Below are 70893 nucleotides of genomic sequence, written 5' to 3'. Positions count from 1 at the left end.
CCCCAGTGCTCCGAGGGGTGGATCAGTGGATCGAATTACATTTCTGCAACACTCCCAGGCCAACTTGAAAGCTGAAACAAGTGGCCTCCTGAGAACTCCTCCGGATGCCTGCAGGCTTATACTGGGCTGACTCACTTCCTCACCTTAATGCTCCTAATACCTTCCCTTTTTCTGTAGCTTTACTCCCGGCACCAATGTCTGGGTGTGGAATGTCTGGTGAAGCCTCGCAGGTGGGTTGATGAGCTGTCTGCCCAGATACTGCAAACATGACCATGACTGCAGATAGAGGATATGGGGGGCTAAAGTGGGGGGCAACAATAAAGCCAGCTTTGTCTACAGTTCTGAAGTGCATCCTAATCCCCTCAACCAGTTTGATCTCTGCAAGCCTGAACAAAGTCAACACCTCCAGACAGGAGCCCATATTCAGGAAGGTGGAGCAGGGGCAGGTGGGGGATGGAGAGGAGCAGAGGAATGGGGGAACTATACTGCCTTTCCGGGACTTCCCATCCCATGCCACCTACCCTGGAAAACAGAGCTGAACCTGCCAGGTCAAGTTCATAAGTGATATTATGTTCCAGGTTCCTGGATAAACTAAAGCGTCCTCACTATTAGCCAGGATCTTCCTGTTTCTGGAAATCCCACTGTTCCTCTCCCATGCATGCTCTTTACTCCCCTCCCTGCAATCAAATGTTTCTTCTAGGACCTAGATTCTTCATCTGTACCTCCTTCACATTGCTTCCTGTGTCTGCCTGCCTCAGCTTGCACATTTTGAGATAGAAATCAGGGCACAGTTTTAATCTTTATTCAAGTTATTCATTCACATAGTTCAAGGAGTCAGATGATGGTCTAAGACCTAGGGGAGAGGCCCTCCCCCTCATCAGAAATAACCCCTTTCAATTTTACGGCTCATTCTTTTGGCATTTATCAGTTTCCTAAATAATACTGCATTTTTTAAAACTACCTTGTGATGTTTCAGTGTTATGTACTGTCTTCTCTCCAACACTCCACCCACCCTTCCTGAGCCCCAGCCTCCCCACATAATAATTTGGTTAGAACAACAGAGGGTGTTTGCTGGCAGATCCTAAACACTATTTCTATGTGTTTATACTATAAACCATGGGAAGGACCATGATTACTTCTCTTTTCTTGTACAAATTTTTATGTTCCCTGCAGTTAATAATGATCTCCCTGACCTCCTTTTCCTCTGGTTTTCTTTGTACTCAATTTCAAACTCTTTCAGTTGTTGAAATCTCCCCTCAATAATTCAGGTGATAGTCTGAGAATTTTATTTTCTTAAAGAAATCTCTCCTGGAGTTTACTGATCTAATCCCATTTAGGCTGAGAGCTGTTGGATTGTTTTCATCCTGCAATCTACCTCTGCAATATCTTGGGGGGATTCTTCTCACCCATCCCTCTAACCCTGTTGTCTGTCTTCTTTTTCTTGACTTCCTACCTTCTCTGAGTGAAACATATCCTCCAGTAGACTCCTGAGTATATGAATATATATATATATATATATATATTTTTTTTAAATGACTGAAATGTCTTTTTCTACTTTCAGACTTGACTGATAATTTGTTTGGGCATAAAAAATTAAGGTGAAGATAATTTTCTTTTAGAAATTTGAAAGTGGGCGCTCCCTGGTGGCACAACAGGTTAAAGCACAGCACTATGAAGCTCTCAGTCGCCACTGCAGCACGTGTTCAATTCCCAGCCAGGGAGCTGACCAACATGGCGCAGCAGACCTCTTCTGACCCGCCCGCTGCTCCCCTCAGCAGTATATTTCAGTAGGTCTACCTGTTCTGCTCCCCCTCCTGTCTCTAGTGAATCCTCTCACCCACCACTTCTCTGATCTGTACCCCAGTTCTATAAGCATAAATAAGTAAATCTTTTAAAAAATGAAATTTGAAAGCATTGTTTAGGTGTCTTCTAACTGCCAGCATGTCTCTGGGGACGTCCATGTCCTTCCAGTTCCTGCCCTTCCTGGTCCTTTCTTACTTTAGGAACCTGGAGGATCTTCTCTTTGTCTCCAGAATGCTTTGTCTTGAGGTGAGCAGGTCTGTTTTCTTTCTTCTTACATTTTTATAAGGACAGGTTTATTAGGAAAAAGGAGAAGATGCTTGCACAGACACAAAGGGTAGAAAGAGCTATTGCTGTTTCTATGAAAAGGAAAAGTTTTGGGAAAAGAGCCTTGCACTGGTGAACCTATTGGGATCAGTAGTCTTGTACCTTTTTTCCTGGGCCAGCAGATTGGGCAAAGTTGACTTTTTTCATAGTCTTTTCCTTATGAAAAGGGAAACCTTTGTGTCTCAAGTCCTCTGGGATCTTGAAAGATACCCAAAGAGCCTGACAGGCTGGAGTGAAAGACAGAAGATTGGGGCTGCATTCTGCCTCTTACTCACTGGGTGGCCTCTGAGTCACTGGGTGTTGCCATTGTCAAATCAACCACTTGAGAAGCCTGATGAACTTTAAAGTCAAATGGAGTTGGGTTTGTGTTTTGGTTTTGGCATTTACAGTGTGCTCTGGGAAAGTGACAGAACTGCTCTGGTTCTTGTGTTTCTCATTTATAGACAGGGAGAGTAACACCAACCTCAGAGGCTCATTTTGCCAGCGCATGACATAGCATTCAATATGCTCAGTAGGGTGATTGCTACAAGGGAAACCCAACACCCAAAGGCTACTATTTTAATGGACATGAGGATATTCTGTACTATTAAGGACTTCAAAAACTTCGTGGGGGAGGGGTACCTCCCTGGTGGCCCAGGGGTTAAGTCTCAATGCTATCCCACAATGCCCTGAGTTTGATCCTGGCCAGGGAGCTTGCCCACATATGGCACAGCAGACCTCTCCTGCCTCTCCTGCTGCTCCCCTCAGCAGTGTATTTCAGTAAATTCACCTGCTCTTCTCCCTGGTGAGTCCTCTCAGGCTGCACACTGCTGACCCACACCCAAGTTCTCCTATGCAAAAAAAAAAAAAGCTTTGTGGCTGTTACACTTTGCACAGCACAACATTTGAACACCCTCTTCCACCGAATGAAGGCCTTCCCTTGCCTCCCATTCCCCAGCACAGGAAGGAGAGATCCTCACTCTCCCTGCCTTTGTTTCCTGGCACCAGGAACCAGCATGCCAACTGGATGCATCAGCAGAGTAAATGGCCAGTGTTGTTTGGGCAGTGGACATGGTGGTGGTGGGAGGAGGGGTGGGAGGAGACTGCCCTGGGATGAGCCACTTCATTCCCTGATGCTGTTTGCCCCTTTTCTCCTTGTGGGGTTCTTGCTTTCCTGGTGAGTATCCTGTGAGCTACTGACATGTCTCTAAAAACAGAACTTCTCTGCATCGATAGCTGAAATTGGTTTATTTATCTCACTACCAGGAACTCTGATTACTACCCCTAATGCTGACAATAAAACAAATTATCAAAAACAAGGTCATGATGTCTGAAAAGCCAGTGGGCCTAGAAAATAGGAGCAGGATGGTTCTCCTGGTGGTTCTCTTAGCATTTAAGAACAGGCCACACATGAAAATTAAACAGGAGAAAAAAAAAGAAGTCTTCATTAAAAGGAGATAACATTTTTTTCTGTCCCGAGAGCAACTGTACAATCATACATATGTGCAATTAATGATTGTAGTGGGGATTGGAAGCAAAGAGTTCCACCCATGTGGCTGGTCTCAAGGAACCTACCAACTGTTGAAATCTCACTTTGGGGAAATATTTTATTTTTTAAATATTTATTTATTTATACAAGAGCTGGGGTGTAGCTAGAGGTGCAGGGGCAGGGATGAGAGGATTCACCAGAGACAGAGTGGGGAGCAGAACAGGCAGATGGACTGAAATACTCAGCTGAGGGGAGCAGTGGGAGAGATAGGAGAGGTCAGCTCCCTGGCCAGAGATCAAACTCATGCTGCAAAGGCTGGCAATAGCTTGATAGCACTGAGGCTTTAACTCCTGCGCCACCAGGAAGGCCCTGGAGAAACATTTTAAAGGTCACCTCTTAGTGTCATGAGCAGTTTCTTTCTACAGGACAAAAGAGGGCATAATAACTACTCCTGTGTGTGTGGATTTGTTGTGAGCCTGACTTGTCTATGCCTTCAACAGGACGTTGGAATTGTGTGTATGTAACAGAACATCGACCAGTCTAGCCACTTTCAGATGCATCTGACACTCACATCCCTCTCCAGAACTCTTCTCATCTTGCAAAACTAAAACTCTGTGCCCATTTACACCTCATTCCCGCCTCCCCCCAGCGCCTGGCAGCCACCGCTCTATCTACTCTCTGTCTCTGAATCTGACTGCTCTGGGCTGCTCGGTTGAGTGGAATCACACACTGCATGTCTTACTGGGCCTGGCTTATTTCACCTGGTGTAGTTCCCTCAGTTCGCCTGTGTTAGAGCACCTGGTGGGTTAAGGCTCGGTTCTTCCCCATGTATGCATATACCTCGCTTTGTGTATCATTCATCTGGAAGCCATACTTGGGTGACTTGCATCTTTTGGCTCTAGTGAATGCTGCTGTGAACATGGATATGCAAGTATCTGTTTATCTGTAGCCTAGGGATCAGTCCACATCCTCCTCTTTGAGACTTACATAAAATCTTGAAATACATGGACAGCGAAAAAGAATGGAAGCTTACCTTGATGTTGTCACAGTGTCCAGGAGAATTGCTGCTGCCTTCTGGAAATCATGACGATGCTGTTTCTGGAGAACCTGGTGCTGTAAGAGGTACCCCACATCTCTTACCCCTATTTGTCCTGTTGGCAGCCATCTCACAAGGCAGTGAGGGTCACTGCTGGCCCAACTTAGGAAGAGATGCTCAGATGCCCCTGGTAGAACTACAGCTTGGAAAACAGAGTAGGGGCTGGCTGGAGACCCCAGTTGGGCTCTGGGTATGGCCCCATGTGCAAGCTACAGGCACTCGCATAGACACTCAGCTGTGGATGGTGGTCTTGAGCAGGCACTGCCAGTAACTGGTCCTATGGATGAGGAGCATAAAGCAGGGAGGTGACGGAGTTGCTTGAAATCATGGGAGACCAAGACAAGCTTAGCACCCAGGCAGAAAGAGACCTTATTTTTGTTTAGGTAGGGTGACACCACCAGACCAGGAGGTGATTGATGTTGAAAAGATAGTATGGTGGGCCTCCCCGGTGGTGCAAGGGGCTAAGTCTCAGCATTATAAAGATATCGCCAGCCACTGCAGCACAAGTTTGATCCCAACTGGCCAGGGAGGTGACTCCCATGGCGCAGAAGACCTCTCCTGTCTCACCCACTGTTCCCCTCAGCTGTGTTTTTCAGTGGATCCTCCTGTTCTGCTCCTCACTCTGTCTCTGGTGAATCCTCACCCCTGCACCTCTGGTCTACACCCAGCTCTTGTATGCATAGATAAACAAATCTTTTGAAAGAAAGAAAAGATAGTATGTTGTTCACAGTTCCCAAGAAGAGAGAGTAGGCTGTGGCCTGCAGGGTCACATGGGGAAGCACCAGGGTCAGTCAGGAGGCAGAGGGAGGAGGGGAGATGTGGGCAAGAAACTTTATTGTGGTTTCCACAGGAAGGATGACAAGGAAGGTTCAGCAGGCTTAAGACTAGCTAGATTGATCACTGCAGCAGGCTCAGGAGTGTGGGGCTGTCTATCCTTGTCTATCACCTGGCCCTGAGGTGACTAGGGAAGGGAAACACAGCCCAGATCTGAGTGCCTGTAGAGTCCATTGAGGAGGTGGTTGGGATGCAGGCTCTGGATGGGTCAGCATGGGAAAGGGATGTTCCCAGAGCCATCTTTATTCTCTCCAGGAACTGGCTAGGCCGGGAGGGCCTCTCCAAGGTCAGCAAGACCCCAAGATGCCAAAGCATCAGAATGAAAACCCAGGCCCTGACTAGGCCAGTGCCCAGGCCCTTCACCACTCTGCCATCTTCCCTTACTATTTCCTCTGGCCAATGGCTCTCAGGCTTTTACTTTTCATTCCTGCTGACTGTGGATCCCTTTCTCCAAAGGGAATCACAAGGCTTCCCAGTTTGTTACAGAATGCTGCTCTGGCTGAAGGAAGTAGGGCAAAAGGCAGCATAGGAAACCCCCACCATCTGGCACCCACTCATTCAGAAGCTGCCCTATTCACTGCCTCGTAGACACCCTCCCATCCCCGCTTAGAGAGCACACAGTGGTAGAAGGGGCAGGACCACCGTGGGCCTCAGAGGTTGTGTGGCCTTGGGTTAGTCCTCTCCCTCTCTCTTTTTAAGACAGTTTTATAGAAATATCATTCCTATGTCATATAACAAACCCATTTGCAGTATACAATTCAGGGGCCTTAGAAGATTCAAAGTCATGCATCAATCACCAGTCAATTTTAGGACATTTTTATAACTCAAGCCTGACACCCATCATCTCCCTAGTCCTAGGCAACTGCTAGTCTACTTTGTCTTTATAGATTTCCCTATTCTGGATATCTCACATAAATGAGTCATTTGCTATATGATCTGGTATTGACCTTTGTGACTTAGAATACTATTTTATTATAATAATTTATTTTTACATCATTTTATGCCTTTTTCCATCTCGCTTGTAATCCCCATGGATTTCCCATCACCAATTCACCTGTGTGCCATCACCATAGTCCTGTGTGTTCCCCCCCATTTTAGAATAATGTTTTTGAGGATCATCCTCACTGTAGCATATGTTAGTACTTCATTCCTTTTACAGCCAAGTAATATTCTATCGTATGGACACACTACTTTTGCTTATTCTTTCCATCCATTGATGAACATTTGGGTTGTTCTCACTTTGAGGGAGTTATATCACTGTTTTTATTAATAAAAAACTTTTATTAATAAAACTTTTTATTATTTTTAATTTTTTTTGTACCAATCTTACTTTTTTTAAAAGATTGAGTTATTTATCATACAGGAAGTAGAAGGCCAGAGGTACGGGGGTGTGAGAGGCTTCACCAGAGACAGAGTGGGGAGCAGAACAGGCAGATCTACTGAGATACACTGCTGAGAGGAGCAGCGGGCGGGTCAGGGGAGGTCTGCTGTGCCATGCGGGTCACCTCCCAGGCTGGGGTGGAACTTGTGCTGTAGTGGCTGAGTGTAGCTTCATAGTGCTGTTGCTTTAACCACTTGTCCCACCAGGGAGGGCCCAGTTCAACATGTTTTTAATTCTCTTGAGGCTATACCTAGGAGTGAAATTGCTGGGTCATATGGTTAAATCTATGTCTAACCATAGAGCCATTGCCAGACTGTTTTCCCAAGTGGCTTGTTATGAATGAATGGTGTCTCCCCACATTAGTACATAGAAGCTCTAACCCCCAAGGTGAGAGAAATTGGAGATAAGGCCTCTGGGAGGGTAATTAAGTGTATATAAGTTCACGAAGGTGAATTCCCATGATAGAATTCTTCCCCATCTTGGGGAAGAAGAGACCCCAGCACTTCTCTTAGCCATGTGAAGACACAGCAAGAGGGTCACTGTCTGCCAGCTAGGAAGATTGCTCTTACAAAGAGGTATCAGCCAGCACCCTAAGCTTGAACTTCCCAGTGTCCAGAACTGTAAGAGAAAATGTCTGTGTGATTTTGCTATAGCAACCCTAATTACTACTGCACCTTTTATATCCCCACCTGAGTTCATAAAGTTCTAGTTTTTCAACATCTTTGTAAATGCTTGTTGATTATAGTCATCTCAACATGTGTGGCGGTACCTCATGGTTTTGGTTTATATGTCTCTGGAGACTTACCTTCCCTTGATTCGTACCCTCCTTCTCTGCTAACACAGAACCTAAAGGAAGAGTCTTCAAAGGTCCTTCCCCCGTGATGCTCTGAATTCTGTTTTCTTCAGAACTCAGAAGATCCACTGCTGGGCATGGGGGCTAGAGAGTGAGATGAGAAGAAAAGGGAGAGAAAAAAGGTGAGGTGTCAGGCCTCAGCAAATGTTCGGAAGAGACACAGTCACAGGATGTCAGAGCAGGATTGATTTCTGCCTCATCCAGTCCCACTGCCTTATTATTTTACAGGTGAGGAAGACAAGGCCAAGCCTGAGGGCCCAGCATGTCAGTGGGAGATCAGAGAGCAGACTAGCCTAGGTTGCTGCAGAGTCCAGAATTCAACTCCCATCTGTGGAGTGACTAAGAATCACTTTCTGAACAGCCGTTTCTCTAGCTATGTGATGGGGATAATACCAAACTTATGCAGCTGTTTTGAGGACATAAACTATTTAATATAGAAAATGCTCCATAAATAAGTTATTTAATTTTGGAATAATTCTCACACGTGTATGATAAAAGAAATTTGACCAGTATATAAAGGAGCACCCAGTGGAAAACATCTCTCTCCTCTGCTTCTTTTTTGGGCCCCACCAGAATGGCCAGTTTCCTGTCTTTCCCTTCAGGCAGATTATATATATATATACAGTAGAAATTATTTATCACATCCAGCCCTAGTGCTAGTGAAGATCATTAACTTGCCAGCCTTCTTAAGCTGCTTTTTCCCACTCTGTCCTTTCACCCCCCTTCTCCTGCCAATACACAGAACTGTAGAGCTCCCTTATTTATCCAGCTCCCCCTTCCTAAGCCCCAACCACCTGGTAATGATTTCCTAGAGAGTCTCGCAGGGGTCTCCATGGGGACAGTTCCTGTTCCAGTCTCCATGGCAACTCTTCAGGTTGCTATGGTGACACTTAAGTGATTATTTGGAGACCCTTAAATAAATCACCCATGGTGGTATATGCTAGAAGCTTTTGGCTTTAGCTCTCTCATGTCCGGGGCCAGGGATGGGGCCTGGACCCATGGTAAAAATGGGGGGAGGCAGGGAGGCGCATTCTGGGCCCCTTGCCTTTGCTTCTAGCACTACAGGGGGCCCTCTCTGGGCAAAGGTGGGCAAGGCTTTGAGGAAGTGGTGGGAGGACAAGCAGCAACCAGGCTTGTGCAGCCCTGGGGTAGGTGGACAGCTGTGAGGAAGCTGAAGAGTGACTGAGCAGTGACTCAAAGCTAGGTCTGCTGGGCTCTCAGACCCACAGTTTTTGAAGCGAGATCGTGAGGGAATTTAACTTCAAACCTACTGTCTTCAGACCACCTACTACATGCCATGCTGAGCATCGAGTAAGTCAAAAACTCCTGTTCTTATGGAACATATATTCTACTTGGGACAATATAGACAATAGTATAATAATGAAATGATATTGGCCACAGGGAGTTAGGGAAGGCCAGGATAAGCACGCACTGCCACAGGGGCTGGGGGGCCTGAGCAGTCATGGGTTCTGTACCAGGGCTTGGGACCATTTCTAAAAGGGATGAGGGTGGGGATGAGAGAAAGTGGGGATACTAGGAACTATCAGCAGATCAGCACCTTCCATGTTGTCTGGAAGCACAGCTAAGCAGCTGACTCATGGACACCTCAAAAGATAAGCTGAAGTAGACAGATATGACTGAGGCTTACTCTCCACTTCACGAACTGGGAAACAGACCCAGAGAAAGGAGGCAGCATGCCTAAGCCTAAGCAGAGCCTGCCATGGAGGAAAACTTGTCTTGGCCATTGTATTCAGGACCCTTTCTCCTGGAACAATGGATTTACTGCCACACCTATCAGAGTCCTGACTGCATACCCGGCTGTCTTGTGTTCTAGAACTGCTGATACTGCCTGGGAAAATGTGGTTCCTTTGTAACGCCAACTTCAGGTGTTAATGATACACTCCACAGTCAACAGGGCAGGCCCATGCTTTGGTGATGGAATAGACGGAGAGGTACCAGGTAGGATTCTTCTAACCCCTGGCTTCCGTAGGAGGCAATATTTCTTACTGGAAAATCAGTTTGGAAGCACAGACCTGAGGCAAACATGGCAAAGTATACTCAGTGCCAAAGTGTTTCCTGAGCAGGTGGTAAGATGTGAGTTTTAATTTTAAAAAAATATATACTTAAATTTTATTTTTACATCTTTCTTCATTTTGTACATTTTCAACTCAGTTGTAATCCCTGTGGACTTCCCACTACCAATTCATCCGTGTGCCATCACCATAGTCCCGTGCACTCTTCCTACCCCAGTTTTGATCCTCTTATCCTCTTCCCCCTCCACCCCCACAGAATTATCTCTGGTTTATAGTTTTTCTTTGTTTTTCAATTACAATTGCCGCCCTCCCCCCCCAAACACACACATCTGATCCCTTATGCTCCTGCTATGAGTAAAACCATCTGGTATTTTTTTTTTTTTTCACTAAGCATGATCCCTTCATGTTGCTGCAAAAGGCATGCATTTATCTTTTTTGATTGCTGAGTAACATTCTATTGTGTGTATGTACCACATCTTCTTTATCCAGTTATCTACTTTTGGGCATTTGGGTTGATTCCACATCTTCTGATTGTAAATAGAGCAGCAAAAAAAGTGGGGGTGCAGGTGTTATTTTGAATTAATGTTTTTGTGGCCTTTGGGTAGATACCTAGGAGTGGGATTGCTGGGTCATATGGAAGCTCCATTTTAAGCAGTGTGAGAAACCTCCAAACAGCTTCTCGTAGTGGTTGGCCCAGTTTGGATTTCACCGTCAGTGTAGGAGGAGACCTGAGTTTTTCCTACAGTAAGTGTCCTCTGCCTGTTTTGAGTGTACATTATTCACCTGCAACTAGACCTTGGGTTTTGGGCCAGATTGAATGATTTCCAAGTAGTTCAAGAAGTGATTGCTGGATAGTCCCTTGGATAGTGAGTTGAGGAGCCAATTCAGGGGGCCATTGGATACTGTGGGGTATAGGCTGAGTACAAGCTGAGTACAAGTGACTTGTACAAGCTGAATACAAGTGACTTGTCTGTTGATTAAGGGTCCCCAGCCCTTGAAGGGGACTGGCTCTCCCCCTCTTCCCAGGGGCTCCTTGCCTCTTAGTCCCTCTGCCTGCTACACCCTCCCCTTGTTCTTCTCTCGGGTCTCAGTTCCTACCTTACCTCCCCAAAGGACTCCCCAGACCATTGACGCAGGTCCCCCCATTCTTTATCACTGTACCGTTTTCCCTTGGTTTTTGGCACACTTTGTTTCCTGTCTCTTTGGCTAACTTGTGCTTTCCAATCTAAGTGCAACAGTCACTAGCCACATGTGGTTACTGAGCACTTGACCTTAAGGTGTGCTGGCAAGTGTCAAACACACCGGGTCTTGAAAAGCTAGCATGAAAGTGTAAGAGACCTATATATCAATTACATGTTGAAATGATACTTTGATGAGTGAATGTTAAAATTAAGTTCACCCGTTTTTTTTTTTTTGAATGTAGGTATTAGATTAAAAATTACATTTGTGGTTTGTATTACTTTTCTGTGCAGTCCCTAAGCTAAACTGTAAGGGAAAGTGGCCATGAGACTTTTGTTCACCACACTATGCCCAGCACGTGGTATTAGGACCAAGATACAGATGAGTTACTCAGTGAATGTGAGTTACATATTTCATCAAATCTAAAACATCCTGAACAGCCCACTAGACAGTGTGATCTAATACAAAGGCTTATTACAGAAAGAAAAACACAAAAACTCAGCCACAAAATTGGCAAGAAAGAGTGAAGGATCAGGGCCTCTGTCCCTTTCTTCCCATGAGGAAGAAGTGGAAGCTTAGTCCCCACCTGTCCCTTGTCACCAAATGGTTTTCCAAGGCTGTGAGATGTTGCAGTTTTGGTTCCCTTATCCTATGGGATAACAGGATCCTTCCCCCTGTACATCTGGTCGCTACTTGCTTTGGGATCATTCAACTGTTTTCAGAAACAACATTTGCAGCAGTTTCTGTAAACAAGTTGGTGCCAAGATGACTTGACTGTTTTAACACTTCTTTACCATTAAATATTGGTTCAAAAAAGGTGGGATCCTCTGGTGGCCCAGGGGTTAGGTCTCAGAGTTATCATCACAATGGCCTGAGTATGATCCCCAGCCAGGTCTCCTGACCCCCCTCCCGCCCCAGCAATGTATTCCAGTGGGTTCTTCTGTCTTCTGGTGATTCCTCTCACCTCCCCCCTCCCCTGCCCCACAACTCTGGCCTACACCCCAGCTGTTCTATGCATAAATATTTATTTACTTATGCATACAGAACTGGGGTACAGGCCAGAGGTGCAGGGGCCGTGAGAGGATTCACCAGTGACAGAGTGGGGAGCAGAACAGGCAGACTGACAAAGAACACTGCTGAGGAGAGCAGTGGGTGAGACAGGAGAGGTTTGCTATGCCAGATGGATCACCTCCCAGATCGGGGATTGAACTCACACTGAAGCTGTTGTGGACAGCTTGCAGTGTTGTGCCACCAGGGGGGGCTTCTACACATAAAAAGAAAAAAATCTCCACGTAGTAACACTGTGGTGGGCGAGGTGAAGGCATCCTCTTCCCTGGGCAGGCTTGTGTACTGTGCCAGGAAACACCTTTTCCAGTCCAAGCCTGAGGACAGGTAGCAAATAAGGTGAAGTCTCTGTAAAGTTACACTGGCTCAGAGGGGCACAGCCACCCCCTCCCACCCCCCCATTCCAGAGCTGCTGTACTGAGCCTGTCCATAGAAGCCTGCAGCTTTGACCTGAGGTTGTGCTGGACACGTTTTGACAAGTTTGATTCAGAATCTCTTTGCTCCACCCCCTTCTACTGAAGACTTTGTTGTAGCAGTAACTTACCTTTTGTCTACAGTGGAATTTCCAGTACACAGTGCAGAGGCTCACACATAGTAGGTGCTTCCTAAGAGATACCACTTGCCTAGGGTGGGCTTGAATTAGCTATGTGCTGGCTGGGTGCTCACTGTGGACCTCCAGCACCCAGAAGGGATGCGCGGATCATTTTAGGATTCAGAGCCCACAGTATGCCAACCATTTCACCTCATTCCACAGGGGTGAACTGCTAGTTTTATGGAGAGCCAGTTCCTCTCTTTTCAGTTTTGGTAGAAAAAACAAGTTCTGCCAAGAGAGATTGTAAAACTCAAGAAAAGTCACCATTCTACAGTGTCAAGTTCAATCAGACATGAATCAAAGTGAATACATGTGGATAAACCCTGAAATAGAAACACAGCACCATAATTTAACTCTGACAGACACTGAGACTCCAGTATGTCTCCCCACTCCAAAAAACAAAAAACAAAAAAAAAAACGGTGAACAAAGAACAAAGCAGGAGGCTGTAACAGAGTCAATAGCTGTTTTAATCCCTTTGCACAAAAGATGTAAACAGGGCAAAGGACCAGACAGATCACCAGTCAGAAATATGTATCTGCTTATGGACGATACAAAATCTAAATATTTTCCTTACTTTTTCCAAACAAGCTAAAGTAAAATCCTCACCACTTTTGAGCTCACATTCCCCACCCCCCAGATTAATTTATGTATGCATGCAAGAACTGGGGTACAGGCCAGAGGTACTGGGGGTGGGGAGTGAGAGTAGTGGAGGAAGTAAGAGTAAGGAGGCACCACAAGACTGACTCATAAAAGTAGTCTGGGGCAGAAGGGCTGAGCACAGCCTTTGATCCAGCTATAGAAACCAAGATCCTTAGGTGCCAACGCCTTCCTTACAAAGCGTACCTGCTACCCAGCAGGTAGCAGACTGCTGTAGGCTGTATCTATCACAGGCCCAAAAGGTGAAAGAGAAAGATATGGAGAAGCCTACTGTGGCATCTCTTGTCCCTTTCAGATTCTACTCAAACCTAGGCTCAGGTGGAGAGCCCCTCCCAAAGAGACGTCTGTATCAGTGCAGGCTCTGCACTGGCTCGGGGCAGCAGGACTCTGCCTACCTGGGCCTATGCAGGTGCTTCTTTCTACCTGCTCTCTCCCTCTGCAGGCAGCAGCCTCCTGCCTGCCTGTGACCTGCACCGTGCTGGGACTTCTCTGCACTGACCTCCCTCAGCAGAGGCCGCTCTCCTAAGGCTGCCTGCCTGCGACCATGCAGGCCTTTCTGCAAGCCTGTCCCTTTTGGGGTAGCTCTTCCTTTCCACTTGTGCCTAGGCAAATGTCCAATATTCCTGTCCTTTTCCTAATAAACCTGCTCTCTAAATGTAACTGAATGTGTCTCGTGGAGAAACTCGCCGCATGCCACTGAAAGGGGAGCTCTGGTGAAACCTTTTCCAGAGTGAACCCAAGGACCCCACATTGACTCCAAAAATGACATCAAGAGGATTCATCAGAGACCAGAGTGGGGAACAGAACAGGCAGATGGACTGAAATACAGAGTTGAGGTGAGCGTGGGTGACAGGAGAGGTCTGCTGCGCCACATGGGCCAGCTCCCTGGTCGAGGATGGAACTCGCGCTGCAGTGGCTGCCCAATGGCTTCAGAGTGCTGCGACAACCCCTTGTGTCACCAGGGAGGGACCCTGAGCTCACTCTTGAGCGAATATTGCTATTTGGTGTTCAAGCTCTGTGCTGACTATACAGCCCACTGCCAGGGAACAGCAGATCATCACACTAGTGGGAATTTTCACACTCACCCTGGAGCTCACAGTAGGAATCATTAGGCATGGCTGGCAGTGCCAGGACCAGCGTCCTCAGGCCACACTTCTCATGCATTGGGAGAGAGCTCCTTTGTCCTTAAGTCTCTTGCTGCTGAGTGCCACACACCTATCTAACCTAGATACCGCGCCTATAACCAGCACCGTCATGCAGGGCTGACTCAGGGTTAGGGCCAACTTGCTCCAACAGGATGCCACTTGGTGGTGCCATCTTTATTATTCACAGCAGCCAGTTACCAGGATCTCTACTGTCTCGTCTCAAGGGTGACCACCAAGCTGGCATTCCCTGCTGGTATCCAACTCCACCCTCCCCTGGCACCCTTGTTTATTCCAGAGGCCCTGGATCTGATCAGTCCTGAGGCCTACTTCTCAGGCAATTCTCAAGGAAGGTAATGGACTTTGTGCTTCTCCCTGTGAGCGCGCCCACTGTGAGGTCTCAATTGTATGTTAACAGATTTAAACTCTTGTCTTCAACCAGGACAACTCAGTTTTACAACACAGGATATGGTGTGCTGACCATGAGAAAAATTATGTATTTCATATCACTGACAATTAAGAGGAGTTTGGAGGTCGTTCTCATGGGTTTAGGGGGACACAGGATCAAGCTACACATTTCAATAGAATTTTAAACTAGAGCATTGGCCCAAAATAACTCAGTTCAAGTTTTCCTTAATTCAGAATCACATCAATACATGCGAGAACACTCACTGTAGCACAGATCCAAAAGCCAAGGCTTACGCAGGTACTCACCAGCATAAACAGAACTGGGAAAGTCAAGTAGGAGTACCCAGTGGATGCCTACAGAATTCTGTAAAATGCTGCTTGAATTCTTTGGGTCAGCCAATTTTATTTATTTATCACATCCATCTCTTCAAAACATCTAAACCATCTCACTCAACAATAAACACATCTCTTCAGTTTGGGGTGCTTCTCCCAGTGCCTTGACACAACGAGATAAATCAGCAGCAATAAATCAGCAGCGTCACCCCCTTCAGAGCATGCAGCTAAAAAGGAGGGCTGAAGGCCCACTTCACACTACCCGCTCACTCCAACTGAGCAGCCTTGACTTTTCAAGGCCCCACTGGGGAGGAAGAGTCAAAACAATGGGATGTGGCTCTGGGCTGGCGCCAGGGAACCTTCTCCAGAGGGAGGGGAGTTGCAGTGTTGCCATTTCTTCTTCCTGGCCCCCGGCCAATGGCAGGGAGCAAGCTTAGCACAAAGAACACACTGTCCCCAGGAGCAAATCCCCCTGCTCGCTGGAAGACACACCACTTTACTCCCTTCTCATGCTGCACGAAACCCCTTCCCAGTCCCTGAAAAACCCAGCAGTGATGATGCTGTTCTTGGCAGAAGCCCTGGATAAGTGATAAATGTGGGGTCTCCAGGGCGACCCTCCTGCTTCTCCCTCACATGTGTTTTCTGTTGTCAGAGATCACTGCTACAGACATCCCTACTTCCAGCTGTGCTACAGACACCCCTACTTCCAGCTGATCCTCAGCCCCTGGTAGGGCCCTCCTTTGTCAGAATGGCCCTTTCACCCCTTATAGCCTGTGCCTGCTGTACCTGGTAGGGCCCCTTGCCCGCCATGGCCCTGAGACATGGTTCTGAGTTCTGCATTGCCCTCTGCACTTTTCAGCTGTGGGAGGTGCAACATACAGACACCTCAACAGTGCAGGGGGTCCAGAACCCCTGACACCAACAGTCCCCACCTCTGCAGGCCCCAAACTCTGGCAAGGTGCCTGCAGGCCACGATGAAGGGGTCAGACCCTTGTCACCAGGGGCTGGGGTAAAAGAAAATAACAGAGTGGCCAGAGGCATTTGTAAAAGACATTTTGGAGCAGGTTGGGACTCCTGACAGTTGCAGCTCAGTGATAGATTCTAGATGGCCCCTTTCCCTTAACCAGTTTTTTCAGTGACACTTTCAACATAGGTTTCCTTTGGCCCACAAAATAATGACAAAACCCCAAATTCTTCAAACAGAACAAATAAATTATTAGTAACAATATTTACATGAGTATGTCATGATTAGAGATCCCAGCACGACGGAGGAATGGAAAAAGCAGGACTGTGCACTGGTCCTGGGGCCCGGACATGGCTCCTGGTTTGGTGCAACATGCTGGGCTGCTGATGGACAAACAGATTAGGTGAGGATTAGCTGAGATGCCTGGCTGGGAGGTGAGACAGGCAGGAGGTGTTGAGCTGGCTGTGGATTAGTTAGGTTTCAAACCATCAGAGAAATCTGTAATTGTCCCAACCAAGTGCTGTGGTGTGGTGAGGGCTGCCAGGTGGGTGGAATCGGGTGAGCCGGGGACCTTTCCTGGCTGCTGACACCATGGGGAAGTCAGGCCCTGTGCGTAGAGAGCAAAACCTCTCCGGGTCAGCTGCTGGTCTTGAGCCCCTTTCGACACAGGACAAGGGGCCGAGGTCAGGCGTGGTTCCCTACGTCCCTGGACTATGTGACAAGAGGAATGTGGAATTCGTTTGAGTCGAAGATCAGGGGCCTCTTGGGAGGACTTGGGTCCCTGTCGGCCTTGTGGAGCAGCTTGAAGAGCCCAGTCCCAATATTCATGGGGATCCCCATGATGATGCATTCCGACACCCCTGAAACCAACAGAAAGGAGATTAGAGAGCTTTTCAGCACACAGGTGGATTTGTAGGATGAAAAATGACTGCCTCAGGAGTCAGAAAACTGAGATTTGAGTTCCAGCTCGACTACACCAGCTGATCGAATGTGGCTAGGTACTCCCTGGCCCTCTAGTTCCTTGGAGAGCGCGGTGAAGCACAGGCTGGGCCCTGTTCTCCTAAGCGAGTGGAAGGAATTTCTGCACCTGGGGGAAAGGGCATTGCCTGCTCACAGTCCCCCTGCTGGCTGGAGACTGAGGAAGCACAGCAGTCCTTTCCTTTCTCAGCCAGTGGCCCCATCTTTCATACAGCAAGGGTAAGTGTCTGAATTTACACAGCAACGCTATTGAAGGATGTGCAGGAAACCCCATGTTTGCCACCTGGGCCTTTCCTTAACATAGGCCCTAGAAGCAATGCAAACAACAGGATAGTTGGCAGATGCCAATCTCCCTCAGGGAGTTGTGGAAACTGTTTGCTATGTTCAGGGGCTGGGCCTGCGTCAGGCTTCTTGGCATCTGGGTCTTGGTGCCCATAGGCTGACAGAAACACTCCGAAGGCAGGTCTCCTGTGAAGTGACAGGAGCAAGGTGGGGTGATGCTTTCCCTAAGCTCCATTTCAGCTTCCCAGCACGCTAACGTGAGCATTACATCAGGCTTTGGTTCTACGAGTCAGTGCATTCTGCTGTTCTGGGCTTTGTGCTAAAGGGGAACCAGAGAGGCAAAAAACCAGACTACTAATACATGATGAGGATTGACACTGAGTCACCACGTGTAAAGGACCAGGAGAGGATGGAGTGGCCATGCCAGGCCCCAGAGGGATCCGTGGCGGAGAGAGGCAGCAGGGCAGACAGCTGCTGGAGGCCCAGGGCCTGCAGGCCCATGGCAGGGTTGGGGCACAGGGTCTTGGTGCCCATCATGAAGATTTGCTCTCATTCTTGCCCTGGCCTTCTCCTGCCCCAATCATTGCACCTGTTTCCATCTTCGTTATCTTAGAGAGCCATCTAATTTTTCTGTCCCTCCATCTGCAACCTCTATCCCTTCTGAAAGGATAGAGAGCTCAGCATAGGAAAAAATACAAGGTGTATACATACTCTCACTAGGCCCCATTTCTCTGGCAGATCCCTTTCCCCCAGGTGCAGAAATTCCCTCCACTCATCTAGGAGAGCAGGGCCCAGCCTGTGCCTCACCGCCCTCTCCAAAGGGTGAGATAGGTCATGACAGAGGAAGCAGCACTTTGGTGGTGTCCAGAGACAGGGTTTGGATCCCTGCTTGTGCCTGACAAGAGGGCCTTGGGCAGGCTACCTAGCCTCCAGGCCCCAGTCTCTCATGGACTCCTGCCTAGGTCACAAGGGCTTGTCTCGGCATGAGAAAGGTGAGGAAAGCAGGCACTGGCATAGGGCTCAGGGACAAGCAGGAGGGTGCAGGCACTGCTGTGGTGACAGGTCCGCTCCTCTCCCTCGCAGCAGGACCCGTCAGTGACGTGCTGTGTGACGGAGGGATGAAGTCAGTGCAGGGCAAGACCCTGCAACCAGACTTGTGGGTGCGTTAGTGCCCTTGGCCTTCTTACGTCCTGGAGGGTTTAGTACACTCTCCTCATAGATATTCTGAGACACCTCCACCCAAGGTTCCAGGACAGTGGGGTGAAGCAGGTGCAAAGGCTGCCTTTTCAGGAGTCAGGCCAGCAGGACCCTGTGGGGTTGCCCTGTCCTGTCAGCCTGGCCCCACAGAGCATGGAGGGGCAGTGCAGCTGACTACAACGTTGAGGGCTAGGCAAATGCCTACACCTCAATGTCCATCTTTTCTTTGTGGGGTAAAAAGTGTACTGACGGAAGTGTTTTGACAGATATGGGCAACACAGGATGCCAGAGTCCAGCTCTGAGGTCAACGATGAATCAATACTTGTTCTATAATCTCTGACCTAATCTCAAAAAAAACAAAAGCTCTGCTTACACCATCTTTTGCCTCCCAAGGCCTAGCTACTGTCTGAGCAGTGACGCCCCTGGAAACATGAAACCTACCACACACGGAGTCCTTCTGCCCGAAGTAGGCAGCGTCAAAGAGGTGGTCCGCTGTCTTCTCGAAGGACGCCAGCATCAGCACACTCTCCTTCATCTTGGCCAGGCCAAACCTTGTGATGCCCAGGACTTCACCCTGCATCAGGGGAGAGCAGGGGAGTGGTACTCAAGCCCCACTTCTGAAGATTCAAAGACCACACCCACTGCTCCTTCCACAGAGTAAGAGAAGCCAACCAGTAGCTGTGTGAGTCGCAGCTGCCTGACACAGCTGCCTGACACAGGCGCCCAACAGTCGCTGGTCCCTTCTGTGTCCCACTGAGGCCACTGACAACTGGAGCCTGTGCTCACTCGTGGGGGTTCTTGGAACAGAGGAGGGGGCTGGAGATTTAGGCTGGAGACACCGACCCTGACTTTAAAATAGAGAGGGCTCTGGGCCATTCCTGGTGGCGCAATAGGCTAGGACACAGCACTGCAAGCTGGCCACAGCCTGTTCAGTGTGAGTTTGATCCCCGCCCCAGAGGTGACCCACATGGTGAGACAGACTTCTCCTGAGATTTAAATAAGTCTTTAAAAAAAGAGGGGACTTCTGAGGCTGTTTATTACGGCTCAAAATCTCAAGTAACTTAAAAGTCTTAAGGAGGGATTTTTTTTTTAACGATTATTTATGCATACAGAATTGGGGTACAGGCCAGAGGTGCAGGGGCGGTGAGAAGATTCACTAGAGGCAGAGTAGGGAGCAGAACAGGCTGACTGATGAAGTACACTTTTGAGGGGAGCACCGAGCAGGCCAGGAGAGGTCTGCTGTGCCATGTGGGTCACCTCCTGGGGCTGGAATCGAACTCACACTGAAGCGGCTGTGACTCACCTGCAGTGCTACATCCTAACCCACTGTGCCACCAGGGAGGGCCCTCTGCCTAGTTTCTAAACCTCCCATAAAGCAGCACAGACTTGTGTAAAGAGGCTTCATGAAAATCAGCTGCCTTTTGAGGCTGCTCGAGTCTTTTTTGGGAAAAGACCAAAACAAAGACTCAACAAAACCAACCAATGAAGCTCAGTCTCCCTGTCCCAGTAACCTCCTGCTTCATAGCTTATGAATTTCACCTTCACCTAGAAGTGGCCACAGAAGTGTGATGACTAGCTTTAACAGGAAATAAAACCCTTTATCCTAAGTGAAACCAAAACCTGAGGTTTCTGTTCGCCACTTTAGGATAAAATTTGTAAGAACAAAAACCATGCTCAACCTTGCCCCACAGGTTGCAAGAAGACCCAGTCTGACAACCATGCTTTGGTTTTGGGAGATGGTGACATCTTTTCCCAACATGGTCACCACAGTTACGCGCTTGCTCTAGAAGCCTGACAGCTTCATTTCAGGAGATTTGGGATGCTCAGCAGAAAGGGACCCTCCCACGAACCTTGTAGGTCATCAGGTCTGAAAGCAGCATCACGTGCCTCCTGTCAATACTCATGCCGTGGTTGACCATCGTGTACTGGATTTCGTTGATGATAGTTGTACGGGCAGCTTCAATGCCCAGAGTTTTCTCCACCTACACAGAGTCAGAATGAGAGGAAGCAGCCACCTCCAGGTGCTCCTGCAGCTCCACTACGAGCGTCCTCTGCCCTGTGGGCTCATAGCAAGTGCCATGCCCGCTTCTAGAAGTGGACTCCTGGGCAGTGTTAACCATCAGGCCCAGAGCAGGCAGCAGGACCTTAGGAGGGAGCCCGCAACTAGGAGCGGGCCTATAAGAGTCCCTGAAGGAGCTGGGGGCCTGCAGGGTGACTATGGCTGGAGCCGTACCTCGTATGTGTTATTAGAAGTGGTGCGGGTCCCCTTCACACCGTGGGTGGCCATGACAGCCCGCAGGTTATCACCTTCCACCAGGAGCTTGTACTTCTCCTTCCCACTTTGCTCATCGATGTGGATGACCGCTCTGGACACCTCTGGGATGCCTTGCACCACCACCTGGACTCAAGACACAGAAGACTCGAGACCTTGTGGGGCCGGCAGCCCTAGACAACCAATAGCCTCAGAAACCACTGTGAGAACCTGGAACGCCCTGGATTTGTTACCTGATCCTCCCCACTTCTCAGCGGTGATGATCAGTAACATAGCGAACCTGAAAGTGCCTTTGTGATAGGTATCTGGGGATCAGGGAGAATGGCAGAATTTCAGGGGACTGTGCCTCATTCTCCCTTTTCTGCCCTATGGGTTCACAGCAAGTGCCATGCCCTCTTCCAGAAGTGGACACCTGGGCAGTGTTAGCTATCAGGCTCAGAACAAGCACCTCAGGGAGCAGAGAGGGCAGGGTTAGTGTACAGTCAGGCTCTGGGTGCTCCTGCCGCCTCCCACCAAGTGTCTGTTGGAGAAGGGCCCATCTTGGGCATGAATAGCTGCAGACTCTGGCACTGCTCACCAGGGGTGTGGAATCTCCAAATTCACTTTCAGGAGCACAGCCACAGCTCCCCAAAGGCGACGAGATCCGAGTGCTGTCAGCACCTCTGTTTAAACCACTGCTACTAGAAACAGTGGTTCTTGGGTTTAGGTGCTATGCACCCCTTTCTACCACAGGTTTTTGAGGACAGAGAAGACTCACAGGCAGAACTGACATAGCTGTGTTAAGAAGGAAAAACTTGACTGATTCCTTACAGATGTGGAAAAGACACAGCGAAGAAACTGGGTGTCGCCCTCATCCTCAGCAGTGCTGAAGACCCCTGAATTCCCTGACACCTCAATGGCTACCTTCTCAAATCCCCTGGCTCTGGGCAGGGGCCCTGAAGCAACGACCTATGTCTTACCTTGGGGAGATCCTCCTTCAGAAACTGCAGCACGTAGTACATGGAGCTCTTGCTGTTCTCTCTGGGAGTGACACACACCACAGCTTCGCCGTGGACGGCCACATCACCAGGCTTCACTCGCAGCTTGGACATGCAGATGGAGTACCGCACCGTTTCCGCATTCACCTGCAAGGGCCGCGGCGGCCGTGCAGCCAGGACATCACTCACAAGTTTGGAGGCCTTCACTCGACTGTCTCTTGGTCTTTTTTCAATCAGTGCCCCTCTAAGAATTCTTCCTTGTAATTTTTTTGCTAATCTCTCTCCCACCATGAATTTTTCTTTTTTTCCTTTTTTTGCATTGAAGAACTGGGGTGTAGGCCAGAGGGGCAGGGAGTAAAAGGCTTCACCAAAAACAGAGCAGGGAACAGAATAGGCAGATTTCCTGAAACACACTGCTGAGGGGAGCAGTAGGTGAAACAGGAGAGGTCTGCTGTGCCATGTGGATTAGTCTCTGCCCAGGGCTCAAACTCAGGCCATGGCAGTTAACGCTTGATAGAGCTGAGACTTAACATCTAGGTCACCAGGGAGTCTTCCCCACCATGAAATTTTAATGCCAAAGATAGACTGTCTATTTGTTTATGTAACGTGCTTTATTAATAAAGAGTAGACTTTATTCCTAGGCTGTCCCTCCCAGGAACCAGTTTTTGTCCCACTGAAAATGCAGGTTGAGTTTGTGGCACCTGTGCAGGCTGTGAGGTCGGAGACTAGTAAACAACTGACAAGTGTCAGCGAGGCCTCCCTCTGCCACAATGCTCACCACACGCTGGCACGCTCTCTTCCCCACTCAACTAAGTCCTAGTGAAAGAGTTAGCTGCAGGGCAGGCTAGAGAAATCCCCAGCTGAGAGAACTGGTTGCTGAATTTTGGCATCAACTGTCGTATGGACAACATGTGATCTGACAGAATGCTTTGAGGCTAGAATAGATTTTAACTATCTGTGAGCAAGAGAAGGTGCCAGAAAATTAGTCAGTCTGCACCCCCACCTCAGTCTGTCCATGAGAAAAGCTAATAATCTTTCAATTGTTACCCAGAACTAAATGTCAGTTGAAGAAACCTGTTACCCACCCATCTTAAAACATTTACTGACCCAATCAGGCTGGTGCTGGGGTCCAGACAAGTAAGACACAGGGCCCTGTGGTCTTTTCAAATACTGGGGAGACTGACAGAGAGACAATTATCGTAATATGATTTCACAGGAACAGTACTGTGGCCTGCAGAAATGTCAGCTGTCAGGTCTGAAAGGAAGGGACAGCAGGTGACACTGAAGAGAAACCACGCAAAGCCTCCCTGGTGCTTCCTGCGCTCACTTTGCTCTTGCCCTAGTTTATCAGCGCCTATCTTGGGACTAACAGAGGATGACTTCCTCTACACATTTAATTACGTGACTCACTTCCAGTCTCAGAAGTCTAATCCGTTCCAGGGAGAGCTTGACGAGAATAAAGCAATCATCAGGAAGAAACACTTCTTCAATGTACTCTGAAATCTGGGGTGTCAAAAGATCAGAATGTTAATCGCTTTCCTCTTCCCTAAGAGCATGCACTGCTTATTTTTTTTTTTAAGGCATATAGTATGGACACACAGACTGGAAAATCCACTGCAGTGGGTTTAGACCCTTGCTTGCAACACGTCTCATCTGGTTTTCTTGTCAAGGGGCGTTTTGTTTCTTACCTCTCCCAAGAGGGTTTTCTCGATCCTCCCTTTCACAAGGCGAGCGTAATCTGCATCGTCATCCTTGTCTAACTGTGCAGTGATGATTGGAGTACTATGAGAAGCCAAGGAAAGCAGTCACAACGCAATGAACAAGCCAGTCTGAAGCCCACTGCTTTGTTAGATTCGGTTATTAAATTGTAGTGTGGAAAGCCACTGCAATTTAATCAGCATTTACCATCAGGCACGCCCTGGAGGGCTTCACACACATTCTCATTAAAATTTAATATATTTGGAGCTCACAGGGCAATACACTCATCAGTGAATGAGTGACTCAGATAATTCTTCCTTACAAGGTGAACCTACTTCTCTCTGGTCCCAACCAATGCCTTGGTATTGCTAGTTTCCTTCACTCCCTTCCCCGTCCCTGTGACGGCGTCTCCAGAACACCTCTGCTCCCGCAGTCACTGTCAGCACTGCCCTTGCTGTCCGAGACGGCGCTCCGCCAATGCACGCCTGGGGAAGACCTGAGCAGACAGAGCTCCTGCCATCCTGCGTGCCTGCAGAGTGCTGTTCCTGCACTCAGCGCAGCTTTTGCTAATTACTATCTGCTGTCATTTTGTTTGCTTCAGACCATAGGAGAACCGTCATGCCATGAAATGAACTGTCATGTATGTCTAGCTTTTTGATTCTCAGATCACCTGAAAATCCTACCATGAAATCACCTGGGATGGTCACAGAAAATGACCACAGCCCGAGAGGCAGACACATCTCACAGGTTGAGAATAATGATTTCCAAAAGGAGAAATCTATGCTGACATGCTGCTCCGACTTTCCCAGTCATTTTGATTTCTCTCTTTCATTGGATTGTGGCCATAAAGAACCAATGTCTCACTTTTTACCCAGTTTCAAGATATTTTTTTCTCAAGTGGGTCATTTTTAAACCGCAACATAACCAACCCAGGCATGCCACCCAGAAAGCGACATGCTGCCCAGCAGGATCGTGCGCACACATGCCAAGGAGAATGGCTGCCTCTCAGGAAGTCTGACAGCCAGTGCGGGACCGGCGGGAAGGGAGGCGGAGCACCTGATGGCCTTGGAGGCATTGATGATCTCCTTGATGCGGGGCACACCCAGGGTGATGTTCATGGAGGCCACGCCCGCGAAGTGGAAAGTTTTCAGGGTCATCTGGGTGCCTGGCTCCCCAATGCTCTGGGCACAGAGCGCGCCCACCGCAGAACCTGGCTCCATCTGTGCCCTGGAAGGAAGTGATGGAGTGAAACGACCAGCAAAACTGCTGGGGAGAGGTTTGTGATGATCTCCCTTCAATGAACAACACAGAGATGCCATCGGGACAGAGGCGGCCACAAGCCAGGCTTGTGGCCAGGGTGGAATGATGGCTCGAACCTCACCTCAGAAGATCTGAGTGCCCTGCTAACAAAGAGTCCCGTGGTGCCCCGGCAGCTGGTGCTTGTCAAATCTACTGGTTAGTTTCTCCGTGGGGAAGAAGACACTGAGACATTTCTTTGTAATTATTTCCACATCTTAGCACATCCAGCCTACCTGCCCACTGGCATTCCTAGATAAGGTGACAGAACCCACTCAAACCCTGGCAGCCTCAAGAGGTGCCAGTGCAAGGTTGTGTGTCTGAGCAAGCTGGCAGGCTATGAGAGACCCACGTGACTGCCTGGCAGTCTGAGACAATTAGCATCCCTACCTCATGTACTTGTCCCTACAGGTTTCCAGAAACTTTTCTATTTGGGTGGGGGTGATCCGGTCCAACTGGTACAGCACACGGGGCTGGAAGAACAAAAGCCAAGAGCAGAGCTGGAGCAGGCAGCACCTGAAAACAGCCAGTTGTTGGGTCACGTCTGGGGAGGCCGTTACCTCTGTTGTGCCGTTATCGTTGATGCCATATTTATCTCTGGTTTTCTTGATCTTCTCAGAAACCCCCTTGGTGAAATTTTTTATTTCCTGCAAGATCACACAGCACACATCAGTTATATGTTTCTATGGATGGCGTGATTTGTTTCACAAACTTCAAGCAACATGAGCAGTGTGTCATCTTCAGGGACAGCTAAAGGTGTAAAGAACACAATGTGGATCCAGGTTCTAATTCCTAGTGTTTTCCTAAGGCACACAGCAGCACACCCACGCCCTGACACAGGGTGCTTCTAAGGCCTTCTTATTCCAACAGTGCTCCTGCAACAAGCGTCACCCCACCATTGGTATTTTCAGTCTCTAGGTTAATTTTTGAGGGCTTCTTCTGATGCTTATAATCACTTTGAACACTACAAGCTAACCTGTCACTTCAAAGACACAATACACATTATCAAACACATGCTTTGGTCTGCCCTCATTTCCAGGGAAACACTGACTGCATGCTGTTTCTCAACACCAGGCAGGCTGCTAGGCCTCAAGGATATGCATGCCCTGCCCAGGTTGACTTCGGTGTGTATCACATAGCAGGACATGTCTACTGACTGTCTGGAAGTCATGTTTTTTTTTTTTTTTCCTCCTTAAAGATATATTTTATTTACGTATACAGAACTGGGGTATACGTCAGAGGTGCTGGGACGGGGAGAGGATTCACCAGAGACAGAGTGGGAAGCAGAACAGGAAGACTGGCTGAACACTGCTGAGGGGAGCAGCGGGCGGGTCAGGAGAGGTCTGCCTCACCATGTGGTCACCTCCGGGACAGGCGGGAATCGAACTCATGCGGAAGTGGTTTTAGATTCTCAGTGCAGTGCTTTAACCTGCTGTGCCACCAGGGAGGGCCTCCCTAAAGATTTATTTATGCATACAAGAACTGGGGTACAGGCCAGAAGTGTGGAGGTGGGGGGTGAGAGGATTCACCAGAGACAGAGTGGGAAGCAGAACAGGAAGACTGGCTGAAATACACTGCTGAGGGGAAACAACGTGTGAGATAGGAGAGAGCTGCTGTGACATGTGGGTCAGCTCCCTTGGAGGGGACTGAACTCTTGCTACGGTGGCTAAGGAGAGCTTCACAGAGCTGTACTTTAACACCTTGCACCACCAGGGAGGGCCCCCTGAAATGCATGTTTTTAAGGCCAAATGAAAAAGAAGCTCACTTTTGCAAAAATAAAATCCTATAACCCATCGAGAGTTTAACTTTAGTCCAGTTCCATATTCACTTTGCAAAAACAAACCTCTTCAGCTTCTCATAATATGGAATACCTTCTAGTTACTGTCTTTTCTGGAAACACTAAAACTTCATGTTCTCATGAAGCTCCAGCATCTTGTGTTTATATACTTCATGACTCATGGACCTTGCCCATCAGCTGTGGCCCAGCTTGGTGAGCCCTCCCTGTGAGGGGATATGGCATAGCCCCATCGCCCTAAAGCGGGGGTACCGAGGGGCTGAAAGAGGCCAGGAGCTTGATTAAGGCATGAGGCCTTTCCAGAAAGTTGGTGCTTTCTCCAATCCACTCTTGGGGCAGGGGTTTCTCTAATGTCATCTTTGCCCATGGAGAATGTTATTCTGTCCCCTAGGGATCTAGGTGACTGAAGGACTGTGTGTGTGTGTGTGTGTGTGTGTGTGTGTGTGTGTGTGTCCGTCCGTCCACCATACCTTGGCTGAACTCTGCTTTCTCATAATGGTGACTGAAGGACTGTGTGTGTGTGTGTGTGTGTGTGTGTGTCCGAAGGACTGTGTGTGTGTGTGTCCGTCCGTCCACCATACCCTGGCTGAACTCTGCTTTCTCATAATGCCCTTGTTGGCCAGCTCTCCTTACTGGAAAAGTGTGGAGTCACACAGGGGACATCAACCCTTGTTCTATACAGAAAAGACTTTTATTAATTTATAAGAATATGCAAATTCCCAAGAGGCTCTTTCTAAAGAGAAACTTTCCAGGCTCACTTATTAATTACATGACTGGAACCACATTTTCAGATAGTGAGTTACTGTCAGTCAGAGGTAGAAACCAGAATTGTCAAGGGCAGTGGCACAGGAGTACTTAACAGTGGGAATATTCAAAGGCATTAATCCCCGCTGCCACTTCATTTTCCCGCTGTATCATTCCACGTAAAGAGCCCCTTTCACACCTTTGATTTCCATGCTGTGCCTATTTGTAGTTGTGACTGAAAGCCCCCTGCCCTGATCCCTGGTGTTTAAGGCTGCCCCACCTGTCAGCAAAGGGAAACCAGAGAGAGGGCCTAAGGCTGAGCAAATCCAGGGCGTTCTCATCTGTGAGGAACTTTGCCCACACGGAGTAAAAGGGCACACACCTAAAGCCAATCCTCAGTGTATGCACTGGAAATGTGAGCTTTCAGCTGCCACCCACATGACGTGCTTCCGGTGGCTTAGCCGACTTTCCTCACACAGGTCAGAGCAGATACTCTGTAAAATAGGTTCTACAAAAAAGTGGACTTTGTGGAAATGAAAACTGAAATAAGCTACTAGGAATCCAGCTGAACCAAGCCGTGAACACTGCTACATGGCAGTCAGCAGGCAGCTAATGGCACCATTAACTGGCAGTTAGACCTCACACTCACTCTACAGCATGTCTGTAAGCAGGGGCAGCATGGCAGGCCAAGGCTTAACATCTTCCTGGGGCTGCCTCAGTGGCCTCAGCACTGGCTCAGGCTATGGCCAGAGAACAGCTCAGGGGTCCAAGCAAATCTCGTCTGGTTGGTAGATCTCGGACCCTCTCAACAATCCTGTCTATTAGACTGTAGGTGATGCAGAGACAAGAACACATTCAGTTATCTTGGTGGCCCTGAGACCTGCAGGGTGTGTGAAATAACTCAAGGGCCGAATAAGTGGTCACTGTAAAACAGTGCCACCCATTAAACCCTGTCAGAGACAAGGAGGGAACCAGTTCAAGGTGGTGAGTGGGGAAGCCCTATCTGCCAGGACGGGACAGCAATGTGCAGGCTGTGGCGCTGGCAGAGAGCTTTTGTGCTCAGTCTTCACAGTCTGCTCAGCACATTGCCTGATTATATTACTTATAACCTGTCTCAATTAAGGTCTTGCAGAATAAGTAGAAAAACAAATAACATAGTGATGTATAAATCATAACTATAACTTCTTCAAAAAAAAAAAAAGAGAACAATCCCTGGCAAAAACAAAGGCACAGACTTAGCCATACTCTTGGTTTTAGATTAAAGATATTCAAATCTGGAAGTCTTTTTGTCGCCTCTCAGAACTTAAGAAGTGAAGAACGTCCTTACGCTAAAACACTTTTCACCTTCGGCATACTGAAGGGATATTCCTGTTCATCTTGGACTCTTCTGATGACCGATCAGCACAGAAAGGAAAGCAATCACTGATTTCTGTAACCCCTTGCTTTTGATCCTAACTATGGTTACAATCAGGAAGGAGTTGCTTGAGCAGGTCAGTGAAATTATTAAAACAAAAAGAAACTAAACAACCCGCAAAGTAACAGCTCCCAGGAAGGAAAGGGGGAGGAGGCCAGCTCAGTGGGCTTCTGATCCACACTACGGTTAGAGGAAGAGTAATTTAAAATAAACGCTATTCAAACACTACAACAACTAATAAAATCTACTGGCACTCAGAATGGTTAAGGGGAGAGCTGGCACACAAGATAAGGAAATCGATCAGAGAATGTTGACAGGAATAGGTTTAAGAAAAAATCAGTTTAGCCACTAAATCGTTTTTTCTTTAAACAGGGAAATTCGTGTGAAAAACACATAAACTAAGACAGGCATGAGATAAATACTTCATGTTGGCTGGCGAGATTCTGCTGAAGCCATTTTCGAATTTTTAGACTAAAAGACACTTAGACCCTCCCGCCTCCGGTTTACAAAGGTCACCAGCCGGAGCTTGGCAGACAGTGTCTGATGGCGGGCAGGCCCAGACGTGACGGCACCGTGGAGAGCCCGTGCTCACCTGCAGGAAGCTGTCCTGGCAGCACAGGAATTCACTTTTCTTCATGATGGACTCTGTAGTCAGGATGAGCTCATTCCTACTGAGGGCAGGCTCGCTCTGACATGGGAAGACTGCCTCGAGTATGAAAGAGAGACAGAGTGATGGGGGAGGAGACAGACGGGGGCAGCAGTAAATGACCTTCCGCAGAGCGAGCTTTTAGTAACCTGGGATGTCATTTCTTTCTAAACAATGTCTAAACTCGACCTTTAACATAAAGGCGAAAGTAGGATCAACGGATATACCGCCTCACATAGACTTCTGAGCTACTGAGGGGGTTTACTACTCCATTATTCACCAGCTTTCACCTAACCGCCAATTTGTGTTAAAAATATAATACCCCAAAATCAAGAGTGAACATACTCCCACAACCCCAAGCTCATGGGATTCCCCAAAGTTTTAGAGACAGCACGTTATCCAACGTATGGGTGCGTAGGTGCCCGATCCTCCACAGATGGCTCGCCGCCGCTGTGACAATGCTGGGAAAGCATTCCTGGCATATTCAGATCAGTTCTGTAAGCAAATTCTGGTAAGTAGAACAGCTGGGTCAAAAGCACCCACATTTAAAGTCAGATCAGTATGGTGAAACTCCATCCTAAAATGGTCTAAATCATACCCAGGCACAAGCACATGAAATGTGCAGGCTTCTCAACACTTACAACTACAAACACTGGCCTCTGTGACACTGTACTAGACACAGAGAGAAACCAGTCGTCACCTACTGGCATGTGATTATTTGAGTATTTGCTAATTACTCAACTGTGAAACTTTCAGTATGTGAGAAAATCATGCAGAGCAACACAAAAAGAAAATGCCAGATACGACAGGTATGGCTGCAGCATTCACTGTGCATGTCAGTACAAATGCTATCCCCCGTCTAAAGAAACATCCACGAGAACACTCTAACCACGACATAAGGCTGAATCTTACTTTGATGTTGTCCAGAACCCTTTTAAACTCCAAAGGCTCATCTTTCCCCTCCATAGCTGCAGGATCTAAGCCATCTCCTCCATAAATGAACTGGATAATATCACCTGTTGAGCTTCGGACTGTCAAATCATACTGTGAGCAAAGATCTTCAAGGGACTTCACAAGCCTCCGCTAAAGGAAAAGATGGAAACAAAAACCCAGTTGCAGTGAGAAGACTAGTCACGTGCACAGAGGATGAGATTTGCAACTCCAAGCTTCAAGGTTATATGCACGTTAATCACACAGAAACATTTCATTATGTGTCCCTTCAAATGAGTCCCCAGGTTCCAGGAACAAGCCCAAAAATGCCTCACTAGTCTGTGCAGTGGGATGTAGAATATGCTGCCGCCTCCGACATTTCGATGTCTTAGAATACATGTAATGAAAACCCCATTGCCCTCAAAGGGCTCTGCAAACACTGTTTTCCTAGGCTGTTTTACCTTCCCCCTCTTTCTCCCTAAGGTATAAATTAATGCAATAGCTTTGCATTTCTAAACACTACTTAATCCAGGGCCCCTGTGGACTTCAATACGAGTTACAGAGGGTCAGGTGCAGGCCTCTTTGGGACAGAGGGGAAAGAACAGAGAACAGCGACAGTATTGTGTCTGAAGCAGCAGGCAGCAGCCATTGCTCAAATCTGCTTAGAGAACCATCCACCAGCAAAACACACCAGCCAGCAATGTGGTGTGGGCTCAGCAAATTTAAGGACAAAGAAATCTTCCTCCAGGCAACCTCCAAACAACAATCCCTGATGGCAGAACTAATTTGTTCTAGGTTAATACACTGGTTGGCAAAGTCATACGATCTACTTCAAAAAGGTAAAGCCAAAGAATAAAGTCCAAAGACATTTTGGCAAGAGTGACAAAAACATTTCAGTCTTCTGGGTTTTGGACAATAACGCAGCCAAGCGCCAAAACTGAAGGGCCATATCCCATTAAAAGCAAGATGCTAATAATGACAGCAAAATTATGGAAATAGGCGTCTGCTGACTCAAGTCCAAAGCCACCCTCATCAACCCTCCTGGTGCTGGCCCACCCATTCACTCCTGGTTTATCAATGCTGACCTCCCAGCTGGCAAAGGGCCACTGTCTCACACTGGGATCTACTGTAGCAGTGAGGGGACAAAGTCACATAAAGTTCATGGCTCAGCAACCTGGAGTGTTAACCTTAGCTGGTATCTTAAGTAGATAAAAACTATTTTTTTTTCTTATGAAGTAGAATGGGGGTGTAGGCCAGAGATTCAGGGGTAAGACGATTCACCAGAGACAAACTGGGGAGCGGACAGGTGGATTTTACTGAAATACACTGCTAAGGAGAGCAGTAGATGAGACAGGAGAGGTCTGCTGCACCATATGTAGGTCAGCCCCTTGGCAGGGGGGTCGAATTCAGGCTATAGTGGTGACAGCGTGGAGACTTAACCTTAGGCCACCAGGGAGGCCCCATTAATGGGGTCCATAGTAGAAAAGAAATTTAGTGACTGAAAAGAAGCCCTTTTTCTTTTGATCTTAGGGAAGTACAAAACAGGGGTGTGCTTTTACTTCTCTGACTTAGGGGTCCTTTTATGGCAGGCCCGAGATGATCATCTTAGAACTATGCAGAGTGGTGACAGAGGCACCCTCTAAGTGCCCACATCCTCCTCCAGGCATTAAAATAGGTTCTTAAAATCAGTTAGGATGTTACTAATCAGTTACATAAATAGAAGCAGAATTCTCAAAATAATCAGAATTCTCAAAATAATTCTCATAATAATCAGAATTCTCAAAATAATCATCCCTTCTGGGATCATCCTGTCAGTGTTAGGAACAGGATCATCCTGTCAGGGTTAGGAAACAGAGGCTCAGTGAGGCTCAAGATGTCCCCGATGTCGCTTTCATATCTTTAGCAGAGAGCTTAGGTGTCGTACGGCTAGGTCTTGATCACTTATTACCTTTTCTTGTTGTTTGATTCTAGGGCACCTACATTTCTGAATTTCTCCTATTAAGGAGCGAGACTGGATAAATTCTAGCTCATGTACAAATTACATAATTATGTGGTGGTCAAAATCTGCAGTGCCTTGTCCCGCTTCATTGCTAATTGTCTGTAGTTAGCATGTTACCTGCATGTATCCTGTTTCAGCGGTCTTTACAGCTGTGTCCACGAGACCTTCCCGGCCGGCCATTGTGTGGAAGAAAAATTCGGTTGGTGTCAAACCAGAGTAAAAGCTATTAGCCACAAAGCCTTTGGCAGCAGGGAGCTAAAAGGAGGTAGAAAGAAAAAAAAAAGTTCAAGATTTGTAATTCCAAAACCTATTCAAATCAGAAAATGTCCCACCCGTAGAGCACAAATACCTGGCCAACCAACTCCTCTCAGGAATTGATAAGCTTTACATGCCCTTTCCCCTTTTGGAAAGGTAATTTGGCACAAACCATCCTCTGCAGAGACATGGAGGGTGAGGTCCCAGCCAAGTCTGGCACTGGTGCCAGAGGCAGACAAATAGCCCAGAGGAGGGGAACTGAAGCCCGGGTGATCCCAGGAGCAGGCCAGCTGTCAAGGCCATAAAGGGCACACTGCAGACTGCAGCAGCCGCCCCTTTCCTGGGAAGTGCCTCTCTTCAAGACATTCTTCCTGTGGGCCAGACCTGCTCACCTCCGAATAGAACTAGTATTGCTAATGTTTATGAGGTTTCATTTTGGGACACTGAAAAAGTTCTAAAATTAGATTACAGCAGTGGCTAGAAAACCTCTGTGACTATACCAAGTGACCTACCTGTATACTCTCAGAGGGTGAATATTATGATACATAAAATGTATCTAAATAAAACACCACTATAGGAAATGGCCAAGTGGTTCTGGATCTAGATAGGTCTGAGTTCCTTAGAGGAAAATCTAGATAAACAAGGGCAATCTCTTTGCTTTCCTCTTTCATAGAAGGGGCAGCTAGTGCATCCCTAGGCTTTTCTAGGAAAGCACAACTATCCTGAGTCTAGACTGGCTCAGGGCCTGAGCAGTGAGAATGCCCCGGCCTCTCCTCTCAAGTGGTCACGTCTGACAGGCACAGGCAGGTGCCAGTCCAGTGAGCACTTGGCCGTCTGACCTTGGGCTGAGCACCTGAATGGTGCTGGGGGCCATCTGGTACAGAGAATACCTACATGTTCTCAGTACAGCAGTTCTATCACCATGGAAAGAGACCCTACAGTCCACAGGGTGGGAGTAGTTGGAATACCTGGGCTAATGGGAGTCACCACCCACTCCAAATCCAGACATACTGAGTGATCAAATCTACCCTTTAGTTCTTTAACTATTTGATTTCCTAGTTGTCTGCTCCTGGATCCCAGAATAAAAACTCAAAACTATTTGTCTGTCTTCTGGGCTCTGTCTCACCAGTATACAAACCAAGAGAGCCAGTGGAAACTACGAGTCATTTAAGAACAGAGGCTGAGCATTCCAGAGAACCTGGAATTTCCTGGTTTAGCGTGGCTGATACTGTCCCTGTTTGAAAATCCTTATTTGTATGCACGTGTCTTCAAATAAGCAAACACTCTGAATGCATGTGTATTTCTGAATGCAGATACACATATTTTCATTACTTCAGGTAAGTTGGATGGGAACCTGAAATTCTTCTTCCTGGAGAGAAAATATACAAGAGGGCACTGGTCCAAGTTTTACAGGCCTGAGTTTAACAAGATTCCTTCGGCCGGCCAGTCTGTATTCAAGAGGGACCAACCTCAAGCAGCACCTCCCTCAGACAGCACCTCCAGGCGTGGCTTGGTTAGCAGCCAGAGCTTCAATTACTCGCTTCTGCACTGCTGATGCTCACCCTTCAAAGTTCTGCCTGATTTCCTACTGCTTACCTTTGAGTGTTTTTCAAAGTGAGGCAAGGACCTGTTTTCAAAGCCATCTGGCACTCGAGAGCCACTGATGGCTTGCTGTCCCACACAGGCAATCATCTGTGATATGTTAATGAAGGAACCTGGGGAAACAGGTCAGAAATGTAACATTCATTTAGCAAAAGAACATTAACTGAAGTGCAAACAGATCTGCATGATAACAACATAGCACACCCCTTGTGCTCAAACACATTTGTAGTCTAGGAATAGAAGACAGAACCACAATAATGCAGGACAGAGCTATTGGTACTATAGGAAAGGTAGAGCGAGCCTCCCTGATGATGCAGGGCTTAAAGTCTCAGTGCTATTAAGCTATTGCCAGCCACTGTGGCATGAGCTCAATCCCCAGTCAGGGAGCTAACAGTCATAGTGCAGCAGGAGAGATATGCTTGTTCTGCTACCTACTCGTCTCTGGTGAATCCTCTCAGCCCCCACACCTCTGCCTAGTTCTTATATGCATAAATAAAAACAAATCTTTTAAAATAAAGATCTATTTATTTATGCATACAGAATTGGGGTACAGGCCAGAGGTGTAGGTGTGGTGACAGAGTTCACCAGAGACAGAGTGGGGAGCTGAGTAAGCAGATCAATGAAGTACACTGCTGAGGGGACTAGTGGGAGAGACAGGAGAGGTCTGCTGTGCCATGTGGGTCACCCCTGGGGCGGGGATCGAACTTGCATGAAAGCAGTTGCTGCTAGCTTGTAGTGCTGTGTCCTAACTTGTTATGCCACCAGGGAGGGTCAAAACAGATCTTTTTTTAAAAAAGAGAGGTAGAGCAAGGATTACATACAGGTGATTGGAGGCAAAGACCTATGAGGGGACTAGAGCAAATACTTCCAGGAAGTCTTCAAGAAGGGACCGTAGCCAAGAAGGTTGGAAGGTTCAAGAAGGTTGGAATGTTGGTGAACATTATGATTTAGACATAGAAAGAGGTGGGGGAGAAATTCCAAAGTGATGAAAGAGTAGAGAGAAACAGAAATAGGAAAACTGTGGGATATATAGTGGGGGCAGGAAACAGAATGAAGGGGTGAAAGGCAGCCAAACAAACAAACAAAAAACCACCAACCAACCAAACAAACCTGAAATGGGAGAAGACAGGTTTTGAATTTGAGTGCAGTATTATGAAACCTAATACTTCTAGTTGCTGAGTAACTGTGAAATTAAAGCATTTTGCCACTTAACTAATTATTTAAAAAATCTTCAGTTTTTTTTTTTTAACTAAGACTCAAGTTTGCTCAAAGCACCATTAAACTCAGAAATCCACACACATCATCACCAAGTCCTTCCAAGGAGTTACACTTTATCAAATGCAAATAGTTGAGTTTCTTTCTACATATGTGGCTTAAAAAGATACGCCTTCATAGCTGAAAGGGTGCTTGAAGTTATGATCTTACATTTCTGGAACAAAGCCAGCATGTGGAGAACAGGTGACAGCAGGGGCCAGGCTGCACTCACCTTTGGAGCCACACAGTGCCATGGTGAGGGGGCTGTTGCTCTTATCCAGCTCCCGGAGGCAGGCGCTACCAGCATGATCTCGGATCACAGAAAGCTCCTTCAGGATCAAAGCCTGTGGGGGGAAGGGAGAGTTGGGTGGCGGAGCTGCCTCACAGGTTCTGACTGTGATAAATGTGCAATCTGACATTCAAGGAAATTTGAAAAAGATATAAGATGTCAGATATCCACGGGATAAAGGTTTCAGCCTTACTTATAAAGCCTCGCACTTTCCACAAGCTTCTAAAATCAAGAGTGTAGGTAGCAAAATCCTGAAGTTTTTAAGTGGCCAATAAAGCAAACTGCATATAGGGGCTCTGTGGACTCAGTACACCAATAAATCTGGGTCTGTGCTATTGTGTACACATACACACTTGTCTAAATTAGCATATAAAGTACTACGCAGTAGGCAAAGGAGAACTACTTGTACTATTTATAAAATGTGTCTATTTTTTCTTGCTATGCACATATTTGATTTCCCACAAGTAAGTGTGCGATAAGGTGACTCAACAGGAGCATTCTAGTCCATGAACTCATCTGATTGCTGCTCTGCACGTCCCAACTTGGGATACTGAATCAGTTAAGAGTTAAAGTTCCATTAAAAGCAAGTGCTGCTGAGGCTTAAAGTAATTTACTCAATGAGAATTGTCCATTTCTCTTTCTTCTTTAAGAAGTGGTGAGATTAGGACCCTCCCTGGTGGTGCAATGGGTTAGGATGCAGTACTGCAAGCTGGCCGCTGCCGCTTCAGTGCGAGTTTGATCCCCGGCCAGGAGGTGATCCACATGGCGCGGCAGACCTCTCCTGACCCGCCCGCTGCTCCCCTCAGCAGTGTACTTCGTCGATCTGCCTGTTCTGCTCCCCGCTCTGTCTCTGGAGAAGCCTCTCACCACCCCTGCACTTCTGGCTTGTACCCCAGTTTTGTATGAATAAATAAATATATCTTAAAAAAAAAAAGAAATTGGTGAGATTAAAAATGAGTTAATGATAAATAGCTCACACAATGGCTTTAAAAGTTCACTTCACTAGAAAATGTCTTACTGCTCAAGAGCCTCCATCCCATGCTTAGGAGAGTTAAAGCCCTGAGCCACAGACTATAGGAAGGCAGAAGGGAGGCAGGCAAAAGCCTGGTGGGGTCAGTCCGGTACCAGGGCTGTTTTAAAGATGTACAGCCCCAGGAGGCCCATGGTGATTCTGATTCTGACATGTTCTGTCAAGTCTGTGCTGACCTATCATCATGTGGAGTGTGGGGTGCAACGTGCAGGCACTGGTATGGAACTATTAGATGTGACTTATCCTCTTCTCTATTAAGTTTCTTTCAGAGACTATCCATGCAAAGAACAGTGGTCCCAGTCTTGACTCAAAGATTGCTGGAAACAGAAAGGGCAGAAGCTCGTCAGTACCAGTTACAGGAGCTCAAGCATGACAATGGAACAAGAGCAGCCCCATGTGGCCAGATGAACGGGTGGCTGTGATTTTACCACTTAGAATGTGAAAGCTGGAAGAGATGTAAAGGATCTAACCAGAAGATTGGCAGATGGGCGCACACACACAGCCAGCCCCTGCTCCACTCAGCTACGTGGTGTCAGGCTCATAGCACAGTCTGAGTCAGACTCACCTCCAGGGTCTCCTCTGCAGTGCAGCCAGGCTGCTGCTGCAGCTTGCCCGTGTTGAGGGCTTCAATATACTCATCACACTTCTTGTAACCAGCATTCAGCAGCTCATTCTTGGCTTTCAGCAGTCCTTGACCGGGCGTGACATCACCAATCCCGATGGAGAAGCCACGGTTAGCTGTAGAATGGTGGGGAGATAGTGCAGGAAGAGAGAACCATGGATGTTAGTTAATAAAGATACTACATGGAAACAAGTTTATGATGTCAGAGAGTTTGTCGGAGTTCAATTAATAAAATCTCACTAGGTTAGTCTTTAGAGAGCCATACAAAACAACTGAAACTAACTCTATTCAGAGGCTTCACAACGTGGCAGGGAGCACAGTAATATTCTTAGCCAGGTCTAGCAGAAAGCAGACTGACATTAAGTACTAAAGAGCAGCCTGAGAAAGGAGCTATAGAAAGTGAGTCATTTGACTTTTGGTTGTAAGACTGTCTGGGGGAGACCATTCTGCGCTCTCTTCCCTTTCTCAGAAATCATTGCAAAACACAAACAGTAAGAAACCAGTATATGTGCTATCTTTGAAAGAACTATGTGTCACCAATTATCCTACTGTAACCTATTCAGAAAACAGGTGGACAAGAGACTGACAGGGTAGGAAGATGGGAAGGTGGTGTATAATGTGGCAGTGCAGAGGAGCACAGAGCCTGAAGGACTCAGAAGCCAGATCATCAGGTTCTGCAGACACTGGAGGTAACACATGTGCTGCAAACAGGGAAACCCAGTTTAATATCTGTATAAGGAACAGGCCCCAGGTGCTTACTCCTGTGGCCTATGAGAAGTCACCCTTTGAGGAGTGGAATGAGAGAGGCTCTGGACTGGGGGACACTAGGTGCAGAGATGAGGATGACAGAAAACCCAGACACTGCGATGAAGTCTAAATTTCACAACTTAGAGCCCTTAACCTCTTTCCTGATCTGGTTCCCAGAATCCCAGCAGCCAGGTCATTTACCTTTGGGAGAGACTGAGATGGGAAGGTATGTCTCTGGAGAAACAAGCCTCCCTACAGAGAAACAGCACTACAGGTAGGCTGGTAGCTCCTCAATAAAGGAGCTGACCTCCAGCTCAATCAACCAGTAACTGAGGGAACTAGCAGGCAACACGCCCATTTCTAACCAGTGCTTTAGTGCTGCCTCCCTACAATGTGATGACAGCCAGAGGCGACCAGACAAAAGAGAACAAATGTACAAGAAAAATAAATTTAAAAGGAGAGTTCAGGAAGCAAACAAAGTAAACTGTAAGTAATATTCTGCCAGCATGACCGAAATATATCTACCCAAGGCAGACAAAAGAGCAACCCTAAAAAAACCAAACCTAACTAACTCCAAGTAAGAACAATGAAAAACAGGGGAGATAATTAAATATGTAACAATAAAAAGTTAAGAAATATTAACAGAAGTGTTAGAAGAGAAAGTGAGTCCAGAAACCAAGAAATGGACCACAAGGAAATGAAGATAAAAATCAGAAAATTAATCTAGCTATGGTAGGCAATGAAGAGATGATTTAAACATAAATATTTGGGAAGAATGGAAACACATCTTAATAGCAACTCTAAAGGACAGAGAAAAGCAATACCTTTAAAAATCTGAAGGGAAACGTTTTTCAATCTAGAATTCTACACCTAAAGAACCAACCAAATGTAAGAGGAGGGGCCTCCCTGGTGGTGTAGGGGTTAAGTCTCAGCACTACCACCTCTGCAGCCTGAGTGGCCTGAGTTCGATTCCCAGCCAGGGAGCTAGCTAACCCAAATACAGCACAGCAGACCTCTCTTGTCTTGCCCGCAACTCCCCTTAGCAGTGTACTTCAGTAAACCCATCTGTTCTGTTCCCCACTCTGTCTCTGGTAAAGCCTCTTGACCCTGGCACCTCTGATTACACCCCAGTTCTATGCAAAAACAAAAACAAACAAACAAACAAAAACACTATTTAAAAAAATTTAAGAGTAGGCTGTAGAAGTTTTCAGGCAGGCAGAAATCTCATGACTTACAGCATGCTAGAAGAAGGAACAAACGAGCCAGAACAGACCAAGGATGGAAGGGGAAGCTGGCAGGCTGAACCAAGGATGCCAGAGAGGGATACAGTCTCTGCACAGGTTCCCTTGAAGCAGGCAATCAAGGTCTTTTATGGAACAACCCTTTTGGGGGTCGTAGGGGGCTACTGTAGGTTTTGAGATGAAAAATCAAAGGCAGATTCAAAGCTGTAGCAATGAGGAAGCTGAGATACTCACAGAGATAGACAGGGGCCAGCCGTGCAAGCCGGGACATGGCATCAGCAGCTTCATTCTGTCCCCAGTCTCGCAGCAAGATATAAAAAATATTGTTCTTGGATCCTGATCCGAGTGTCCCTTTGTCCATGCTGCCACTCATCAACTCACTGTTCTGGATGGTAACATCTAGAAGGATAACAAAGATTATGCATTTAAGTAATCTGTACACTCCCAACCTGAAATGTACTAGTTGACCTCATCTTTCCCATCTGTGAACTGTGCATGACAGTGTAAGTACTGGTCATTTATTACAGCCTCAATGAAGTGACGTACCATTCAGTGCTTTGTAAATTGTAATGAGCTTTTCGCTAGTCACCTAAATTACAAGTGGCACCATCATGAAAAGTGTTAACATTAGTAAGATTAAACCCATACCTAGATATAAAGCACAACTTAAACGAATCCCCTAAAATCTAAAACACCAGAGAAAATATTTTCAAAGGGATGGTAATAAACCTGAGGAAATATCATATCCTTCAAACCATTTACTCTTAAATGTTGCAGTAGACACATGTTGACCTTCAGACTCTTTGGTTGTTTCTAGAACTGAAAACGGATCCTAGAGATCCACTTCTCACCAGAAGGACCTTGAGAGAAAAGCTCATTCAATACCAGTACTTCTCAAAGTAGTTTGTTGGGAAACTGCTTGCTAGAAGTCTGGGATGAGTTAAGGAATTGAGAAAGAAATGCTGGCTAAAACCCATTGGTGTGGGCCCTCTATGGCAAGGTGGGTTAAAGTGCAGCACTACAAAGCTAGTCGTAGCCACTTCAGCATGAGTTTGATCCCCGGCCCTGGAGGTGTCCCACATGGTGCTGCAGACCTCTTCTGTCTTGCCTGCTGCTCCCCTCATCAATTTGCCTTTTCTGCTCTGCTCTCCACTCTCTGGTGAATCCTTTTACTGCCCCTGCACCTCTGGCCTGTGCCCCTGTATGCATAAATAAATAAATCTTTAAACAATAAAATCCCATTGGTCTACATTGGTCTATACACTTTGGGATGCATTAGCCCAAGTGATTCAGGTGACTTACATTTACAATCTCTCACTATTACACTATTGTTAAAAACAAAAAACAAAAACAAAAACAAAAAAACAAAATCCAAGTTACAGGTGAAGCAGGCTAAAAGAAAAAAAAAAAGGTTTCTACTTAAACCCCTCAACAGAGGGGTCACAATTAAAGGAATTGTACTAATTGAAACTAATCACTTGAAACAAAACATGTTTGGAGAGTATTCTAAACACTGGATCATGTGTCTATGTAAACTTTACCTTACAGAGAAATGCAGAATCACATCAGAGCAGAAATACCAGCTACATTTTCCTGAATAGCTGTCCCCCCTCAGAGAACATGGCATTTGCTCATGAAGGCAGTCACTGGCCACACGCTTCCCTGCCCAGGCCCCTTCCCCTCCATGTTGTTTTAACTCACAGGAATCATTGACACAGAGGTCTTCTCCTTTGCCACAGTACTGCTTGCCCTTCGTCCGGAGGTTGGCCCTCACTGGATTGGCATCACTAGGCCTGAGGATAATGCTGAAGATCTGTTTTCCTGTCCACAGGGTGACAGGCTGGAGGAGGAAAGGAAGCTACAGCATCAGCTGGTCAATGGTGGTCTCAACCACCCATCACACAAATAAGACAGTCCAATGACCACATGCCTACCCTACGCCAGCACGGGCCAACCCATACGGAAGCATATGCAACTGTGTGTGCATGCACAGCCTCTGTACAAACCTTTAATATTGTAGGGGGTGGGAGGCGAACTTTAATTTTCTCATCCTTGCCAACCAGTATTGAAGCGATGATTTGGCAAGCCTTGGCTCGGTCAAAGAAAGTATCCTTAAGAGTGAGGAGGTAGGCACCTAAGAATGTTAAGAAGTAACACAAGACAGAGAAGAGGAATGACATAAGAAAATCACAGGTTTCAATTTTAAAATAAATTGTGAGTGGCCCTCCCTGGTGGCGCAGCAGGTTAAAGCACTGCACTGAGAAGCTAAAGCAACTTCCGCATGAGTTCGATTCCCGCCTGCCCCGGAGGTGACCACATGGAGAGGCAGACCTCTCCTGACACGCCCACTGCTCCCCTCAGCAGTGCACTTCGTCGATCTGCCTGTCTGTTCCCCACTCTGTCTGTGGTGAAGCCTCTTGCCACCCCTGAGCCTCTGGCCTGTACCTCAGTTCTGTATGTACAAATAAATAAATCTTAAAAAATAAATAAATAATAAATTGTGAGTAAGGAGTGAATTAAAATGTACAGCTGTTTAGCTGTTTATCATCTCTCTCCAACTAGAATACAAGATTGTTCAGTAAATGGACTTTGACTCACCGCTGTATTCCCAGTGATTAGCAAAATGTCTAATCTGTGGTGAGCTCCATAAATGCAGGAGCAACACAATGTCTCAAATAGAATCATCTGTCCCACAGCCTCCTTCCAAGTCAATTCATAAGCCCACCTGTTAGAAAGTCCTGAATAGCAGCAATTAGTGGTTCTCCATTCCTCGGGGTTACAAGATTTGCTTTAGTCTAGAGGAAAAACAAACACATTAAGTTTGCCACTCTTGGAGGCATCATGCAGTCCAAAGAGCCACACCACGAATACTTCGGAGCTGTTACGAATAAGTAAACAGAAGCAGAAAGGTGAGGCTGAGAAATGGAAGCCAGGGGTCTTCATCACGGCTTTGTTACTAAATATTGGTTTCCTACATCTATAACACACACACACACACACACACACACACACACACACACACACACACACACACACACACACACACACACACACACACACCAAAAAACTGATTTTGGAGGTCCTACTAACACTAAAATAAAATACTGAGTGGGTTTTGAATTCCAGTAAAGAGCTCTACTTGTGTAAGGCTTGCCTTCTCCCTAGAAATTCACTTCAAGAACAGAGAGTGCTATCTTTGAAATCAACCAACCCCACGCCACCAGGATGGCAGAATGGTGACATTGCTCTTGGTTGAGACAACAGCAATACTACAGAACTTAGCTAAAGTTTGTTGGGCAATAAAGGGTGTGACATGTTCAATGCATGATTAAAACTCAAAGAAGGTTCTGTGCACCAGAGTGCATTTGTTCCAATTTTGATGAGGTGCTCGTACGCACTTGTGGGCTTTCTCACCGGGAAGGTCCTCCAAGGCAGAGGCCTGACCCTGTTTTCTTCTGAAAGCCACCCAGAGCTTCAATTCAACTGAATGGGGAGACAGTTGATCATTTCTGGTTTAGTGGTGCTCTTTGGATGGGACAGCAGAGTATGGGGTGGGAGCACAGTGCCTGTAGAACCTCACTTAGAATCATTACTAACATACCCCATGAAACCATTTAAAACCACAAGACCTATCAGTTTATAACACAGAAGACTAGAATACTGGAAAAAATACAATTTGGGGCCATTAACTCTAGGAGGGAAGAGCCTCACACAGACGGCACCCACAGCACTCTGGTGGGGTGCAAGGAGCACAGCGTATCTAGCAGGCCAGAGTCCCACAGAGCCCCTCAGGAGCACCATCTGCCTCCCTCACCACCAGCCTCCACCAATATCTGATGGGCACACCTCCATCACTTCTAAATTAAAATGGTGGCGAAAGATATTACAACATGAGCACCTGTAGTGTGGCCTTTAGAAGTAAGGAAGCAAGCGTGGACTAGACGCTAGGCAGGTTTCCGTGCAGAATGTTCACTAAAAGGTTCCGGGCTTAAAGAGTCCTTGGCTGCTTGTGAATCTATGCATGCAGAACACCTATTCCCATGATACTGAAGAGGCAAGCATTGCCCCACTCCTGTCCTGTCTTTCTGTAAGTGATGTCCATGCCTCTGTTTTCACTCAGGAATCCACATTACAGCCAGAAGATACACACTCCCCCAGTAGGCACCTTTTCAGCACTAGTCCATACACTATGAGGTGTTTTCAAATAAGACATGTTCCTCCCTTCCCATCCTTTCAAGGACCTGTTACGAAGAATCTGGACTACACCACCCTACGTACCCCCATCAGAACAAGGGCCTCTGCTTTAGCTTCTTCTGTTTGAGGAAGATGAAGGTTCATTTCATCACCGTCAAAATCTGCATTGTAGGGTGTACAGACACACTCATTAAACCTGAAGGTCCGGTGGGGCTTGACCCTGGCCTGTGGAAATAGGAGAAGCACACACTCAGTTTATCTGAAAGGTTCTTAGGTTCAAAACATTAAAAAATGTTTCATGGAAATGAATTACTTTAGACTAAGGCAATGAAACATTCCTAATATCTGTTGACTGATAAAAGTCATTTGTCAACTCAAGTAGCTTGAGTAGGTCAAACTAACATAATACATTGTCTTAGCAATACAGCATAGGACCACATGAAGGGACTCCTATTGGCTAGAAATGTCACAGTTTGATATTAAAAAAAAAACAAAAAAAACAAAAAAACCACCCACACACTGATAAAAACCCACAAATTTATAATGAAGAGAGACTATAAAGACAAAAGAGAAAGTCCAACCAATTAAGTTGGACGGAATTATGCATCATCTTTTATTCTCCAACTGATCAAAAAGGAAAAAGAATTAAGACACTATGCTTAAAATATCATTCTTGAAAAACTTTATTTCTGGATTAGCAAATAGCTCTAGTTACTAACAAGGGAAAATTCCTCACAACCTATCAAAGGTAGTGACAATTACAGAGTCACTATTTTGTACCCAAGTGTCTTAATGACGGCAATGACTTGTTCAGAACAAAGGTTAGTGGGGTCATTTACAAAGGCGACCACAGGAGAATTATCTGCCCCGTCACCTGAAGTAAGGCAAGAGGAAGGAGCTAACACCACTTATGAGTTATTCTTGGGAAAAAAAAAGAACAAAACAAAACACACAAAACACCTGAACATGAATCCAATCATGGCTTGAGAGCTAATTTTCTGTTTATAAGAAGAAAAGAAAGAATTAAGAATTAATAGCATACCCCCTAACACTGGAGAAGGGGGACATTCTTCAGGATAAATGACTTAGATATTTCAACAAAGATACTGAAATTTAGAAAAGGGAACTGTCCTAGATCAAGAACTCTCAGGTATGCATCCACTGAAGGTAATGTGCAGATTTTGCATCCTGATTCTAATTAGCTCAATAAGATTGTTGAGTCCATTGGAAAATAGTGACTGGGCTCTAGACAATACTAAGAAATGACTGTGGGTTTCCTGAGAAGTGATACTAACACTGTAAGTCATGTTTCTTAAAGAAGTAAACTGCAAGCACATGGAAGAAAGACTTGGCATTGGGTTTTATCACATAAAAATGGGAGGAAGGAAACAACTGTGGCAAAATCTAGACATTCACTGAACAGAGAGGATGGGAACACATGAGTCCGTAACTGTCATCTTTCTAGTGCTGTACACATTTGAACATTCTCAAAACAAAAAATTTCCTCTGTAAAATGACCCAAGGCTCAGAGACTAGGCTAGCCCAGACAGGCTTTTGTTCAGTCTCTAGATCCCCACCACCATAATCCCAGAATCAAAAACTGCTATATTGGGATTTCTATCATGACACGAAAAGACTAGCATAGTATATTCACAAACTGTTGAAAAATGAAAACTAGAAAAACTACCACAACAGCCTGTTTAAACAGTGTTTGCAAAAGCTCATGGATTAAATAGCTTTGCTGAGAAAATTTATGAATATTTAACAAATTAAAGTTACAGCTCATTTCCATTTTAAATTTCCAGAAACAGGACCACTGCTGATGCAAAACTAAATCACCTAAAACACATGGCTTAAGGTTTTAGCTGGAGGATTACTGCAAAGAAAAATATTTTAAGCACTTTAGTTCCTTAGTTAATACGCTACGTTAAAGTCAATTTTCTGCCATGTCTATTTTACATAAATCTGCACACACATATAAGTATATACTTGTGTTTGCAAATGGACTGTTGCTAGTCACTTTCACACTGACTTTTAATTAGTTACTCTCTGTTTTACGTTGTATATGAATATTACATTATAAATACTAAAAACACTGTGGGGAAACCTGAAATTTACAAGTTTTGCTCGAAACCAAAGTGAGAGAAGAGAAAGAGCAAAAGTTATCTCGAAAGTAGAGATGCTGAGGTGAGTCTAGAACTGGGGCATGCACACACAGCGACTACACCCAACATGGAGGGAGCCCACGCCGGTGCTCACCAGATGGGCCATAATGCTCAGTTTGTGCAGCGAAGGCTGCCGGTTGAACAGCACCACGTCTCCGTCTATGAGGTGTCGCTCCACGATGTCACCGTACTTGAGCTCCTGGGCCATCTTTTCCCTATTTCCGTATTTCAAAAACCTTCACATGAAATGACAAACATGATGCATGAAAACGGAGCCCTTCATCAAGTTTCTCCCTCTTCCTATCAGAATTCAATCTCTAAAATGACTTTTCTTTGTATCTAATGTGCTTCTATAATCTATTAATTAATAGATGACACACAGACCGTAAGAGACAGCTTAATTTTAGATACGGTAGAGTATGAAAAGGATGTACCTTAGAATCACAGTAATAAAAACAACATCCCGCAGGGGGCCCTGTTGATAGAATCCTCTCGAGACAAAAAGGTGGTGAGTTCATCTCACCGTGAAATGCCAGAGTGGTGAAACGAAGGTCTCAGAAGAAATAAGTACATTAAAGTAACTTACCAGAGCCCATGCAACCCAGAAAATATATCATACCAAAATGTGTTTTGTCTACTTAGATCCATGTATATTCAATGATCAAATAATGTAGCTAGGTTCACTGCAATTTGAACAGGTTATTTTCCACATGCTAAAATGCCATAAAAGTTGTATCCTAGACTGCATTCTGTGGGACCGAGTATGGTGGGTAGACTGGGACGCACTACCTTTTCATTTGTGTATGTCTCTGCTGAATGAAATTGGCTCCTGGGTGAACTTCGGGACCATTTCGAACCAGTTTCCTCAAAAAGTTGATGTTGGCCTTGTTCACCTGCAGGACCACAAAACAAATGACCAGATGTGGTTAGGTTTCCGTAAGCTAGAACACTCCTGAACTGTGTCTGAATCTTTCCTTTCTTTCTACTGGTGCTCGGAACAGGAGAGGCACCCGTTCTGTTGCCTCAGGTCTAAGGAGCTAGAACTGTAGACTGGCACACAGGAGACCAGGTTCCAGCCTGAAGTGTCATTCACTTGCTGGTGACTTGGTCAAGCCCTTTTCTGGGCCTTTGGGTTCCCTACTAATAAAATGAATGGGCTGGGCTGATCTCCAGGAACTCCCAGCAACTTCTGTGACCTTAGAAATGGGCAGCAATCATGGGCTTTGAAGGCTTAAAAGCCAGGCTGTTAGTCCCACAGCCGTGGTCTGCATCACTGTGCTCCGAAACTCTTACACAATATCATCCCAGAGAACTCCAGATCATTAGTTCCTCAACTGAGGATGCTTTATCTGCGCATCTATGATTTGGGCTAATTACAGATCTTGAGGGCAGAGCAAAAGCCAGTCAGAACCTGTCATCAGGTCTTGCAGTTGTCTATACCTCCGTCACAAAAATGTACTGTGAATGCCACTGAATATTCCTAATGAGTGTTCACTAAGTGTATAATGGTACACCATTCTGGAGATGCATCAATGACCTGAACACCTTGAATCTTTGAATCAGTAGTTCTGAAAAATTCAAAACAATATCCATACAAAGAAAATTGGAGATAGTATTTATCTTAAAGCATGAAGTACAAATGGACACAGAAAGATATCTAAGATGCTATTTAACAGCATACTTAAGATACACAGGAGCACACACATGTAAAGACAAACATGATGTGTCTGTACGTAGTGTCGATACTATACCTGGTGATAAATGTATGGAACAAACTAGGAAGCTGCCCACGCAGCCCAAACTGTGGGTGGGTGGGTAACTAGGGACTTCCCGCTGTCTGCTGTTTGGAATCTCAAAATATAAGCATGGGTTCAAAACAATGACTTGAGTAGCTGAATGCCACTTACCTTCTCAGGAAAAGTAAGAATCTTAGCCACATGAACTGGCACAGCTACCTCATCAATTCGGAGGTTGGGGTCAGGTGAGATGACTGTTCTGCCAGAAAAATCCACTCTCTTTCCTGACAGATTGCCTCTAAATCGACCTAAATAGGTAAAAACAAGTCACAGGTCTCCCTGGCCCAGAATGTTGTCTTTGAGGAGGTGGGGGAGGGTGGGATGGGGATGAGGGGATGGTGGTGGAGTGGTGCTAATGTGGCCAGGTAGAGAAGGAAAGTCTGTGACAACCAACAAAAAAGGCTGGACATGCACCACACAAAAGATAACAAAGGCAGCAGACTGTCACCTGGCCACTTTGCTGAAAACATACCCTGTTTTCCCTTTAGGCGCTGGACAAAACCTCTGGTCCATTTCTTGGGTGCCATATTGAGGGGGATGCCCGAGAGTTCACTGTTAATGTACAGGGCACACTGCAGCTGTAGGAAGTCCCAGTCCTCCATGATCATCTGGGTCTTAGCACCTGATATCCGATGCTAAAAATGAACAGAAAATGCCAAGAAAAAAAGGCTGTTCAACTGGGATTATCTAGGTCAGAATATTTACAGAAATATACTCTAAAACTTGGGACTTGGAAATGCTAATGGGAAGCACTGACCTTTTTAATGACATCATTTAGAAAAATGATTTCTGTCAATTTCATCGTCAGATCATCTTCATTGGTACCAGACTTCAAATCGCTCACAACAGAGGGTCTGATGCACAAAGGAGGCACTAACAGTCTTGTGAGAATCAAGTCAGAAGGTTTCCCAGCTTCCGGGTTCATCAGAAGCAGAGGGACATCTTCAGCTGGGATTCTTTTAAATAAATTCAAAACTACTAAGGGATTCAAATTTTCCTATGGAAAAAAGGAAGTAAATTGGACATGTTAATTTTCATAGCCTGGTAAAAGTTTACTTCTCTATGTTCTCTAATGTATCTGCCACTTAACACAAAGTACAAGAGATTAACAGTGATGTCTGCTGATGCCATGCTATATTGTGAGGGCCTTAGAGATGTGCAAACCTTTTGTTCTGATTACTTAAGCCAACCATTTCACTTCTCATAATTATTCCAAAGGGTATAGTTTTAGAAATGGACATAAAAATTCAGCTATAAGGATATTCACTAAAACTGTTCTTATAGAGCAAAAACTTGGAAAAAAACCCAACAGATTTTTACCTAGCTTTGGAAACAGGCTAAGTAAAATCATACTACACCATATGTGGAAACTATGAAGCCATTAAAAGAAGATGACATTCTAGAAGTACAGTTATTACCAGGAAGAGTATTCACTAGATCTTGGTCAATAAAATGAGCAAGTGTATCATATGATCTTATCTCTGGGGAAAATGAACATCTGCATGGAGAAAATGGAGGAGTTTGCCAAGGTCTTAATATGGCTATTTTCAAGGGAGTGGAATTATAATCCTTTGCTTCCTTTTTTTACAGTAAAACTTTCTGTAATGAATTCATATTGTCTTTGTATTAACTTCACTTAATACAAGCACTATGCTGTAAGAACCTCATTCATAATATTAGAACTATGATAATTATCAGAGATAGCCAAGACCAGGGACCAGCAGAGAGACAGTTTGAGCCAGGCTCATTTGGCACAAGGTAGAATACCTTAATCACCAAAACTCTCTAGTGACTGAATACGGGCTATCTTGGGTAGTGCTGAGATGATATGGCTGAACAGGTGTCTGACAGGGTAGCTAGTCAGAGGAGGCTGGGGACATCGGGAAGGCATGTCTTACATCTATGGAGGGACTTTTATCTGTTGGTCCACCAAGTTCTGAATTTGATTTGAAATGGAAAGTGGATATGCATCAGTCTTTTGTGGAACAGTTCAGAGTTTTTGTCCAATTTCTAAAGGGATCTGTTACTTAGAAAAGGTCAAAAACTGCTACTCAAGGCTTTCTTCCAATTCAGTCATGCTGGGCTATCTATAGAGATGTGGGGTACCAAATCAAATATGCAGGTAAACCTGTCAAAACTCAGACCATCCTGAGAATAAAGGGCTATAAGGTAATATGCCCGCTGTCTGCTTGCTGCCCTCTCTTCACAAGGTAAAAGTAACTCAAAAATGCTTTGTTCATTCAGGGAGATAAGGAATTGTTTCTGAGGAAAAGGAGCCCAGAATTAGGCAAATGATGAACTCATATTTTGCCCTTCCCCCATTTTCCACAGGCAGTGCAAAAATTCCATGACCTGCCTACCACCACAGGCAAACAAGACCTCAGAAAAATGGATCTTGTTACAGACAAGGCTTAAGCAGAAGAAACCAGCAAGAGGAAACACAAGTAACATAGGAGACACAATGTACATGTGGCTGAGGGAAGGGCCCAGACAGCACAGGAGGATGCATGGAACAAACCGAGGTGGGGCACGCTGGCTGGGAGGAGGGAGCTGAGGCCTCACTGAGCTGAAGGGTCACTGAGCACAGCACACGGCACAGGTGGGGAGCTCACCCACGACGACGACGACAGCACAGAAGCAATGTAATCACGACTGCACTGGTGACATGCTGTGAGCGCTAGCTCTGTGCAGCACTGTGCTAAGCACTTCGTTTGGCATTCAGCTCTTGATCCTCAAAGAATTCCTAAAGCAGACTCTTGTCATCTCAGTTTGATTGTTGAGGAAACTGAGGCCTATATTGGTTCACATATCTGAAGTCAGAGAGCTAGAGAGCGGCAGAGCTGCTCTAAACGACCTGTAGGGTGTCAGCCTAAGTAAAATGGACTGTGGGGGTGAGGGAGTTGATGACAGTGTGGGGAGGGAGGCCTTAGTAAGTGATTCTGAAGTGAGAGCGGCCTCCCACTTTAAAATGCCTGCTGGGGTGAATTACTGAGAACAGATGTCTCCAGGCTCTAAAGAATCGCTTCTACTCTGGAGTGTGTGGCATAGGAAGCAATCTTTGGCAAGGAAGGATCGTGGCTACAGGTTTGCAGACAGAGTTAAAGTGCTAGTGTGCTGCCTGAGAGCAGCAGCAGGGTCTCGTATGGGGAAAGGCCCATACAAGAGAGCCACAGCTGCCTGACGACAGATGCTCCAAGCTCTGACCGCTTCAGCACCCAGCCTGGAAGACGCCTCTCTCTCACAGCTGTGTGAGGCCAAGGCTGACTTCCCCAGGCTGCACTTCAAGTTCCTCTGCAGTAGCTTGGTTTCAATTGCCTGGAAATCATCTCTATGGGATGATTGCTGCGCCCCAACACCCTGTTTCCACAGTTATCATTTCTCCTGATGCCCATGCATGAGCATTACTCACTCACCTTTGATCGTGCTCTTCTCTCATGACCCCTCCACAGGGGGTGGCCATGTATTCCTGTCCAGTCTTCCAGCATGCAATGAATGACGCTGACCTCTAGCCCAAGTAGTATCCCCAGGTTCAGGGTCTATTTTTTTTTTTAATTTTCTTTTTTCATCAAGGCATAATTTACATAAATTGTACAAATCTTACAAAGAGATTGATAAAATTTTATATGTATGTATCTACACTCACATACCACAACTAAATTCAAGAGAAAAAATACTTCTATCTCTCCAAAAACTACCCTGACACCCCTGTCCAGGTGGCCTAGGGTGAGCCCTTGCCAGTACCTGCATGCTGACATCAATTACTACAGATCAGCCTGGCCTGATCTTGAACTTGAGCTAAAGAGAATCACATGCTAGAATTCTGGTATAAAGTGTCTTTCTTTCAGCAGGATTCTGAGGTTTGGCCAGGCTACACGTGTCAGGAGTTCATTTCTTTCCTTGCAGGACTGTATTCCATCATGTGAATCTATGACAATTTGTTTATTCTGCGGACAGGTGCCTGGGTTGTTTCCAGAGTTGGCTTCTATCAGTAGAGCTGCAATAAATATTTCTCTACAAATTCATCTGTGGATATATGTATTCAATCCTCTTAGGTACATACCCAAGAGTGAAATGGCTGGGTCACATACTAGGTATAAACTGAACCTTGTAAGAGAGCAGGGTGGGGGTAACATCTTACACTGCCACCATCCATGTAGAAGCGGGTAAGCTGCTTCACAGCACTGCCAGCACAGCTTGTGTTTTCTTATAGATTATCTTTCTGGGGGAGGTGGTGTGTATACAGTTTAGTTAGCATTCTCCTGATGACGAAACAACACAGGACAACTCTTTGCTTATTTACTGGCCACCCTAGGTATATCCTTTGGTAAAGTTCCCATTTAAGTTTTTTTTCTCTACTTTTTAAAATTGGCTTTTTAAATTCCTGTTAATTTATAAGAATTGTTTCCTATATTATGGACAGCATAGTGCTTTGTCAGATATATTAATTGTGACTATTTTCTCATAGCCCGTGGCCTGCCTTTTTACTTGCATAATGGTGTCTTTTGTTGAGCAGATTCTTTTAAGATCTTGTTATTTACATGCAACATAGTATTAGAAATCCCACTTTAAAAAATCCTACAAATAGGACCCTCCCTGGTGGCACAAGGGGTTAAAGCACAGCACTAAGAAGTGATCCGCAGCCACTACAGCACGAGTTTGATCCCAGACCAGGGAGGCACCCACATGGCCTGACAGATTTTTCCTGTCTCATCTGCTGCTCCTCTCAGCAGTGTATTTCAGTAGATCCTCATTTTGCCCTCCACTATGTCTCTAGTGAACACCACCCCCCCACCTCTGGCCTGTATCCCAGCTCCTGTATGCACAAATAAATCTTTAAAAAAATTCCCTACAAATAATAAACAAAGTACGGTTGCAGGCTACAAAGTAAATATACAAAAACCTGTAGCATTTATATACAAAATAAATGAACTAGCAGAAAGAGAAATAATCCACCTATGACCACATTAAAGAATAAAATACAGAAGAATAAATTTAACCAGAGTCACAAGATCTGCATATTGACAACTTTAAGACATTGTTGAAAGAAAGAGTAGACACTAAGAAATGGAAAGATATTCTATGCTTATGGACTGGAAGAATTAACACTGTTAAAAGGTTTATGTTACTTAAAGCAATATACAGATTAAATATTCCTATCAAAATCCCAATGGCGTTCTCCACATGAATAGAACAAAAATTCTAAAATTTACATGGCACCATAAAAGACCCCAAAAGGTCAAAGCAAATATGAGAAAAAAAAAAAAAAAAGAAACAGGCATAACATCCCTAACTTCAAACTATACCACAAAGGCTTAGTAATAAAACAGCAAATTGGAATAAAAATAGACACACAGATCAATGGAATGAAATTGAGAGCAAGGAAATAAACCCGTTCATATACAGATAAGTAACTGATGATAAAGGAGTCAAAGCACACTATGGTGAGAGGAAATTCTTTTCAATAAATGTTATTAGGAAAATTGGACAGCCATATGCAAAAGAATGAAACGATACTACTTCCTAACACCATACACAAAAATTAATACAAAATGCATTACAGACTGGAAGTGAAAACCTGAAATCTTAAGATATGTGAAAGAAAATAAAAGGCACTAAATTCTTCAGCATCAGTCTTGGTGATGTCCGTGTGGACTTATCTCTAGTGGCAAGGGAGAGCAGCAAAAACAAACAATTGTTTTTACAACAATTGATGCTATTACATCAAACTAAGAGCTTCTGCATGGACAAAGAAACTGTCATCGAAATGAAAAGGTAACTTATTGAATGGAACAAGGTACTTCCAAACCACACAGCTGACAAGGATTTAATATCCAGAATATATAAAGAATTCATGTAATCCAACCCCAAAATAAGCCAACAACTTAATTAAAAAATGGGTGGAGTATCTGAAAAAGACACTTCTCCAAAGAGGAAGTACTAATGATGGCCAACAGGCACATGGAAAGATGTTCATTATGACTTTCATTAGGCAAGTATCAATCAGTATCCCTTGGCGATCACCTCACTCATGAGAATGACTACTCTTAATGCACTGTGGTATACAGTATGGAGATTCCTCAAAACTCAAAAACTAATAGAAATTTCTGGTTTTTCCATTTTTATTTAATTATCAGAAAAATAGCAAAACACTAATTTGAAAAGATCTATGCACCCTATGCTTTATGCAGCACTATTTACAATAGTCAAGATCTGGAAACAACCTAAGTGCCCATCGATGGACGAGTGGATCAAGAAAATATGCTACATATACACAGTTGAATACTACTCAGCTATAAAAAAGGTGAAACTCTGTCACTTGTGACAACTTGGATGGATCTAGAAAGTATTATATTAAGTGAATTAAGTAAGATGGACAAAGACAAACACTATAATTTCACTTATATGGAAGATAAAGAAACAAACAAAATCTCTTAGTTTATGAGAATAAAATAGTAGTCACTAGAAGTTAAGGATAAGGAGGGTGGAGAACTGGATAAAGGGGCCAACTGTATGGTGATAGATGGAAAAATGGACTGTTGATAGGGATTATATGATGTTGAATTATAATGCTGTATCCTTGAACTTCTATAATATATAATGTTTAAAAGTGTCACCATTTACTTATTAAGTTCCTTCCCTGCTCAAAACCTTTAATAGTACCTCATAAGGTTATTGGGAGGATTAATGAGGTTATTCGTGTAAAGAACCTGGAGCAGGGCCTGTATATAACAGGTCAGTAAATGCAAGGTGTTTTTAATAACATTTTCTGGGGTTCCCAACAGTCTTGACTTCAGTATGAGCCTAGACACTGTTAATTGGACATGCCCAGCTCAGTGCTCTGGACTCTTCCAATCCTATTCCAGTTTAAGGGCTGGATCAAACCACACCTTTCCTCCTAATCTTCCCTGACTGAATCCCAACTGACATCTTTGTTATTCATGTGACAACCAGCACTATGCCCTATGATATTAATGGTCTATGACATATCTAAATAAATACTGGGGATCTGGCCCTCCCTGGTGGCGCAGCAGGTTAAAGCACAGCACTGAGAATCTAAAGCCGCTTCCGCATGAGTTCGATTCCCGCCTGCCCCGAAGGTGACCACATGGCTGGCAGACCTCTCCTGACCCGCCCGCTGCTCCCCTCAGCAGTGTACTTCGTTTATCTGCCTGTTCTGTTCCCCACTCTGTCTCTGGTGAAGACTCTCGCCGCCCGAGCCTCTGGCCTGTACCCCAGTTCTGTATGCACAAATAAATAAATCTTTAAAAAAAAAAAAATACTGGGGATGCTTGAATGTAAACCTACTCTCTTGCAGTACCTGATTCTCTAATATAGGTCTGTCAGAACTGGGTAATCAGCAGTTACTCAAACTAACTTGTTCCTTTAACATACTATTGATTCTAGATAGTATTAGGTCAATTAAGTAGGAATCAAGTTCAGAGCACTGCAAAACAAGACACTATAAACTTCTTAGTTACTTGTACCAAGTAATGGGGGTTGCCTACAATTTCTTGTATCTTGCTGCCCAGCTGAGGAGCAGGATCTCATAGTATATACACACTATACAACCATAGCTTTCTAAGCTGTTAGGGAAAAACATAACACACTTCCTATGTAATTAAAAATACACTACTTACAAGGCCAGCTCACATTATTCTCAGTGCTAGGAAAGCACCTGTCACATAAAGCATTCCTGGAGATCTGAACAACCTGAACTCTCATTCTGGAAGGTGTACATATTAGAGAGGAAAGGAGTGGATGTGTGGGGGACATTAAGGGGAGGCAGACAGATGATGGGCGAGTGTTTTTCAGGCTCACCTGTGCCCTGCCCAGCAGGGGCTCTACTTCTTTGTTATGCTCGATGGCTGTTTCAAAAGACTGAAGGAAACTGGATACAATAGGGTCCACTACTTTTTTGTTGGTCTTGTATTTCTCATGAATTATCTTCAGCAGTCCACATTTTTTTACAGTACCTGTAAAAGTTAGTTTACTTATCAAGGTTGGAAAAATTAGCTTCTTGGTTAGCCTGCTGTCAGTTAATGAGATGACTAGAAATGCTGTAACAATGAAAATGAGCTGTTTTCTGAAGAGTCCGTCAACTGCTGGGCAGTAAAGTCTAATTTGTAAGAAAAAGGCTGACATGAAAATATTGCCTTAAAAACTAACACACGGAAGCCAGTGAATGGACAGGGCTCTCCCTGAGCCCCTTCCATGTTCTGTCTTCTGCTCACCATTAAAAGCACCACAGTGATGGCAGATATTTTTCTTTCGGCACTTATCAGAGATTTTCTTCTTCAGTCCTCGCTTCTGGAGGTAGGTCAGGCCAGGCCGTTTTAGATAATCCAGAAACTGTTTCTTCTCCTCCTGCGACAGCATGATGTGGCAGCAGGTCTTGCAGATCATCTTTTAAAGGTTCAATGCAACAATCAAAAGGACAGTTCTGCTCATGTTTTCATTTTAAAATGTTGTCTGCCCACCCAGGGGCACTTAACCAAGTGACCACACATACTGACCTCCCTAAGACACAGAGAGGAGTCCCTCATTCCTCAGAGTGCCAGCAAGGGCAGAGCTGCTTGCTAACATTTTGGTTAACTTTTATATTTTTTTCTTTGTGCCATTCTGTATTGCTTTTTGTAATCTGTAACTATCACCTACTCAAAACAAAAACAACCCAAGGAGCAAGGAATCTTTTCAGCAAATGAATGTATCGCAAGATGGAAATACTATTACGTTTTAATCAAAACAGTCCTCCTAGAAGCACCCCCCCACTATCCACACTTCCTAAATTCACACCAATGTTCCCAATCAGTAACTCCGGATTTATGCCTTGGAAATGAACAAATATGTGCTTACCTGTAAGATGCCTATAACTGCTCTGAAGTAGCCCACATGAAAACATGGCAATTCCAAGTCGATGTATCCGTAGTGGCCCAGACAATCGGCCAAGTTTTTCCCACATGTCTCACACGGACGGTCCTTCTCACTTGTGCCCTTTGGGTGGAAATACAACTGACGTCAGCAGAAACCACTGAAGCAGAAAGTGGGATGCATGCTCACTCAGTGAGACTCCTGTGGGAAGCTGCAGCGTATTCACATGAGTCTGGCGGAAGGCAGGAGCCCTGGGCCCATCAGAGATGTGTAGAGGCGAGGGGCAGATGGAGAGACTCTGGCCTCCCCTCATTTGCTAAGTCACCAGTTTCATCAGCCAATCAGAACCCAAGCACTGGTAAGGGGTCTTACCATCCTGTGGTCGAGCACCCCATACAGCAAGGGGGCATGGTTGTTGTCCTGGCTGTACAGGTTCTTACTCACAATCTGGATGTGTGCTTGCTGGCGCATCTCCTCGGGAGACTTCATTCCAAAACAGATGTGGCTTCTGGAGTGGATTAGAAATAGGGGAGCAAATACATTAACGCTACTTACCAAAAATACTGATTCTATATGTAACCTGCCATAACCAGGTCACATATAGAATCTCATTTTTCCTGGTTAAATATCTTTCCATTCTGCTGGAATCCAGTTTCCACACTGATTATCAAATGAATGGTGCTCACCAAGATCAATGAGTCCACTTGCTTGCCACGAAATCCAATCAGAATTTTCTCATCTTATATCCCTGTAGCATTGGCAAATTACAACCCCCTCCCCCTTATCTGGAAATACTTTCTTCTCTTGGGTTTAGTGACATGATACTCTGACCGTTCCCCCTCCACCCCTGCCAGCTGTTCTGCTGTGGTATCTTCTCATACTGCCATCCCTTAAACACTGGCATCTCTCATCTCTCTCTAGCAGAGTTAAACCCTTACACTCATTTTTTTTCATTCTTTCATTTCCTCCTGATTTTTAACTCATGTCACATAAGTTTTATGCTGATGTTTAATCTCTACCAGTAGACCAGTTACTTCTATTCAACTGCAGACCCGGTAGCCACCTCCTCCCAGCAGCTACACTTGGATATACCACAAGCATTTCAAACTCGACACTATCTGCACCAGATAGTGCAGATAGGCCCTAATATGGCTTCTGCTAAATCTCTTTTCATTCATTTGCTAACAAATTGGGGATAAACTATCCTAAGACATCATCCCAAGAGGCTGAGGAGATAGATGAAACAGACAAGGTTCTGCTAACATGGGGCTCACAGTTGTCAGTGGGTTAAGACAAATAAATATACAACAGTGAGTCAGTGCAGATGATGAACAGGGTGGGCTGTGGTTGTAAAAGAGTTTGAGGAACAACTGTGTGTAGCCAGAAACTTACTGTCAGACCAACACATACAGGGAATTGGAATGAGTGGGAACCAGCCATAAAATGATCAGGAATTGAAAATTTGAAGCAAAGATAACCAGAAAGGACCCCATCACCAGCATGAACCTGGATTTTCAAGGAACCAACTTAAACCAATTCAGCAGAGCAGAGTTGATGGTCTGGAATGAAGTCAGTGAGGTATGTAGGGGGCAGGATCCAATATGGCTTGCACATTTTGGGAGACAATTGAAATGTTAGTGTTAAGGAAAGCTGCAGTGTGACTTTAAGGTGAAGTGGCAGGGAACTCATTTGCATCTCAACAGAACCACCTGGGCAGCTCTGTGAGCATACACTGCATCTGAATGTGGAGAGGTGTCTGGGTGGGTATAAGGACCCAGGATGGATCATGAGAGTAGACTTGGGTGGATTCAGGTAAGACATAAGCTCCCCAGGCCCCTGGAAGACTTCCACCTAAACAACAAAGTTGGCGCCAGCCTCATTTTTTTTTTAACCCTCATTTCTGCCAATCTTGTCAATTTCATATCCCAACATTTCTGAAATTCACTTCTCTCCACTAGCCTAGTGCAGGCCTCCACCTGGATCCCTGCAGGGGCCTTTAAGATCTTGTTACCTTTAATTCTATTTCTCGAGGATGGTGAGGATGGCGTTTCCAGAACGCTTATCAAGGCACTCCCCACCTTATATCCTTTCAAAGGCTGGACTGCAGAGGACTCCTGAACGATTTCAATTTTTTTTTCCTTCTCCACACCTACACTTTCTCCTTCTAGGGCTTTTCTCGATAAAGGGTTGTTTGGTTTGCTTTCTTCTGTCTGAATCACCTGCTCTTCTTGCACTTGTCATTCTCAACGATGATTTGTGTGCCTTCTCCAACTGGCAAAAGCAGTGAGGTGGTAGTCATGTTGTATCTCTAAGGTCCATCACAGGGGCTAACTCACAGTACTCTCCTCAGAAGCTCTGAGTGGACACTAAAGCCTAATAAGTAAACTCTGAAAGGGAAGGCCTAGCACAACTGGCTTATGTCTGAGACTGTCATCCACCTCTATGCTACAGAATTCTAGCTGGCAACTCCATCCTCTGGCAAATGTCTCCCTGTCATTTGCTCTGCAGCAAAAACAGAATTAGACACAGTCCCCACCCCTGCCTTCTCCCCACCCTACTTAGGCAAAGGTTGGCTGAAACAGTGGGCTAGTCGTTTGACCTCTGGAGACCTCCAGTTTGAGCCCAAGGTGGTTGCATCACCAAAGTTCCCTCCACATCCCGCCTGGGCCCAAATCTAGGGGCCACCTCTGGCCTGAAGACCACAGGTGCTGAGACAGATATATAATTAATGTATTTACGTAGATAAATATATATTTAAGTAAGTAAATGTGTATATTTATTTCTTGCATTGCAGGACAACATTCTTAACCTATCCCGATCTGACCTTTGGCGACGCCTTCAGCTGACTCCAAGCCCTCCCCTTCTATCTAATCCTCACTTCTGACCCTTGGAGACATGGGACCCCTGACCTCGGGCTTCCTCCCCACCCCCCATTTCTACGCTCTCAAAAGTCACTTGCTCCAGCTTACATTTTCTTGGCCACATCCGTCTCCCGGAACTGCTCCTTCACCATGATGACGGCTGTCGGGGCGGCCTCTTTCAGAACCCGGGAGTAGGGGTACACAAACCGCGCACCCTGTACTTCGCAGGGGTGCTTCCTGACTCGCCGCTAACGCTTCCCGGCTGCCTCTCGGCTACCGTACAGGGCTCCCACGTGTCCGCTGGCTTCCGCTACTCGCTGGCACATCTGTCTAGAGGGCCTTTGGGCACGCTGCATTTTGCTGTCTGCCTACACCGCCACCTCGTGGCTCCTTCTTGAAACTGCACGAGGCCAACGAGGATTTTCAAAGAGAGCAACTTGTTAACTTTTAGACAACCAGAGAACCAATAATGGCATATAACGTGAAATGGTCATTATCGTACTCATCAATACCAGCTGAATTAAGAGCTTTTTATCATTTAAGGAAATGTGTAAGCTGAAATCAACGGGCCCAATGACCAGAGAGTACCAACCTGATCAACCCAGGAAATAAAGAGAGAAAACATAGTCGCACGTGTATCCCCTGTCCACGAAGTTATTTTAAAAATAAAATAGAATTGGACATAGGTTTTTTTAAAAAAATATTTATTTATTTATGCATACAAAAATGGGGTGCAGGCCAGAGGGCATGGGGCTGGCTGTGAGGCTTCACCAGAGACAGAGTGGGGAGCAGAACAGGCAGATCTATGAAGTACACTGCTGAGGGGAGCAGCGGGTAGGTCAAGAGAGAGGTCTGTCGCGTCATGTGGGTCAGCTCCGGGGCGGGATCGAATTCTCCCTGAAGTGGCCATGGCCAGCTTTGCAGTGCTGTGCTGTGCTCTAACCCACTGGGTCACCAGGGAGGGCCCTGGACTTATATTCTTGATTACAAAACAAAATCTGTAAGTCTGACAGTTTAAAGCGAGTCATACTGAGGTATGGAAATGAGATGACAGGAGAATAGGAGGTGAAGATCATTCGTGTATTGAGAATCTAAATTGTTTGGCTACAGGCCCCTCTTTGGTGGTAAAATGGGCTAAAGCACAGCACTATGAAGCTATCTGCAGCCACTGCAGCCTGAGCTCCATCCCTGGCCAGGGAGCTGACCCACATGGCACAGCAGACTTCTCTGTCTTGTCCACTGCTCCCCTCAGCAGTGTATTAGAGTCAATCTGCCTGTTCTGTCTTGCACTCTGTCTCTGGTGAATCCTCTCATCCCCTGCATCTCTTGCCTGTACCCCAGTTCTCGTATGCATAAATACATAAATCTTAAAAAGTAAACAAATTGCTTGTCTACAGCTTGTGAGAGGTGATCCTAGGTGACATCATCAGTGCATGAGACTAGAAACCACACTTGCATCAACTCAGTGTCACATAACTGGAAACGAACTTCTTTACTATTTGTAAAAAACTACATAGAACCCAATAAAGTATTTCCACATCTTTGAGTTTGAAGAAGGGATGCGCCCCCTCATTTTTATTTTCTGTGGATCCACACTACAAACTACAATTGCCATAGACAAAAAGCAAAGCAAATCAGATGTTATGACCCTCTTTCAGCAGGCTGATCACTTAATATGTTTGGAGTAACGTTGATACTATGCCAACAATATTTGATGAGTGCCTTATCAGTAGTGATTAAGAGCAAACTTTTGGATCAGTGAGCTTATAAAGGTTCGTATTTTTTGTATGGACTGAGAGCTGCAAAAAAAAAAAAAAAGGTTTAATTTTTTAAATCAAAAGTATCACCAGGGAACCTGAAATACTTAGAATACATTAAAAGTGTATTTGAAACAAGTTTGGGTAAGGTTTTCTACATTGTCTGTAGCTGTAAAAAGAGGAGTCTGGTGCCGATATCCTAAAATGTTTTCTAGCTTTAATACCTCTAGTTCGGACGGAGGCAGCTTAAAGTGTAACGCGACTTACAGCAATTTTAAGTGTGGGACAATTTTAAAAAATGAATGGAAGTAAAATTGAACACGTGTTTGCGTAAACCTAGTACGTTTGGCCTCTTTACCTCTGGATTGGCCAGTCTAGCATCTCAGGGGTGTGGCGTCTTGGGCACTTTCAGTCAGGCATCAGCGCGGTCAGCCTTGGGTCGGGCCACGCCCCACGCAAGGGCCGCCTGGGGTCCTTCCATGCGCGTTGATATGATTGGCCTGTGCAGAGTAACTTTCTTTTCCTCTGTGGCTGCCTGAAGAGCCACCGCCATCATGGTGAGTCCCCCCGAACAGTGTAGTCATCCATTGCATATCGGAGCCATCCTTTGCCCCCATGTCGTGCCGTATGTCTTGCAGCCACGCAAAGCCCGGTCGCTGCTCCTTGGCCATGTTTGGCAGGAACCGGTTGCCCAGGTCCCCTGTGCTGTCCGTGGGGAGTCCGGGTTGCGCTGCCGGCGCGGACAAGCCAAGCATGGGCGTTCAGGGCCTGGGGACCCGTAGACGCTACTACTTTTCGCGTTTTTGTGGAGCCCAGTGAGTCCAGTGGGGTGGGGGACAAGACATTGCCACCGCCGTCTCAAGTTGGGGTTGGCGGCTTGCGGGTGATGAATGCCAGGAGACGAAGAGTACCCACAGCGCTCGGAGTCTTTCGGCGAGTGAAAACCATCTTCGTGTGTGAACTAGAAAATCGCCAAATGAACGGATTCTTTGGTTTCTCTTTGGGAATATTGAACCCCTGAGAAGGAAGCTGTCAAGTGTCTTAGTCTCAGTCACGTAAGAGCCCTGCTGGAAGTTAGGCACCCGTTTTTTCCCCCACCTGCAAGGCATCCCCCCCTTCCCCGATAAATTTCGAGAGTTAAGTGCAATTCGAGTGAACATAGACTCGCGTACTTTCGTACTGAAGTTGAAACCTAGTAAGTTAGGTTACATGAAAGCATCCCGCTTTTTTGGGCAAAAATTTTACTTTTTTGCCCAGTGCCCACGTTCCTTGGTGGTAGTTAACTGTGTGCAAGCTTTGGCCCTTCCTTAAGGAAATAGTTTTTTTTTAATGGATTGTAGTCATTCCTTGAATGATGCTCATTTAGATGCAGGTAATGACAGCATTTGTGTCAACAATGCAGGTTTTGTGAGTAACATCTGTTTGAACCAGTTTTAAGCTAGAAAAGTTGCTAACTAACTTGGGTGTTTTTTTTTTTTTTCTTCCTATTTATTTGCCCCAAAGGGAAATCTGCAAAGTCTGGACAGATGTTAGGTCCGTCGTGGGTGTGAGTTGCTATTGAAAATGGTAGTCAGAGGCCACAGTGACTGCTGGATATCCTAAAGTGCACAGGATAGTTGCTCCATAAGCTGTTGGAGGGTCAGAGTATCAGTGGTGCTGAGTTTGGGGAACCCTGGTCTAGTGATTTCCATAACAAAGTGAAGTGAAACTTCATGGATTAACACAGGCTAAATGTACTTCTTGATAGTGAATTTGTGTATTTAGAGGCTCCTGTGATTTAGGTACTCTATTAAATAAGGTACTATATGCTAAGGGGATTGGGAGGAGATGGGAATTTGTATCTTTATTAACTCTAGGTGTTTTGTTTTCAGAATGACACAGTAACTATCCGGACTAGGAAATTCATGACCAACCGACTGCTTCAGCGGAAACAAATGGTAAGGGCTAGCACATCAAAATTTGGTTAGTAGTTTTTAAATTTCTTTAGAAAAAGAACTGGGTGTAGGCCAGAGGGGTGTGTGTGGGGGGCTGGGGGGAGAAAGGAGGTGCTGAATTCACCAGAGACTTAGTGGGAGCAGAATGGTGAATCTGCTGAAATATACTGCCGAGGGGAGCAGAGGGCCAGACAGGAGAGGTCTGTTGTCCCATATGTGGGTTAGCTCTTTGGCTCCTGGGCCAGGGATCTAACTCGTGCTGTCGTGGTGATAGCACTGAGACTAACCCCTGTGCCACAGGGAGGCTGTAGTTTTTTAATTTAAAGCTACTTCATTATAAACTTGATTTCTCTTTTTAGGTCATTGATGTCCTTCACCCTGGAAAGGCTACAGTACCTAAGACAGAAATTCGGGAAAAACTAGCGAAAATGTACAAGACCACCCCTGATGTCATCTTTGTATTTGGATTCAGAACCCATTTTGGAGGTGGCAAGACAACTGGTTTTGGCATGATTTATGATTCCTTGGATTATGCAAAGAAAAATGAACCCAAACATAGACTTGCAAGAGTAGGTATTCTCATTTGGTCAACAGCTGCTGAAAATTTATTTTTTCAGCAGCATTATATTGCGTGTGCATTAGAATGAATAAGAATAAGTGGGGAGGGACAACATAAACCTAGAGGACTTTAAAAGCGTTAAGAGAAGAGAGATTCATTGATAGCAGAGCAGATTCAGAAGGGGAGGTCAAGGTCTGTACTGTTTGGGGAGGTGGGTGGCTTTTGAACTGGGTCTTGAAGAGCACAGAAGACAGTGCTAAGAAAAGGGAGCTGGATGTAGGGAGATGAGCTAGGTAGCTTGAAAATGACAGGCATCCACCTGAGTTTGGACTTAACTTCTAACAGGTATCCAGGTAGCATAGGTTTTTCAGAACCAGGAAGTAGAGTGAATCACAGTGGAGTGGGCAAGCTTCCCAATTTACACTCTATAGTAAACTAGCAAAGATTTAGTACTTTGAAAGCACCGTGGCCTGTCCCTTTTTGGCTCTTTGTTTCTATCAGATAGCAGTTCAATGATGTGATAAAATTCACTCTTGGTTGGGAGGGCTTTCTGAGATGGTGACATTGAAACTGAGATCCTTACAAAGATTTGAAAGTAATTTTCTAGGCAGCAGGAGAAAAGGGTCAAAGTGGGCAGAACGAGAAGAGTGGATTGGAGCAGTTTACATGCTGAGTGAGATCAAGAGGTTCTCCTGTGTTAGTCAGCTGGGAATAACATGGAGTTGAGTGGAAGAGATTGAAGAGAAACCAAAATATGGAGTCACAGTAAGCTTTGGGTTTGAGGCTGGACAATAGCCACTTGGAAGTTAGGATGCAGGAAGCGCTGGGGGGGGACTATTATTTTTTTCTACTATTCTGCACATACTGTCTTAGTTTGATCCTTTTACTTCTGGCACAAACAAATACTATTAAATGTACTTGATAAATTTTGACCTGGGACATATCTTATGCTCCTACTGTTGGTAGCCTACTGACTAGTGGGTAGTGATTGTTTGGTAATCACCTCTATGTCTTTTTCCTTCAGCATGGCCTGTATGAGAAGAAAAAGACCTCAAGAAAACAGCGAAAGGAACGCAAGAACAGAATGAAGAAAGTCAGGGGGACTGCAAAGGCCAATGTTGGTGCTGGCAAAAAGGTATGATTTATCAAGGAAGAGAGAAATGTCACTTGTAGGTCTTTAGTTTCTAGAAAGAGGGATTGTGTTAATAACTTTTTTTTAATGTTTCTTTTTTTTCCACTTCTTCTGGATTACAGAAGGTAATGTGTCTTGAGAAGCTACATAATGTAGTGTCTTAACACCTCAGTAGAGTACAGCTTTGCCCACCCCCTACCAGCTCACAGATTAGTACAACATGGGGGCCACATTGGTTCAGAGAGCCTGTCCTGCTGCGTGCTTTGTAAGCACTATCAGGAAAGTTTTCATTTTACCACTAATTGGCATGGACTGTTACAGGGAGAGCAGATCTAGTTTCCTGAGACTTATTTTCTCAAAATGCATGAGTGGTTTAAGACGCAGTTAAATCAATGTGGCCCATGTTCTCTGGCAAGCTGGAGAGGCAGCTGTGATCTCAATTGCTTTCCTCTCCAGTTCGCCCCGATGTAGGTGATTTTAACAATAAGCAGCTTTATGCCAGCTTTGCTAGCTAATTGTAAATAGTTGAATGGAATTAAGGTGTTGGGTTGTTAAATTAACAAATAATCAAGTGTTCTGTGAACTTTTTTTTTGCCTTTCCCCTCTACTTTCTTGGATTTCTTGTTCATCAGAAATGAAGTGTCTAGCAGGTACTGAGATTTGAGCACGGTGTGGGGATGCATCACCTTCACTGAGTTTGCTTTGATGCTTTGCATGTTGACTTTTAGACAGTTTTATAGTGTGATCTATTAAAATATCTGCTTTGTTTTAAGATAATATAATGAGCAAAGGAGAAAAACTTAATCCTGTTTGTTTTGAAACTCACAAATGCATGTTATGCTGTGAAATGACCTGGTAGAGGAAGACGGGCACCCTTTCACTGGCACTTGGGGAATGGTGTGTCATGGAGTTACATTCCCTGGGAAAGAAGTTTAGCTAATACAGAACAGAACTTGGGAGGGGTCTTCTCATCTCATCATGAGTAATTGAAGACTGATTTCTGGCATCTCTGGTCATAAACTGCTCAGGGAATCTGGTAAAGCCTCTTATCCCAAGGAACTCACTGAAGCCGTTTTTCATCTTTCCATTGCTTTTTGCTACTGGGCCTTTAGCTTTCCATGTGATTTCTTTTTAATTGAAAATTTCCAAGATAATTCACATCAAAATTGATAGATATATTTTTACCGAGAGTTTTTGTTCCGAATGTTTCTTTACCATTTCAAACACATTTTTTTGTATGTTTGAGCCACCTAAATCAGTAATATTGAAAGTAGCCTAATTGGGTTGTGGGGCCAGTAAGGTTTTAAAAACGGTGATCACTACACCTGTGTCCTTTGATCATGACTTCCATCAGGCCAGGAAGAAATCTGGGCCTGTCCAGGTTTCTTAAGTCACTTGACTTCCCAATGCAAGAGGGTTAAAATAATGCATGAACTGCCAGAGGAACTATTTACTGCTTCGAATGCTTCATGTTTGTGACTTAGACATGCAGACAGATTGCAAAAAGACTATTTGTTCCCTCATCTGAAGGGTGTTTAACAGTTCCTCATTGGTCCTCGAATCCCTGGTGCTAATAATGGTCAGTGGGGATATTTGTGGAGGGGCTAGCTGAGGGTACCTGTTTAAGCCATCACTTATTCCCGCTTCATGTTGCGTTTCATTAGCACTGTTCTGAAAAGCTTCCTGGAAACTGAATGCATAAACGAACACATGTATTTGTTGGCTCAAAAAAGTTAAGCATACTAGTACTATCCCTTTTGATTCAGGTTTTGTTTGGATGCTGAAATAGGCATCCAGATTTGCCTCTTTGGGGTGCAATAAGAGTTGTTATAAATGAAGGAATAGTTTTAAATTTGAAGTGTGATATTGAAACCTTTTTACTTGAACTAGAATCTGCATCTTTAAACATTAATTTGCACTACTTTTGGTGGCTGTGAGTAGTGGCTCTAAAGTATTGAAATGAGACAGATTTTCTGAGACTTGGCTTGATCATCTAGAGCTCTCCCTTTGAGCTCTAGATTTTTTATATGTTTAAGATTTATTTATGCATACAGCACTGGGGTACAGGCCATAGGCTCAGGGATGGTGAGAGGATTCACCAGAGACAGAGTGGGGAGCAGAACAGGCAGATCAACGAAGTACACTGCTGAGGGGAGCAGTGGGCGGGTCAGGAGAGGTCTGCCGCGCCATGTGGGTCACCTCTGGGCTGGGGATCTAACGAACTCATGCTGAAGTGGCTTTAGCTTCTTAGTACTATGCTTTAACCTGCTGTGCCACCAGGGAGCTCTAGATTTTAATCTGGGGTGGTCCCCAGTTGGGTGCTAACATACCTAGCAGGATGTTGCTGTGCAGAGCAAAAGACTTGGGTATGTGTACTTTTCAGATAGCATGATGTCTTTATGGGGATCGTCAACCTAGTAATCAGGCTAGGTTTTCTCAAAATTTGGACGAATAAATCAGTGAGTATTTTAAATGAGGTTCTTTAAACTATTGCAATGGACAAAATGGTCAATCTTGACGGTATCTTGATTGCATGCACTTAGCTGCAGTGTAAGTTGCATTTTGAAAAGGGACTATTAATGAAATGTTTCTTTTCCCTCTTCCCTCCTTTCTCCCTTTCCTGCCACTGATTCAGTGAGCTGGAGATTGGACAACAGGTATAATACATTCAAGCTTTTCATTTTAGATCACTAGACTCCTTGGTTTACTGATGCAGTAATTCAAAAGTAAAGCATGTGGAAGTAGATCTAGGAGTAGATTTAGAAGTGCTCTCGTGTACAGTCTGTAATTACTAATAGTTCCATAAATTTTTTGTTTCATTTCTAACTTGAATGTGAATGTTGTTGATGTTTACATTGTCTTATTGCACAAATCTAACGTCATTCTAGGATACTAATATTTGTTTTGCATGAGTGTCATTCATTTTAGAATTTGTTGAAGACTTTGAACTTTTAATTTTTAAAGCGTTTTAAGGGAAGTTGCTAACTAAATTTTTCTTTCTCTTTGATTCACAGAAGGAGTAAAGATTCTGCAGTGACTTTGTATCTGTGGTGATTGTGCAGATTTTTCATGAGGATTAATAAATAAAACCTTTTATGTGTCTGACTGAAATATATTTGAAGTTTACTGGGAATATTATAACATTAGTCTTCTCTTATAGCAGTCTTAGAGTGCTACCCAAGTTGACATGATCCATTAAGCATTCAATAAAAGCTAGGTGTGATGGGGTGGTGTTGGGTGTAGAGTGTCTGCATGATGGGAGCAAATAGGGCCATTCTGGTGTGCTAATGTTAATATTTGCCATCAACATATGTGGGTACTTGGAATGAGATACTTGTAAACTGAATTCATTTTGGCCTTCCTGGAATTCCACTTAATTCTTATTACTGAAGTTATCTGCTGACCTCAGTAAAAATTAGATCGCAGTTGCATCCTTTATCCTGAGGTAAATAGGATCTGCCCATCAGTATCTGCGTTGCAGGAGTGCCGGTATGGAGTAATGAGTAGTTTATTGAATGGGAGGGGTGTGAAAGAGTTACACTGTAATGGTCATTTGGGTGTAGTTTGTAATTGGTAAATTAGATTGCTTTTTATGAAACATGGAGGGTTATCTAGTACTTTTTTTTTTTTCTAAAGATTTATTTATTTATGCATACAGAACTAGGGTACAGGCCAGAGGTGCCAGGGGCAGTGAGAGGATTCACCAGAGACATCAGGGAGCAGAACAGGCAGATTGAGGAAGTACACTGCTGAGGCGAACAGTGGGCGGTTCAGGAGAGTTCTGCTCCATGTGGATCACCTCCGGGGTGGGGATCGAACTCATGCTGAAGTGGTTTTAGCTTTTTAGTGTGCTGTGCTTTAACCCACTGCACCACCAGGGAGGGCCCTATCTAATACTCTTACAGCAGAGGCTGCTGATTCTCAGGTTGGCATTTTCAGGCATCAGCATTGATTGAGGGTCTGAATTGGCATTTGGGACACTTGGTCTGTGGAAGGCTTGTTTGAGAGTTACTGTGAGTTGAGTTTGCCTTTTGAGAGAATAAATGTTAGTTGTGGAACTTGGGTTTTTGGGATGGAGAAGGGGCATTAATGGGCTTGGGATGGCTCCCCCTCCCCCCCGAAGTTGGCATATGCTTGTACCATAGTTGGGTTCATTTGGGAGTCAGGATTGCAAAAATCTTAAGTTTTCAGAAAGTGTTGGAATGTTTTGGAGAGCTTGGTGAGGCCTTGCTTGAAGAGTGCAGACGGATGGGCAGGGTTGTGACTAGGTGAGTACCTGAGTCTGCAATATGGAGCTCCTGGTATACTTGGGTTTGTATGGCCCTTTGGGTTCTCTTGCTAGAGAACATGCTTTGCTTGCTAGGACTAGGAAAAATAAGATGGTGTGATTTTAGGGAAAGTGAAAAGTTGGGATTTTGGCTTTGAAGTTAAGTATTCACTAAAATGGCTAATGACTGGTGTTGGCATAGGGTTCTGAGTTGAGTGACATTTTAAAGTGAGCAGTACATTCCAGGGCAGAGGTGGTCCACTTGGCAAAGGCGGAAGATGTAGTTCATTGTGACTAGAAAGTTTGTGTAGGAACAGAGGACTGGTGGGCATTATGGTGAGTTTTGAGAGACTTGGGTCTGTCAAGGCAGGAGATGAAGCTGGGAGGAATGGAATCCTCGGGTACAGTGGTTATAAAATGCTGGAACAGGGCTAGTAGAACCAAGAACTGAGGGGTAAGGGGTAGTTTCAATAGAGGAATCTAGGGGCTGATGGGAAGATTGCCTGAGTGAGTGCAGGTAGGTGGGCATCAAGAGGGTCAAGAGGGTAGAGGCTTTTTCACCGGGCTAAGCTCAAGCGGGCAGAGTTTCAATTAGTTCAGACAGTATCCGCTAGGAGGGAGGCATGATGATAAAATAGCTGGATTTATTTTTTCCAGGGAATGACAGGGATGTTATACAAGTTTTAAAACTGGACAGCTCTTACATAAAGGTTTGGATTCCCAGACTTTGGAATACCAAAGGCACCAAACAACTGCCTGCCTTCCTGGCTAGGTTGTAGGGTTTGCTGCTTGCCTTGGGATAGGGGGTCTCTGGTCCACCACTGTGTAGTCAGCCCACACCCTAGTCTGCCTGCCCTCTGCTGGTGTCCCCTCTGCACTCCATCTAGCCCAGCTGGGTGTCTTTGGACAAGTCCTTTAGTTCCCTGGGGGCTATCTTTAAATTGGGACTTCTGAAACCTGTGCTACTGGCCACTGCAGCCTCATTTCTTTGAGATTCAAAAAGATGTAGCATACAGGAAGAATTTGAAAATGGAATTGCAGAGCAGCTCATGGAGGTAAGCACACACAGGAAGTGGCGTTCAAATTGGGGGCTGTAATCTTCATAAACGTCAGGATTCCTGTAGATTCAGCACTTTGTTGACCTCCACAGTAGCCAGATCACACTGTTACTGTCTTTGAGAGAACCTGTGTAAAAAGGCCAAGTCGATTTCACCAAGCCAGCGTCCACACTGAGGGGAGCGCATCACTTAACAGCTTGGGTGGGAGGCTGTGTCTTCATGAGAGGCAGTGGGTATTGGAAGGTGTGGATAAGAAACTAGAGGTGGTATTGGAAGGGGGAAGATTTTGAGTCTCCAGTGAATAATACTCGGGTGCTCTATCGCTTGCCTCAGCATTGCACCCCCGAGCTCCCTTTGTAGCTGCATGTGCCTGAGTAATCAAGCAGCTTTTAATAATGCTGCTCTCTTTCTTCCCTGACAGGTTGATTATTTTGGGTTCTCCTTAGAGACAGCATCTTAACAAATACACCCACTCTTGTGGAGCTGAATATAAACAGTTGTCTCCGTTAGGAGTAACAGGAACCCTAAGTAGGTCTCGCTGGACTGCAGAGCAGGTTTGGGGCACTGCAACCACTTATCCAAGGTTGCCCAGCCACTAAGTGGTGGGTGGAATAGGACATAATTGATTTTAGAGCCGATTTTGCTGTGCATTTATTCAGCCAGATAACTGAGCAGCCGTTTAATGCAGAGAGTGAAGCAATTACAAGACATAACCTGTGTACCTACTATGTTAAGTTACCTGCTGCCATGAGGATACTGAACACATGTCAGCAAACCACATTCCTGTATACTGAGCTGCTGAGTGCATCAGTTCCTGTTCTGAGCTGGGGAGATGGATCAAGTCCCTGACCTCAAAACAGGGTTTTCAGCAATTTAACCACAGCCTGTTTTTTGCTCCTTG

At 45.3% G+C, this 70893-nt stretch overlaps 2 protein-coding genes across 7 annotated transcripts; one reads left to right on the top strand and one right to left on the bottom strand.

Moving 5' to 3' along the window:
* Positions 1-16814: 16814 nt before the first annotated feature.
* Positions 16815-59534, bottom strand: POLR3A (polymerase (RNA) III (DNA directed) polypeptide A, 155kDa). Of its 2 annotated transcripts, none has more exons than XM_004680708.2 (31): positions 59394-59534; positions 56797-56932; positions 56410-56547; positions 55788-55959; positions 55375-55529; positions 48314-48553; positions 48029-48191; positions 47668-47804; positions 46550-46653; positions 45855-45996; positions 43680-43820; positions 42127-42196; positions 41408-41535; positions 41103-41241; positions 39636-39800; positions 37357-37529; positions 35705-35816; positions 34213-34331; positions 32479-32616; positions 30345-30515; positions 29379-29492; positions 25394-25480; positions 25224-25306; positions 24594-24764; positions 23528-23621; positions 23250-23342; positions 21822-21986; positions 20824-20988; positions 20441-20572; positions 19032-19164; positions 16815-16993 (listed from the first exon to the last, which is right to left on the bottom strand). In XM_004680708.2, the coding sequence occupies exons 1-31, from the start codon at positions 59435-59437 to the stop codon at positions 16845-16847; spliced, it is 4173 nt and encodes a 1390-aa protein (XP_004680765.1). In that variant the 5' UTR covers positions 59438-59534; the 3' UTR covers positions 16815-16844. The 2 variants fall into 2 exon arrangements, with proteins under 2 accessions (XP_004680765.1, XP_012579179.1); XM_012723725.1 differs by having other exon boundaries at positions 55788-55920.
* A 1980-nt stretch (positions 59535-61514) lies between these two features.
* On the top strand, positions 61515-67778 carry RPS24 (ribosomal protein S24). 5 transcript variants are annotated; one of them, XM_012723977.1, is made up of 8 exons: positions 61515-61599; positions 62914-62979; positions 63336-63545; positions 64560-64670; positions 64790-64792; positions 65300-65317; positions 67303-67324; positions 67682-67778. In XM_012723977.1, the coding sequence occupies exons 1-6, from the start codon at positions 61597-61599 to the stop codon at positions 65303-65305; spliced, it is 399 nt and encodes a 132-aa protein (XP_012579431.1). In that variant the 5' UTR covers positions 61515-61596; the 3' UTR covers positions 65306-65317; positions 67303-67324; positions 67682-67778. The 5 variants fall into 5 exon arrangements, with proteins under 5 accessions (XP_012579431.1, XP_012579433.1, XP_012579434.1 ...); XM_012723979.1 differs by lacking the exon at positions 64790-64792; XM_012723980.1 differs by lacking the exon at positions 65300-65317.
* The last annotated feature ends 3115 nt before the right edge of the window (positions 67779-70893 follow it).

Source organism: Condylura cristata, unplaced genomic scaffold, assembly GCF_000260355.1.
Source record: "Condylura cristata isolate star-nosed mole 26May11 unplaced genomic scaffold, ConCri1.0 scaffold00011, whole genome shotgun sequence".
Lineage (NCBI taxonomy): Eukaryota > Metazoa > Chordata > Mammalia > Eulipotyphla > Talpidae > Condylura > Condylura cristata.
Note: the sequence above shows the minus strand (reverse complement) of the source record. Positions and strands in the feature narration are given on the sequence as shown.

Excerpts from the sequence above, each read along its gene's own strand:
- POLR3A (XM_004680708.2), bottom strand. The coding sequence starts at position 59,437 with ATGGTGAAGGAGCAGTTCCGGGAGACGGATGTGGCCAAGAAAAT. Across the intron at positions 46,654-47,667 it reads TTCTTACTTTTCCTGAGAAG|GTGAACAAGGCCAACATCAA; the intron begins GTAAGTGGCATT and ends GTGGTCCTGCAG. Across the intron at positions 34,332-35,704 it reads GGCACTGTGTGGCTCCAAAG|GTTCCTTCATTAACATATCA; the intron begins GTGAGTGCAGCC and ends CTGTTTCCCCAG.
- RPS24 (XM_012723978.1), top strand. Across the intron at positions 62,980-63,335 it reads TGCTTCAGCGGAAACAAATG|GTCATTGATGTCCTTCACCC; the intron begins GTAAGGGCTAGC and ends TTCTCTTTTTAG. Across the intron at positions 63,546-64,559 it reads CCAAACATAGACTTGCAAGA|CATGGCCTGTATGAGAAGAA; the intron begins GTAGGTATTCTC and ends TTTTTCCTTCAG.